Genomic DNA, 72,089 nt, shown 5'->3' with positions numbered 1-72,089 from the left:
GTTTCTACATCATTTTGAACGTGGGCAGGTAAAGACATTAGTTTAGGAAACTAGGATTAGATTGGCAACTTAGAATATAGGGACACTTACGGGTAAAAGCAAAAGCATGGAAATTGTGGACACAATGATCAGAAGAAGAATTAATATAATTTGCCTTCAAGAAACTAAGTGGGTGGGGGAGAAAGCTAGAGAAATTGATAAATCGGGTTTTAAACTTTGGTACACTGGAAAAGAAAAACACAAGAATGAAGTAGGAATTATTATAGACAAAAACTTAAAAGATAGCGTTGTTGATATAAATAGAATAGGGGATAGAATTATAGAAATCAAGATGGTATTAGGACAAGAGATAATAAACATCATTAGTGCTCATGCTCCTCAAGTCGGCTAAGCAGAAAATCTTAAAAAAACAATTTTGGGAAGATATGGATAGTATATTATACAAGGCATACTAGAGACTGAGAAAATATTTATAGGAGGAGATTTGAATGGACATGTTGGAAGGGATAATATGAGAGGATACATAGAGGATATGGATATAAAGACAAAAATGAGACTGGGGAAATGATCTCAGACTTCGCTATACCATGATTTTAGTATAATGAATACTTGCTTTAAGAAGAGAGAACACTTAATAACCTTTAAAAGTGGACAAAATAGAAATCAAATAGATTTTTTTTTTAACTAGGAGGGTAAATTGTTTATCATGCAAGGATTGTAAAGTTATTCTAGGTGAAAGCCTAACCACACAACATAGAGTCTTAGAGTTAGATATATGTATTAAAAATGGAAGAAAAAGGATAAAATAAACCAGTGTAAGAGAACTAATGAGTCCCTAAAATATATAATTTTAGACCCTCATTTACCTTTGTTTATCCTCATTTATTTTGTATGCAACCCTTTGTTATCATATTTTAGAACTACGCAAGGTTTGCTCATGTTTTAGGGAAAACACGTTAAAAACCACGGAGTTAGGCATTATGAGAAGATAAGGGGATATTTGGGACACTCAAAGCTCAAATCAAGTGTTTAGCCAAGTCCCTAGAGCTTCAGTGCATTTAAGGAAGAAAGATCTTGTTCGACCATGTGGAGCGACTAGCTACCAACAGGGGCGACCAAGGCAATAGACGCAGCCTCCAAGGTTCAAGCCTGAAATAGAACAATTGCAAGGTTCGACCAGGTCTTCAACATAGTGACTTTCTCAGGTGACTAGGTTCAGAGGCCGAAGCTAAATGAAGATAGAATTACCGAGAGCCTCGACCAAATGCTCGACTAGAGAGACTATCACGAGCGACAGAGTCGAGTTCCTGAGATTTCCTGAAGTCGAGATCCTGCAAGCCTCGACCATAGACTCGACCAACAAGACCCGACAGTGCGACCATGTCGAGAAGAACTGAATTCAAATCCCTGCTTTCATGAGAGCTCCGACCAGAGCGCAACCAAGGAAGAACATGGATGCGACTTAGTCGAAACTGATGATCTGCATCGCGAGATACTTGCAAAAGTTGCCATTTTTGAATTTCAAACCTTGTAAACCCTAATGGGTATAAATAATAGCTACGAATATGTTCTAGGGGTTCCTCTTTGGCCTCTCTTAGGTTATTAACGGACTTAAGATGTCATTGAGAGCCATTGTAGATTAGTTAGAGTAGATCTCAATACTTGTTCTGGTTTGTGCAAGAAGTGTTCAATGGCCTGTGACAACCGGCAAGGCTCTTGTGCTTTCCACATAGATTAGATGATCATTCAGTTGTACCTCCACTCGTTAGTGACAGACGATTTGAATACAAAGGATTGATCTTTTACATGCTTTCTCTTTACCGCTTTCGTTTATCTGCTTTCATTTAATCGCTTTCCTTTACTGATTTCCTTTATAGCTTGATTGTGATGAATACCTGGTAGATAGGATAGCACTTCTATAGCTTTGGTGAGGTACACATATTAGGCTACAGTCTCCCACAAAGGTTCTCATGATCGTTGTGATGGAGAATACTCCGGTTTCCGACCGTGTTTTGGACGGTTGGTGCACCCTTGCTACTCTATGCCATCGAATGGCTCCTTGGATTGTTTAGCTGGGTTCCGGTTAGTTTAATGCGGTAAACTCCCTTAACTTAGATTACGCACACGACATCCTAAGTTTGATTCATGATTGAGCACTGCTTTGTAGGAGTACAGTTAAGTTAGATTTACATGCTTTCATTTACATGCTTTCACGTAGCTGATAGAATACACCCTAAAAAATACCATCTTTTTACTTTTCTGTTACAAAGGCTCCAATAAATTAATTTAGAAGTGGTTTGATAACTGCACTTTAAGTCTCTAAGGATCGACACCCGACTTCCCCACTTTCTATTGGACTTAGGATTGTTAGGTAATATAAATATTATTTTTGGTAGTTAAAAACCCAAGCCTTGGCGAGCCTACCAAGAACTAGGTGGTGGAACCTAAAAGGAGAAAATATAATAAAAATTAAAGATAAAATTATCAAAGATGGGGATTGGACTATAGAGGGTAAGATAGATACAAATACTCTTTGGAGTAGATTAGCAAGCTCTATTAAAAAGTAGCAAAATAGATTTTAGGTGAATCAAGGGGAAGATTCTCGAATAGCAAAGAAGGTTGGTGGTGGGATAAAGATGTACAAAAAATCGTAAAGACAAAAAGAATTTGGTATAAGACGTGGTAAAAATGTAGAAATGGGGATAACTTTGAAAAGTATAAGGAGGCAAGAAAATATGCAAAAAAAGGTTGTTAATGAAGCTTGTCAGATTTTAGGGCCTACATCTTTTGGTCTTAATGTCTTACCCTACCATAGGGTTTGCTATCATTATATGCAAGAAGTTTACATAGTTGGTGTCATATTTTCACAGATTTTCAGCACCTAAATGCTGCCAGAATTTCTAGAACATGCTGCCAGAATTTTTGGAACATGTTGCCAGGATTTCAGGCACATGTTCAGTGCCAGCATGCTGCCTGATTTGCAGCATTATTTACAGCTACAATATAAATATAAAATAAACATCATTTATTACAAATTATTAACCATGTTTTCCCACACTCCCCCTCAAGCTGGCGAATGGGTATTTTCCATTCCCAGTTTGGATACAATACTCTGGAACACTGAACTACCTAACCCCTGCCTGGATATTTTGCAATTTGTTGGGATCGAACAATCTCCTCCGATTGTGTTGTAGCAGTTGTCTCTGCAACCTCCTACATTCTTCACGAACAATAATCTCTTGGTGATTAAGGCCGATCACTTGAAACTACCAGCAATGAAGGCTGGTACAAAAATGCTCTAAGAAATTCAGCAATGAAGGCTGATCACGAACAATGATCTCATGGCAATTAAGGCCAATCACTCGAAACCACCAACAATGAAGGCTAGCAACCACCAGCAATGAAGGCTGGACTGAAAAGTAACGGAAACTACCAGCAATGAAGGCTGTAAAAGGTAGAAATAAGAATAGAAACTGCTCCAATAAATTTCAGCAATGAAGGCTGAATTGAAAAGTAACGGAAACCACCAGCAATGAAGGCTGGCAACGGTAGAAATAAGAACAGAACCTACTCCAAGACATTTCAACAATGAAGGCTAAACTGAAAAATAATGGAAACCACCAGCAATGAAGGCTGACAACGGTAGAAATAAGAACAGAAACTGTTACAAGAAATTTCAGCAATGAAAGCTGAACTGAAAAATAACAAAAACCACCAGATAATAACATCCAAGATTGGTAACTGCACCAATTTTCTGCCAACCGCATCCTCTAGCAGCCCCTGAAAGTACACCCTGTATCCCATCTCGGAAGTTGGATGATGCAACAAAGGCAACTTGATTGCTACATATCTGGCAACTTCTATTTCATTGCTATAAGCATAGCCCCAAATGTTGCAAATCAATATCAGCACTGACCCAACCAAAACACCCTCAGTAATGGCAATCACTAACACAACACATACTGCCATTCGAACAGCTCGAATATGCCCAGCTCCTAGTTCATTTGAAACTCGAGTGCTCACAGCACCACCGAGTCCAAATGGGATCATCCAAACAATTGCAGCTGTATTGAGGCTGATTGAGAGCACCGAGGCTTCTAACTTTGGATTAGGAAGAAGACCAGATAAAAGAACCATCATTTCAAATGACCACATTTCCAAGCAGACCATAAGGGCAGAAGGAAAAGCCAGTCCAAGAAAAGGGAGAATATTGTGTAGGGCTTCCTTTGATATTTCAGGATCTTGGCTGAGGGTCATGAGAATGGATCCTGTGTTTGCCCAGATAACAGCAAAGGGTATGCTTCCAAGCAAAAGAACAAACATGGCTTTTTGCAAGTGAACTCCAAGCATGTAGTACTGCTTTGCCCCATAGGACAGGCTACATAATGTATCCAGTGCGCTTGCCATTCCCATCAACAAGCTGAAACCGGTCACGATTGCGAAAGAAGTGGCCATTGAAAAACCAAAGAGAGCTAATTCACCTAAATGACCAACAATCAAACCAATGAAAACCTTTGGGGTCAAGACATCAACTCTTGAAATCCCAATACGACTCACAAAGGCACCAAACAGTGCCAAAGACACGAGTGCAGCAGATCCAATGGCAAATCCCTTTCCTATAGCTGCAGTGGTGTTTCCTGCAACATCAAGGGCATCAGTTCTCTCACAGATACGGTGGCTCATGCCAGCCATCTCAGCAATGCCTCCAGCATTCACTGGTGGGGCATCAATGGCCAATCCAGTAGCAATGGTGTTTAGCAATTCAAGAGCTGCCACAGCAATACCATACGTGGCTGCAAAGCTGAAACTAACAAAAATACTGATTGCAATGGCAAAAATAGGACTTGTGACAGACTTGTATCCCAAGGCAAGTCCAAATATAGCATTGGTGGCAGCTCTAGTCCTGCAGGAATCTGCAACCTCTTGTACGGGGCTGTATGCATTGCTGGTGTAATAATCAGTCACAAACCCAATAATAAGTCCAGCCCAAAGACCAACAGCCACACACAGGAACAGCTGCCAGTTCTTAACAACCTTGCGAGCACCAAAATTGAAGATTGTGAATGATGGTGGAAGGGAAATCCAGCTAACAATTCCAATTCACCAAAATTGAAGATTGTGAATGATGGTGGAAGGGCAATCCAGCTAACAATTCCAATTCCCACAGTCATAAGAATGGTGGAAATAATAAGTTGTTTCTTCAATGATGGTTCCATTTCCTTGACAGCCTTGATTTCAAAGAAATCAGTTCCAAAGGGTGATATGGAAGCAACAACAAGAGCTGCACAAGATGATTCGGCATATGGGCCGAAAAAATCAGACCCCATTCCAGCAATATCCCCAACACTGTCACCAACATTGTCAGCAATCACAGCAGGATTTCTTGGGTCGTCTTCTGGATTGTTTCTTTCTACTTTGCCCACAAGATTAGCTCCAACATCAGCAGCCTTAGTATAGATACCACCGGCAACTTTCCCAAAGAGAGCGATGGGAGAACCACCAAGACCATAACCAGTAATAGCCTTAAAAAGGCCTTCCCAGTCATCACCATAGTATAGAAATGTATAGCACCACGAGACCATTTGCAGCAAGGAGAAAAACCATTACTACACCAGACCAAAATGCAACAATAAAAGCCTTTCCAACACCCTTTCTTGCTTCTAAGGTTGTCCTTACATTTGTGTACGTAGCAATTTTCATGCCAAGGAAACCAGAAACTACTGAAGTGACAGCACCAAGTAGGAAGGACAGAGTACTGAAAACAGCTGTGGCAAGGGACACTAGCACAAAACAGTGCTCTCAGGAGTTCAAATATCCAGAACTTACAGCACTTTAGACCTACCAAAATCCAAAACTTCAAGAGGCAGCTATGACCGCAGAACTGAGCTTACAATATCCTAGGAGGAATAACTTAACCACAAAGAACAGGGTAGACCACAGAAAAGTACTGCAGGCATTTAATAAAGAACCTGGCAGCAGCTACAGGCATTATGCTGGCAGCAACTGCAGGCATTATGCTGGCAGCAACTGGAAATGAATGCAGGCAAGCACAGGAATAAGCATTTGAACTCCAATCGAAACCAACCAGCAATCTGTGCAAGATTGTAAGCAATCAATCACGAATACATAGCGTTAAAACAGGATCATCAGCTAACCGCAAATAGAGTACATCTGATAGCAGCCCGTGGAACAGAGGAACAGCAACAGACCAACAGCAACATACTAGAAACAGAGGATAATTGACTTTACATCAACAAATCACCTTGAAAACACGCAGCTTCCTACCAAGGATGCTGCACAACCTAACAAAGAGGAATTGTGTCCCTAAACGACTCTCAAAACAACCAAATCAGATTTGAGGACTGTCAGTTTTGGCTCTTTGTGCTAAAGCTCTCAACAGAACCCAGGAAGAGAAAGATCAAAACCGCAAAAGACGTCCTGCTCTGTTTCTCCTCAGAGCAGAGCGGAGGATGAACAGAGGATAGGGGGAGATCTACCACAGAAGCTATATATCTTTTAAGAAGATTAATGGAAAAAATTAAGGAAAAAAAGAGGAACTTGCATATGATATTTATTGACCAAGAGAAAGCATATGATAGGATACCTAGGGAAGTTCCATGGTGGGTTTTAGAAAAAAATTGTGTATGTAGGTAAACTTGATGTCATTAAAGATATGTACGATGGAGCAATGTAATGACCAATGTAACGACTATAGATGAAGAAAATAGAGAATTTCCAATTACCATACGTGTACATCAAGGATCTGCTTTAAGTCCTTATCTTTTTGCTTTAGTGATGGACCAACTGACTAAGAGTATTCAAAAGGAGGTTCCATGGTGTATGTTGTTAGCAGATGATATTGTATTAATTGATAAAACTAGGGACAGAGTTGAGGCTGAGTTAGAATTATTATAAAGAGAAGCTTTGGAATCTAGAGGTTTTAAGATAAGTAGAAATAAGACAGAATATATGAAATGTAATTTTAATAATGATAGGAGGAATATTGGAGACAAAGTTAAACTGATGATGAAGAAATAAATAGCACTTGTAGACTTTGATCCCTTAGATCTATTATGCAAGCTGAAGGAGAAATTGAAGATGATGTAATGCATAGAATTAAAACAGGTTGAATAAAATGGAGAAGTGCTTCAAGTGTGCTCTGTGATCGCAGAATACCCTTAAAATTAAAAGGGAAGTTTTATAGGACAGCTATAAGGCCAGCTATGCTATATGGATCAAAATGTTGGGCGATGAAAAAACAAAATATCCAAAAAGTAAAAGTTGCCAAGATGCGAATGCTTAGATGGATGAGTGGTATAAAATTAAGGAATGAACATATTCACAGTAAGTTAGGTGTAGCTCCTATAGAAGATAAGATAAGAAAGAGACGAATCAGATGGTATGGATACTTGCAACGTACGCCACATAGTGCGCCAGTGAGGAAGAGTGAGTTAGTTACTGTGGGGAGCAGTAGAAGGGGTAGGAATAGACCTAAAATAACTTGTGAGGAGATAGTCTGTAAGGATTAAATATCTCTAAATCTGTCAAAAGAAATGGTCTATGATCGCATAAATTGGCGAAAAATGATTCATATAGCCGACCCCACCTTAAGGCTTGGTTTTGTCATTATTGTTGTTTTATAATTTTTCTCATGTGTAGCCGACCCCACCTAGTGGGACTCAAGACTTGGTTTGTTATTTTTATTGTTTATAATTTTCCTTATGCGTCAACTAAACATAATATTATGGTCTGCAATCTAATGATGATGACTACAAGATATGTACATGAACTATTTACTATACAAATATTGACAAAAAAGTGTTTTTGGTCTTAGCCATTTCTAAATGTTATCAAAGGCATTATCATCCACGAAGCAGCACTTCAAGATTTGTCAAATAAACAGAAAACCTCTCTATATATTTGATCAAAGAAGAGTTCGTCATTTACTAGAATCAAGGGTTGGGCTAAAATATATTTTGTTTTATGCTTACAGTAGTTTTCACAGCTTGATATAATTCACAATATTAAGTCACGTGCATTCGCGTATCGCCTTACTAGTTTATTATAAACATACCAAAATTAAGTACCTGCATAAATAATCAATTTTACAATGAATAATAAATAACTAGATAAGTTTATATTTCTTTAGCTATTTGATTAAATAATCAATTTTACGACTAATCACAATGATTATCTCCAGCATCCCTTTTATGTCCAGTTCGCAGCCTACCCACTAAAAATAAAAATAAAAATCCCCCAACAAAACCCTAACAAAATAATCAAGATTTCTGAACAACAAAGGAACAATTTTTCAGCAACAAAGAAACATTCAGTTTGATATGCAAATACAGAATTAAGAGGCAGTAAGAACAACTTGTCCTGCATGAACATCTTAAAATTCGAAAACGGAAACTTAACGAAAACAAAAGGGGAAGATGATGGAAATATGATACAGACCATGATGAGATCCTAGAGGGCTTCAGATCGTCGGCAGCATCATCGGAAGCATCAGCATATTGCAGAATTGGCGAACCTTGGAGAGGGTTGCGCCGATGAGGGAATGATGTCGCGGTGGCATCAGTCATCAACTCCCCTACCTCAGATTTGGTCGTCGTCGACGTTGCCGGAAGCACCGTCGTTCTGCTTGCAGAACTGCTGAAAACTGAAGAATCTTGCCCTCAGAGCTCTTCGAGACGATCGTCTTAGTAGTTTCGTGCGACATTTTTTATTTTTAAAACTGGGCGTGGACGGTTAAGAAAGTAATTGGACTGGGAGTCGGTTAGCTTCTCCCCCGCACTGACTAAGTTGTTCTAAAGATATGTAGCTGGTATTATAAAACAAATGTGGAAGGCAACAATAAGACTGAATCAAGCCTGGCTAGCAAAAGACACAAAGTGAACAATCCAAAGAAATTTTGATGCATTTAATCACTAAATGAGAACCAATTCCATAAATAATATATTTTGCACTATTATCCATAATCATTCAGGCAGGATAACACATTCAATGAGAATCAAAAACTCTGCGTAACTGCATTCAACCAAAATTGCTGATCAAGCCGGCAACATGGATAGTGAGCAGGTACAGAACTAATAACAATATACATCAAACAATGAAAAAAATTCACCAACGTATCCTAAAGTAATCCCTATTTTGCAGCTCAATGCTTAGGCATAGGACAAAGGCACCAAAGTGTTGGATTATGCCATATCGATTGTGGAAGGATTGATAGTCAGTTACTAAGCGTGAGGGAAAGTCTTACACCTTGAGTTAGTTTTTGAGGTTAAGAAAGTCCTAAACCACATTACACTGGCATCAAAGCCTGGTTCACCAACATTCTTCCTTGTATGCCGTGCCGGGAGAGATCCCGATGGTTGCCTTGCCGGGAGAGATCCCGATGTGTGAGGGGGAGATTGTTGGGTTATCCCATATCGATTATGGAAGGGACTGGCGGTCACTTATTAAGTGTGAGGGAAAGCCTCACTCCTTGAGTTAGCTTTTGGGGTTAAGAAAATCCTAAACCACCTAACACAAGGGAGCATCTAGTAGGTAACCATAAGCACCAATCCCTACTCCCTAGCATTAAAACATAGCCCAGGGGCAAGGCATGCCTGAAAGGTCACCAAAACATGAGTTGATTGTCAAAGAATTAATTCACAGATAAGCTGAAGTTACGTGGCCCCCAAGAATGCTTTTTAAAAAGACCATTGAGTGAAAGCAAAGCTGCTATATAGCTTATGCTGAAATTTTAACTTCAGTTTTTTCTAATTAGAATAATGGTGACAATCAAGGACTTAAATTTAAGTTGAAATGTAGAAATTTAGGTCAAAATTTCAAATTTCAAGGGGTCTCGCAACAAAATTGAGATACAAATCCGATTTTGTAGAAATTTGACCGAAATTTTGAGATTTTGGTAAATTTCGACTGTTCTCCCAAAATTTTCTGGAAATCATTGGGGAGGGGGAAGTAAATTGAAGCAGGAAATTTTAGTGCTGCTCTCTACCTTTGTTTTGTTTTTCCCACATGTTTTGTTGGTTCTTTTTGTGCAACCTGTGAGTATACAGTGGAGACTATAGAGATTTGAGTCAAATCTCAATTCAGTACTTCATTTACTAGATGAGTCATGACAAAGAAAAAAAGAGAGCTATTCCACAAATTCATCAGGAGGTTGAAGACCCAACTGGCTACCAATGAAAATGTCTACACAATAATGCAAACGAAAGGGAAAGTTTTCTATAAATTAGCTTGTGGCATGCATTAGGATACATACCTCAAGGTCCTTGACAAAAGGCTTCCTCTTCTTTCATCTTCCACCTTAAATCTTCCCCCCATGTTTAGGATTGGGCGGCCCGAAGGCTGGACCTAACCGCGGTTAGCCTACTCGATTAGATCAAAATAAACACACCATATACTCGTCTGTAGTACGAATGGCCTGTCATATACCCTAATCCGGACTTGGGGAATAAAACAACCCTTTACACTAGCTCATTCAAACTATCACACCACATGCTCCACGAGTCCGTGTGGTTGCACTTAATCACCACTAACAATGGTACCATGCTCATTTCAACAATACATCCATCCATCAGGGTTTCATTTCCATATTTCGATATATCACAATTGTAGTATTTCACAATGCAATTTTTCATATTTTTAGTAATCTCATTTCACATTCATATTGCAGTATTCATATTGCAGTATTCACATTGCAATATTCACATTCTCATATTCACATTTCAATATCCACATTACAGTATTCACATTACAATATTCATATTCTCATATTCACATATCAGTAGTCACATTTCATTATTCTCATTGCAACATTAACATTGCAATATTCACATTTTCAGTATCACATCTCAAGATTTACATTGTAGCTTTCATAATGCAATATTTTCATTTCCTGCATTCACTACTCATTTCATCATTTCAATGATATTTCATCAATTCAATACTCATTTCATCTCCTAATAACATATACATATCGCATTTCACATTATTCAACATTTCTCAATAAAACATTTCCACATTTCATATTTCATCATTTCTCAGAAGGTAATTTTCGGTACGTATCACTTTTCGTTATCTTTTACATTTCAAATCTCATATTTCAGTACACATTTTATAGGCTCATTATTCTCAATGTAAACCATTTAACTCAATTTCAAATACATTTCAGTATAAATCATATGCCACACACTTTTTATCAGATATTCATATCATAATAAATTTTAGGTAAAATATCATATTCCATTTCTTATATTTCTCAACCAATAATTTTTCAGAAAAGACAGTTATAATTTATTCCCCTTACCTGACTTACTGAGAGGTCCACTAACATCCTAAAACATATACCTCGGTGTTCGTAGCTCAAAACCCTAAAAATCACATTTTTCCCAAGTTAAACAACTCATTTCCCAAAACAACTTTCGTTTAATACTTCCTAGGTTTCAAATACTCCAAACAACCCATTAAACCCTAAAATATCTTACTTACCTTGATTTTGGGATGATGCCCCAGAACTCCAAACTGAAAATCTGCTCTACCTATGTTGCAAAGAATCTTCCCAAGAACCTGGTGGTGGTTCCTGATCGTCAATCCAGGCTTTAACGGAGTCGGAATTGAAGAGAGAGAGAGAGAGAGAGAGAGAGAGAGAGAGAGGGAGAACCATAGGTTTAGAGAGAAAGAAGGTGAGAGGAGAGAGAATCATGCACTGAAAATGAGGGTTTCAATATTTATAGTACAACCTTCATTGATGAGTTTAAGTGATTCGTCTACGAACCTGTGAAGGTGCTTCATTGATGAGAAGGCTAGTTCGTCGACGAACCTGAAATTTCCCAAACTCTCGGTATCTTTGTCAACAAGACACGTGTACTTCGTCGACGAGAACTATAGGGACATTCGTCGACGAAGACTCTGGGTTCGTCAACGAACCCCTGCCGATGTTCTCTTTCCCTTTTTCATTCTCTTTCATTTCTTTTATTTTCCTCTCTCTTTCTTTTATTACTTTTATTAATTTGATTTTTTGGGCCTCTACTTTCTCCCCTCCTTATAAAATTTCTTCCTCGAAATTTGTCATTTATCACATTCTCATTCTTAAGAAGAAACACCACTATTTTATTAATTACCCTTCCTTATGGCGGAGGAATACTGTCGTTACATTTACCATCCTAGGAGATTACAATAATCCAAACAAAACTCTCCCAAAACCATTTTTATCAAAATCAAAACTCCACCTATCTTATATTATACAAATCAAAATACATACCTTAACCCTAGTTCCCAACGAACAGATGTGGGTATCTCTGGCGCATCTGTTCCTCTAATTCTTAGGAAGCTTCCTTTACTATATGGTTGCGCCACAAAACTTTTACTAGTGGTATGCTTTTCGTACGCAGCTCCTACTCTTCTTGATCCAAAATTTGCATTGACACTTCCTCATAAAACAAGGCATCACTAAGCTCCAGTGTCTAATATTTGATCACATAGGAAGGATTTGAGACGTATTTCCTCAACATGGAAATGTGAAATACATCGTGAATTCTAGATAAAATTGGTGGTAACACCAACCTATAGGCAACTGGACCCACTCTTTCAAGAATCTGGAATGGTCCAATATACCTAGGGTTCAGTTTACCCTCTCTCCAAAATCTCATAACTCCTTTTAACGGTACCACCCTCAGAAACACGTGATCCTTAGTGTCAAACTCTACCTCTTATCGGTGAGTATCTACATAATTCTTTTGTTGACTCTGTGTTGTTTTGATTCTATCTCTGATGAGTCTGACTTTGTCCTGAGTCTGCTGTATCAATTCTAACCCCAATATCTGTCTTTCTCCAATTTTATCCCAATATAACAGGGATCGACACCTCCTACTATATAATGTTTCAAATGGTGTCATCCCAATACTGACTTGATAGCTGTCATTATATGCAACCTCGACTAGTGGCATAAACTGTATCCAATTGCCTCCAAAATCCAGCACACAAGCACGTAGCATATGCTCCAATATATGTATCATCCTCCCCGTTTGCCATTTTCTGAGGATGAAATGTTGTGCTAAATGATAACTAAGAACCCATGACTCCTTTCAAACTCGTCCAGAAATGGGATGTGAATCGTGGGTCCCGGTCTGAAGCTATGGACACTGGCACGCCATGCACATTAACTATCTCCTGTATATACAACTCTGTCAATCTGTTTAAAGAGTAATTAACTTTGATAGGCAGGAAATGGGCAGTCTTCGTTAGTTGATCTACGACTACCCAAATGTCGTCTTGTCCATGCAGTGTAGGCAGTAACCCTATGACAAAGTCCATTACTATATGCTCCCATTTCCACTCAAGAATATAAAGTGGTTGTAGTGATCCCGTCGATCTCTGATGCTCAGCTTTTACCTGCTGGCATATCAAACACTACGCTACAAACTCAGCAATCTCTCTTTTCATATTGCTCCACCAAAAAGAGTCCTGAAGATCCTTATATATTTTAGTGCTACCAGAATGTACTGTATACAGGGATCGGTGTGCTTCCTCCAGAATCACTTTCTTAATCTTAGGGTCGGCAGGTACACATAGCTTAGTACAGAACCTTAAGGCTCCATCATCTGAAATATTGAAATTTGTCTCTTGACTATCTTATTCCTTCTCTATAAGCTCTACCAACTCTACATCACTCCTCTAAGCCGCTTTAATTCTTTCTTGTAGAGTCAGCTATAGCACTAGATTGGCAATGAATGCCTGGTGATCGCCCTCTACGAGTTCTATCCCAAGTTTCTCCAAATCCATCTGGACCAGATGTTGTATTGCCACTGCAGATACTGATCCACCCACTAATTTTCGGCTCAAGGCATCAGTTACCACATTAGCCTTTCCCGAGTAGTAACTGATGGTGCATTCGTAATCTTTTATCAGCTCCAACCATCTCTTCTGCCTCATGTTCAATACTTTCTATGTTAAGAAGTATTTTAGATTCTTGTGATTGGTAAAAATCTCACACCTGCCCCCCATAGAGATAATGTCTCCAAATTTACAGCGCGTAGACCACCACCGCTAACTCCAGATCATGGGTAAGGTAATTCTTCTCATATTATTTCAACTGACAAGACGCATTTACAATCGCTCTCCCCTGCTGCATCAGAATATAGCCAAGTCCTTTATGCGATGCATCACTGTAGATCACGAAACACTTTTCATTTGAAAGAATCGTCAACACTAGTGCAGTGATAAGTCGCTGCTTCAACTCCTGGAAGCTCTGCTCACATTCATCTGACCACTCAAGCTTCACCCCTTTCCTGATCAACCTGGTCAATGGACCTAACAATTTAGAAAAACCATCAACAAATCTGTGGTAGTACCCAATTAATCCTAGGAAACTTCTGATTTCCTACACATTCTTCGGTTGCACCCAATCTACTACTACCTCAATCTTGCTCGGATCTATTGAAATACCACCCTTGGATACCACGTCTCCAAGGAAGGTAACCTGCTCCAACCAAAACTCGTACTTCTTGAATTTCGCATACAATTCCATTTCTATAACAACCCGAACCCTAAAATTAAAAGAAAATAAATATAAAAGAAAGAAATAAAGGGAAATAAAAAGAAAAATTGGGGGAAATTGGATTTTGGCCGGTTCAGGAGAAAAGTGGCGACGGTTTTCTGGAGAGGAGAGAAAACCGGCGATGGTTTTCGGAATTTACTGCAGGGCGGTAATTGGGTAAACGATAAATCTGGGACGGTTAAAGATAAAACTGGTGAAGATTTTCTGGAGGTCTAGGGAAACTGGCGACGATTTTCTACGTAGAGAGGATTATAAGAAAGTCCTGCAATCATTTTGCAAAGGAAATAGATTTTCCTTTTCTTTCTTCTCCGAAACCCTACGTCTCCCCTCTCCATTTCCTTCGATTTTTGATCCATTAAGGATTGTTTTGACGATCTGAAACCACCACAAGGTTCATGGGATCATTCTCCGCAAAGCTATTGGAGCAGATAATTGATTTGAGACTTTGGGGCACCATCCCAAAATTAGGGTAAGTGAGATGTTTTTAAATTTTATTATTAAATTGAAGTATATGGAACCTAGGAACTATTAAATGAGTATTGTTCTGAGATTTGAGTAAGTTTGGATTTTTGGAATACAAGGCCTCGTTTTCTGTTCGGCTTAGGCAAAAATTTGAGGAGCAGGTAAAGGGAAAACGTTATAGCAGCTTTTTTTTAAATCGGTTAAATTCGAGTATATAAAATTTATATATATATATATATATATATATATATTTAGATATGTTTATTTGAATGGGTAGACTTTTGGATCAAAAATGATTTTAGTTAAATATATGGTATTTGGGAAAAATCGTGTGGCATGGTTGCAAGTACTGCTTGATAGTGTTTTACTGTTCGCTTTTGGCTACTATTTGGATTGTAATTCTACTTGGTTGTGATTATTGTTCAATTGTGAGTATCGTATGATTGTGAATACTGTGGTAAATGTGAGGATGTGCCTGGATGATTGGCTATGCATAGGATGTGTAATGTAGTTCATGTAAATTACGATATAGCGTTGGCAGTCGTATGAGGAGGTCATTATATCGTACCCGATATAAATCGTCATATAACGTTGGCAGTGGTATGAGGAGGTCGTTATATGGCCAATTATATAAAGGGTGGTAAAACATTGGTAGTGGAATGAGGATTTTGTTTTACCGATTTACTATGAACGAGGTTGTGTGTGTGGATTTGTAACCTGTGTGGTTGTGGTGCCTGTGTGGGCCATGATATATTATTATGAAGGTGTTAGTCCTGTGTGGACCATGTATTCTGTGAAGGTGTTAGTCCTGTGTGGACTGTGTGTTTTGTATGGATGAGAGTCCTGTGTGGACGTTATATTTTGTGTGGATATGAACCCTGTGTGGGTGTGAATGAAGACTATGTGTATATTCTTGTGTGGATGTGGGTCCTGTGTAGACTGTATCACTTGTGTGGTTATGGACCCTTTGTGGGTGTTCATAAAATATGTGTGCATCCTGTGTGGATTGGTTGTGGTATGTGTATATACGTGGATCTTTGTGAAATGATGGCACTGGATGTGTGTAACTATAATTACATAAGTACTTATAGTAAAGTAGAATTCTACACCTGAGGGCTTGTTGAGGAAGGTGAATGTCATGGTAATTTTCTATTGGTACTAGTGCAGAGGGAAGCTACTTATATGGGTGAATAAACTTCCCTATTCTTGGAAACTTTACCTAGATACCTAACCCGAGGGCTTACTGAGTAAGGTGAGTGCCCTTGTATTATCGCTAGAGTAAAGGGAAGTTACTTGTATGGGCGGGTAATCTTCCTTATTCTTAGGAATTATCAGTAAAAGTAACTATGATTGTGTGTATAATATCAGATGACGGTGTGATAATAAGTGATGTGACTTCTCAGCTTCTATGTTATTGATTATCAAATAATTACTTTTGGTATGTATTAAACTCTCTACCACACACTGTTTCTAGCTTTTTTTTCCTTATTGAGAGGTGTCTCACCCCGTCGAATTATTATTCTTTTTAGATCCTTCAGGTGACTAAGCTTAGAAAGCTCTAGGGCAGGGTTTAGTTACGAGTGGATTAAAGAACATGTTTATATATAGTTTTTATGTTAAAATTTTCCTGGTTATGTAATATGGAGGATTTGGTATACTCTTTTATAGGTTTGTATATATATATGTATATAGAACTCTGGTATTTTATTTTAGGTTCTTTAATTAGTTCTGCTGCGTGAATGGTATCAGAGACACCTGATTGGTCTCGTAACACTCTGGGCCCCACTTGGTGTGTTCCAGGCGTTACAGTTGGTATCAGAGCCTAACGAAATCTTTGAATATACTAGTATATCATTAGTGAATACCATCACAAATTGGTCCAAATACTGGTGAAAGACCTTGTTCATCAAATCCATAAACACTGCAGAAGCATTGGTCATTCCAAACGGCATAACCAAGAATTCGTAGTGGTCATACCGAATCCTGAATGTCGTCTCTGAAACATCCTCTGCTCTGTCCTTTACCCGATGATACCCAGACCGTAGATCTATCTTCGAGAAAACTTGTGTTCTGTATAACTAATCAAATAAATCATTGATGCAGGGAAACAAGTATTTATTCTTGATAGTCACTTTATTATTTTCTCGATAGTCGATTCCCATTCTCATCCACCTACCTTTCTTTTTCACAAACAATATCGGTGCTCCCCAGGGTGACATGTTGGGTCGAATAAATCCCTTGTCTAACAATTTCTTGTCTTTTCAGGATGGACCTTGTAGGTAGTAGCGCCTATGCTAGTGATAATGAGGGTGCTGGGCCCTCAGGTGCTACGGGTGGTGATTCAAACGTAGTACTGTGCAGTGTGGCACAGCAAGTCATAGATGAAATTGCAAGGAACTCCAGAGAGAAAGGTGGTCCATCTGTAGGCAACGACAGTTAGATTTAGAAGTTCATTAAGATGAATCCTCCAACTTTCTTAGGAGGAACTGATTCTGCAGTTGCTGAAAATTGGGTGCAGGAGATTGAAAAAGTATTTGCAGTGCTATAATGTACTGAGGAGCAGAGGGTGTTGTTCGCTACATATAAATTGACTAGAGAGGCTAAAAGATGGTGGACGTTAGTGAAACTCTTGGAACAACAGAGGACAGTGCCTATAAAGATGACATGAGATCTATTTAAGGAGATATTTTTCGATAGATATTTTCCAGCCTTGTTCAGGGAAGCCAAGATTTAGGAGTTCCTGAATTTGAAACAGGGATAGTAGATAGTGCAACAGTACGCGGTGAGCTTCATTGAGTTATCTCGTTTTGCCCCCTAAATTATTCCAGATGAGACGAAGAAGGTAAGACAGTTTGAAAGGGGTCTAAGGAGAGAATTACATAAGCAAGTGTCGATACTAAAATTGCAAGATTTTGCTGAGCTGGTAGACAGGGAAATTATGGCAGAAGTTGGAGAGCAGTTGGAGGCTGAGAAGCAGAGACAGAGAATAGATTCATGTCGTCTAGTTCCTAACAGGGGCCCAGTAAGGGATCATGGAAGAGAGGTGGCTACTACAAATACCAAAGATAGGAGTCGGGGAGTCATGGGTTTCAGGGTATGCAGCCTTTTCCAGCTTGCCCAACTTGTGGGAAGAGACACCCGAGGGAATGTCGTGCCAAGCGTGGTGTTTGCTACCGATGTGGGGAGTCGAGACATATGATGAGAGATTTCCAAGCTCATATTGGAGCTGCTCCCGTTCCTAGACTTGTTCGGGGAGGCTATCAGGCGCCACATAGAGGCCAGCAGAGGAATATGGCTCCAGCCAGAGTTTTTGCTTTGATGTTAGGTGATGTTGAGACAGCCAACGACATGGTGATAGGTATGATTAGCATGCTTTCTTTTAAAGTTACTGTATTATTTGATTCAGGAGCCACACACTCGTTTGAGTCTATGGAATGCACTAAATTATGTGGGACAGAAACACAGTTGTTAAACACTGAACTGTTAGTAACTACACCAACCGGGTTAGGAGTGAGGTGTAGTAGGGTGCTTCAAGGCTGTCTAGTTGATATTTAAGGGAGAATTTTATCTGCTGATTTAATAGTGTTGGATATGCACGAGTTTGATGTCATATTCAGCATGGATTGGCTAATAGCTAACTTTGCCAGTATAGATTGTCGTTCAAGAGAAGCAATATTTAGACCTCTAGGAAGACCAAAATTCATATTTATAGGGTCGTGAGTGCAATCCCCGCCCCAATTAGTTTCATCCATTCAGGCAAAGAGACTACTTTTGAGTGGTTGTCAAGGATTTGTGGCCTTTGTGAAGGAAATGTCAGGAAATGAATTGAAGCTCACTGGTACGCCAGTAGTAAAGGAGTTTACAGATGTGTTTCCAGATGAGCTGTAGGCTTGCCACCTGATCGTGAGGTAGATTTTCCTATTGATCTGCTTCCAAGTACAGCGCCGATCTCTAAAGCACCTTCTGAATGGCACCAGCAGAGTTGCAGAGTTAAAGAATCAGTTGCAAGATTTGCTTGAAAAGGGCTTTATATGACCTAGTGTATCTTTGTGAGGAGCTCCAGTGTTATTTGTGTCACGCTCCGAACCCGCAGATGGGTCCCTGGTGTGAATATAGTAACCTAACCTGTTTCCGTTAAATTCAAGCATACATGATACAATACAATAAAAGGGTCCAACCCCGTGAGGTACGCGGATGCCCTATACACATACACATATACATCCATACTCATCAATTACACAGCGGAAATGCTTCATCTATCTATATAACATACCATACCAGAGTCTATACAAAACTAGGATACACAAACCCATACAATACTAAGGTATACAATCCCATAAATACCGTACATACTCCGAGTGTCTACAAACACCATCACAATAACCAGGTTACAAGATCTCGTACCTAATTAGGTACTAACAACAGCTAATGACACCCCCGCTTCCCATTGCTAGGATGCTAAATACGACTACCTGATGGACCTGAAAACATTGTACGTACATTCGGGGTGAGACACCTTTTAGTAAGATAGAAAGCAGGTTATATGAGTGTGTGGCATACCAATGTTATTTTACGCAAAACATAATACTATACAATACGATACAGTTCGAAAACATTTCCATACAGTTCTATACAGTTCCAGTATTTTCAAAAATGCATTCTAGTACATACGATACCCAAAACATACGGTCAGTGTCGTCACACTAATACACAACTATACTATGAAACCCAAAGCTTCACAGCGATTACATTGCTAATACGATGTAGCTCACACTAGTACGCAACTACTCCATGAATCCAAAGCCTCACAGTGATTACATTGCCCATACGCAAATACTCCGTGAAACCCAAAACTTGACAGTGAATATATTGCCAATACAGTGTAGCTCACACCCCTTGGTGACAAGCTGGGATACGTAGTGATATTTCACACCCTCGGATATAGAGCCGGACACTCTCGCCTAAGGTTTTCACACCAGTACTTAGCGCAGCATATGGTAATTAGCCACCATATAGCTGTTTAAACGTACGGTAATTAGCTGCCATATAGATGTTTTACAAAATACCTGGAACAATTACATACAACCATACATACCACACTTATTTGGTTTATGGAAAATCATATCGTTTTCCAATTCAAGTATACAGTTTGTACAAATATGGATAACGATCATCTCAATAATATAGTTTAAACAAAACAAACTATTTTCCAAACAAAGCAGAGATGATACCCGAAATTCCCAAATTTTCCTAAAAACTGTAACCCAAAAATCTCGTATTTTACCTGATACATTTTTCCAAATAAGTTACCAAAACATACATACGATCATAGCGTACAAGCTTACCGATCCTGATTTAGAAAATAAACTGATATAAACTGAATCCCCTTACCTTAACCCGAATTCCTACTACGAACTCTATAGTCCCCAAAACTATGAATCGAGACTCCAAAACCTACAAATCACAGTACAATACATGCTTACAATTCGTATTATTACATATATTCTGAATCAGAAAGGAAAATCGAGCCTTACCTCGATTTTGTCTTGAAACACAAAGTTGCTCGAAATGAGATTCTTATTCACTTGAAACATAGAGAATCCTTCCTTGATCCTTGCAGTAACGTCAGATTTAAGAATACAACGACGGACGACAAAGAAATCAAGAGAGAGAGAGAGAGAGAGAGCTTCAAGTTCTAGAGAGAGAGAGAGAGAGCTTCAAGTTCTAGAGAGAGAGGGAGAGAAAAATCAAGCTAACTTAGCTTGGAAGCAACCTTTTTGGATATTTATAGCCCTTTGACTCAAGTGAATTCGTTGACGAATTGATGTCCTCGTCGACGAGCCGAGGTTCTATATTTTTCCCAAAATCCCTCGAGATTTCCTCATCAATGAGACAATGAATTTCGTCGCCGAGAATAGAAGGGACTTCTTCGATGAACTCTGACTTCATTGACCAAGCTTGCGCAAATTACCACTTTGCCCTTCTTTCAAATATTAAATCCACATACCATGGTTCGGGTTCTTACAATTTGTGAAGAAGAAAGACGGGACCATGAGGATGTGTATAGATTATAGGAAAATTAATAAGGTGACAATCAAGAATAAGTATCATCTACCCCGTATAGATGATTTATTTGACTAGCTCCACGGTACATGGGTGTATTCTAAGATTGACCTTAGATCAGCATTTCGGACCAGGTATGGGCATTATGAGTTTCTTATTATGCCTTTTGGTCTGACGAATGCTCCTACAATATTTATGGATTTGATGAATAGAATCTTCTACCAATATTTAGACTGATTTGTTGTTGTTTTTATTAATGATGTACTAGTCTATTCGAAGAGTTATGAGGAGCATGAGACACATTTGAGGCAGGTCTTACAGATGCTCAGTGGAAATAAGTTATACGCTAAGTTCATCAAATGTGAAATTTAGCTCGAGAAGATTGTATTTTTGGGGCATGTTATCTCAGGAGATGGAATTTTTGTGGATCCTAGTAAAATTGATGCGATAGTGAATTAGGCTAGACCGAGGAACGTCTAGGAGATCTGAAGTTTCTTGGGGCTGGCTGGTTATTACCATCATTTTGTTGAGAGGTTCTCAAAATTATCAGGGCCTCTAACACGACTGACTAGGAAGAATACCATATTTGAATGGGATGACAGTTGTGAGCAGAGCTTCCAGGAATTGAAGCAAAGACTTGTCACGACACCAGTGTTGATCATCCTATCAGGGGGTAAGGGATATGTTATCTATAGTGATGCATCCTTGAAGGAACTTGACTTTGTATTGATGCAGCATGGTAGGGTGGTAGCGTATGCTTCTAACCAATTGAAAGAATATGAAAAGAACTACCCTATCTATGATCTTGACTTAACTTCAGTAGTACATGCATTGAAGATTTGGAGGCATTACCTATATGGCGAGCAATGTGAAATCTTCTCCAACCATAAGAGTTTAAAGTACTTTTTCACTCAGAAGGAACTGAACATGAGACAGAAAAGGTGGTTGGAGCTTATTAAAAATTTTGATTGTACTATCAGTTATCACTTAGGGAAAACAAACGTGATAGCTGATGCATTGAGTAGGAAGTCTGTGGGACCGGCGTTGGCAGCTATGGAGATTCAGTATCCGATCATAATGGATCTAGAGAGACTCGATATAGAATTGGTTGAGGTGATCCTCAGGCATGTGTTGCCAATTTAGTAGTGCAGCCTACTCTGCAGGAAAGGATTAAAATTGCTCAGATGAAGGATCCAGAATTAGCAGGGGTAATGGTTAGAGTATAGAGTGGTCAGGGAGAGGAGTTTAGTATCGCGGATGACAGAGTTTTACGGTTTCGTTCTAGATTATGTGTTCTTGCTAATGCTGATATCAGGAAGACCATTCTAGAAGAGGCTCACAGATCTTTATGCATAATTCATCCCAGCAACACAAAAATGTATAGGGATCTGCGAGAGTCTTATTGGTGGAGTGGTATGAAGAAGGAGATTGCCAAGTATGTAGCACAGTGTTTGACGTGCCAGCAGGTAAAAGCTGAGCACTAGAGGCCAACAGGTCAGTTGCAGCCACTTTTTATCCCATAGTGGAAATGAGATCATATATCTATGAATTTTGTTTCAGGGCTGGCGTCAGCATTGCATGACCAGAATGCGATCTGGGTGATTGTAGATCGTTTGACTAAGACCGCTCATTTCCTTCTTATTAAGATCAGCTACTCCTTTAACTGCCTGGCAGAGATTTATACTCAAGAGATAGTCCGTTCTCATGGAGTGCCAGTGTTTATAGTGTCAGATCGAGACCTGCGTTTCGCATCATGATTTTGGAGGAGCTTGTAGAAGGCTCTAGGGTCTCAGTTATCTTTCAGCACCGCGTTCCATCTTCAATCAGATGGGCAGACGGAGAGGATGATATAGATATTAGAAGATATGCTTTGAGCATGCGTACTGGACTTTGGAGGTAGTTGGACACAGTTCATGCCATTGGTGGAGTTTGCATACAATAACAGTTATCAGACTAGCATTGACATGACACCGTTTGAGGTGCTTTGTGGTAGAAAATGTTGTTCTCCTTTATATTGGGATGAGATGGGTGAACAGCGAGTTATGGGACCAGAATTAGTACAACAAGTGTATGATAAGGTACAACTCATCAGAGATAGAATCAGTGCAACTCAAAGCCGACAGAAAAGTTATGCCGATAACTGCCGCAAGAAATTGAAATTTGATATTGGTGATCACGTGTTTTTGAAAATAGCTCCGTTAAAAAGAGTTATAAGATTTGGAAAGAAATGTAAACTTAGCCCTAGGTTTATTGGCTCGTTTGAGATTCTAGAGAAAGTGGGGCCGATTGCCTACAACATAGCTTTACCACCTGTGTTGCCAAGATATACGACGTATTTCATGTCTCCATGTTGAGGAAATACGTCATAGACCCTTCTCACGTAATCAGTTATGGTGAATTAGAACTCAGTAGTTCACTAGTTTATGAGGAGGTACCAATACAGATTCTAGATAGGAAAGAACAAAAATTGCGTAATAAGAAGATTCCTGTAGTAAAAGTTCTATGGAGAAATCATGCAATAGAATAAGCTTCTTGGGAACCCAAGGAACAGATAAGACAGAAATACCCGCAATTGTTCCAATAGGTTCAGTTATAATCAGATAAAATATAAGTAATTATGTAATGTTTCTTTTGTAGGTTAGTCAGTGTATGTATTAGTTTAGTTAGTAAGTAATCTTTTGGTTTTGGGAGAATTTTTATTTTGCATATGTAATCTTCCAGAACTTTAAATGTAACCACGGTATTCCTCCGCCATAAGTGAGGGTAAGTAATAAAATAAGTAGACTGTTTTCTTTAAGGGATGGTGAATCGCATGGATAGTAAATTTTGAGAACGAAATTTTTATAAGGATGGGAGAATGTGGAGACCCGAATAATTATTGTAATTTAATAATAGGAGGAGGAGAGAAAAGAAATTGAGTTTGGATTTAAACAGGGTCTCGTCGACGAAGAGACTTATTGGGATCGTCGATGGGGATACGTGTCTCGTCGATGAGAAGATACTAAGAGACTATTTTTGCAGCTCTGAATTTTGTCTACGAGGAGTAAGCATTCATCGACGAACTCCCTTCATGGCCTCATCGACAAAGTGATGTGGCACGTCAACAAATGCAGGTGTATAAATAACCTAAACTCGAATTTTCTATAGAATTCTCACGCGAAAATCTCTCTCTCTCTCTCTCTCTCTCTCTCTCTCTCTCTCTCTCTCTCTCTCTCTCTCTCTCTCTCTCTCTCTCTCTCTCTCTCCTGTTCATCCCTTCCCCCTTCTCTCTAAGTTTCTGGGTTGGATTCTTGCCAGTTCAACGATCCGAGGCCACTACGACACTCTTGGGAAAGTTCTCTTCAAGTCTGCTGGAGTGGATCGTTGGTGGGTTTAACTTGAACTTCATCCCAAATTCAGGGTAAGACTTTTTATTTAATATTTGTCTTTCCTATAATTATAGAAAATATAGTACTCAAAGAAATACTGAGGTTTTGTTCAGGGGAATGTTTTTTTCAGGGTGTTGAACGAGGAACCTTGCGAGTGTAGGACTAATGCTTTTAGGGGCTTCTCAGTAGTTAGGTAAAGGAGTAAACTAAAGCAGTAATTTTCTATGAAAATTATTATTATTTATTAGCAGATTTATGTTTAGAAAGTATGTATTATATTTGAGTATTATTGATAAATGTATATTTAGGAAAATACTGCTATTATACAGGAATGTATATTTTTAGTATGAAATATCAGGAAATATGATTTCAGAACAAAATGTATGATTTTATTTAACATTGTGTGGCATGAATATCATTTTACGCATATTGTACTATGTTAAGTTAGTTTTACAAATAAAGTATTTTTTAGTGATTTTAAGAAATAACGGGATAATGCAGTACATTATGATTTCATAATACACGATAAATAATACATTTACTTGGATACGGCGCAAGACTGTGATTGATAGTCGGCACAAGGCCACATTTATCTATGTTATTTGGCATAAGGTTGCAACTATGCATGTATTCGACATAAGGTCGTAATAATTTATGTTATTACCGAAAAAATAAAATGTTATCAATCTATTTATGTTAAAACAGTATCTGTGACGACCTGCTTAATTTCCACATTTTTTTAACACAATAAATACAATATTACAAAGCTCGGCAGATCATAGCCCACTTAGACCCGTAGGTACCAGGGATATATCAGAACATCTAGTAGAAGCCTAAGTAGCAGAAAACATACAATCATATACATCTCATTATACCATACATCACAATACCAGGGTTACTACAATAATTGTATATATATATACACAACACTCAACCCAAAAAGATGTCTTAAGGCCATTTCCACAAAATACATCCGACCCTATCAAAATACTTATCCTTCTGGAAAGGCAGATCTACCGTACTAGATCAGCGGGGTTTTACTCACTCTCTTATCAGGGGTTCCTGAAATATTTATGAAATTTGGGGTGAGACACCTCTCAGTAAGGGAAATAAGCTAATACTAGTGTGTGGCAACATGAGTATTCTATGTTATACATATACCATACAAAACATATTCAGTAAACTGTTATGTCAGATCTGGGAAAACATATATATCATCAAAACATGGCAGAACATACTGCATTTTCATAAACATATATCATCTCATATAATAATAATACAAAAACATTCCTGGTAGGTTAGCTGGTTGTTATCATGTATTACCCTCACATGACTGGGTTGTGTGGCCCGAAGGCGAGACCTGACAATGGTTGGCCAACCACTGCCAAGTCAAGAGTACAGTCTGTAAGTCTGATGGGTCTGCCTGACCTAGTTCGTACACCAGGGGCACTCACACACTTCTTAAAAACCACATCGACCATCCAATCTCACACCACTTCGTATAGTGGTGTTAACACAAATATCATGATCATGATGATCATGAACACATAGCAATGGTATCGTGCAAGTGCTAGCCTAGACCAAGCCAACTAGGTTCTGATACCATATAACATATATTGAAACCGTGATACATGGATATTTCATATCATAAATTTTCAAATCAATCATATCATTTTGCATATATACATATATCATGAAAATCATCGGCCCGTACACCTGTATTTCACATTTTACCATAGCTCGGCCCGTACGCCGGCAATTTATATCCATAGCTCAGCCCTTACACTAGCAAATCACATCCATAGCTTGTCCCATATGCCAACAAATCATATACATAGCTCAGCTCGTACGCTGGCAAATCATTTCCATAGCTTGACCCGTACGTCGGCAAATCATATACATAGCTTGTAAAAACCCAAAAAAAAAAAAAAATTATTATTAATTAATTAATCGAATTTAAAAGAAAAAGAAAAAAATTAATTAATTTTTTAAAAAATAAAATATATTATTATTAATATTATTTAAATATGTATTTATTATTATTATTATTATTATTATTATTATTATATATAGATATTAAATATCCTGAAGCTTCAAAGAAGCTTCAGGTGAATTCTTTAGTAAATGATTCACGCGCCCCTTTATATTCTATCTTCTTCTTCTTCTTCTTCTTCTTCTCCTTTTCTTTTTTTTTTCTTTTATCTTCTTTGCAACTCTCTGTAATTTCTCTCTCCTCACGTTCTCTCTTCCTCTCTCCTTGATTTCGTGACGAATTTTTGCCCAATCGAAAATCCGAAGATACTAGTGGATTCCATTCGTTGCTGCCGTCATTTCTACCGAAGCGGATCGGTGATAGGAGCGGCGTAAGCGTATTCCCTGGGGTAAGCCATTTTTTCCTTTTTCTTTAATTTCTTGCAAAATATAAGCTCAGTTGACGAACGGACGCCACCACGAGAATCTAGGGATGATTCTCTACAAGTCTAGTGGGACGGAATTCTTGTGGGGGTGTCGGGCCAAAACCCCAAATTTGGGGTGCGGCGATTATTAAGGGGCTTATTTTTAATTAATTAGTATTAATTTAGAAATGCTAAAATATTAAGCATCTGAGACTGAAGTAGGATTTCTGAAATTTAGGGCTCGGGTAAGCGCTGCGGGTGTAATTTTGGGACCCGCGACAGCCTTTAGGACCAGGTATGAGCACTATGAATTTCTTGTTATGCCTTTTGGTCTGACAAATGCCCCAGCTGTGTTCATGGACTTGATGAATAGAGTTTTTCACCAGTATCTAGATCAGTTTATGGTGGTTTTTATTGATGATTAGCTCTAAGGTACACAGGTATATTCCAAGATCGACCTCAGATCAGGGTATCATCAAGTGAGAGTAAAAGCAGAGGACGTTGCAAAGACGGCCTTTAGGACTAGGTATGGGCACTATGAATTTCTTGTTATGCCTTTTGGTTTGACAAACGTCCCAGCTGTGTTCATGGACTTGATGAATAGAGTTTTTCACCAGTATCTAGATCAGTTTGTGGTGGTTTTCACCGTCGATGGATTTACCGTGGTTTTTTGAAATAGTCGACTGAATTAGAAAATCACAAAAGTCTGCGAAAGAATTTCTGCCTCCAAGCTGTAAGACAAAATCATATACTTCCCTACACCAAACCTACTTTTCAACACCTAACCTGACCTATCCATCTAGCATCCTTATCCTAATTGTTTCTTATACTTTGGTATAAATCATTTCTAACCTAATACTCTAACATTTCTATATCCAGGTGATGTGAAATTAATCACACTTCCGGCTGGACATTGCTCTGATACCATCTCTAACACCCCAAACCCCTAAACCCAGGTCCGGTGCGTTATACCCTGATAAAATCGTAATAGTCCATAATTCATAACATACGCACCGGAAAATATAAACATATTTTCCTTATAACATAATACCAGAGTTTACTAATTCTAACTATAATCCATCATAAATCATCCATCACATGTATTTCCATATATACATATATCGCCAAAATATTTCAGTTGTCACAATCATTCCTTTCTCAACAGACTTAAAACATAAAGACATAAAATATAAATATTTACATTCCCCATAGTATTATCATTATATACCCTTTTTCTTTTATGATTCTCAAAAAGGCTAAAACCCTCGAGCTCCCTAAGTCTAACCTCGAGGATGTCCTGAAAAAGAAATAATCATATTCGGGTGAGACACATCTCAGTAAGTGAAGAAATATACATATTAAAACAGCATGTGGCTAACATGAGATAAATAAATATCATTTTGATAACATTTGCAAATCATTAACTTAATACTGAAATCATTCTCTGAACGTACCTATCACGCACAAATGTTTAACCCACGAGATTACCCAAGGATAAGAGTGATTACCCGCCCATAAAAGTAGCACCCCTCTGCTCTGATATTTAGATAACCCTAAGGTCACTACTAAAGCATACCAGGACACTCATCTTACTCAGTAAGCCCTCAAGTGTTAGATTGTTTTCGTACTCACACCGTTTAACAATAGCTTACTGGCAAAGGCCCTAAGGATAGGAAAATCTACTCGCCCATACAAGTAGGTTCCCTCTACCCTAGTACGTTATGCAGCTATTGTCACATCTAAAGCTACTTGTGACGCCCCGATTTTCATACAATTTTTTTTTCAATAATAAATGAATTAATTAAATATATCCACGTCATCCATAACATTCACAAATCGGCCACGTCAACAACCCTACTACCATTTATACGACCTAACCCACATTGGGTACCGGACAAAAGTCATTTTATTTATAAAACCTAACAGCGGAAGACAATGTATTTATATCATTCAGAATACAATACAAAGAGTATCTACATACACACATATACATCATTATCACAAACTCAAAAACTACTCAACCCTAGGGGAATTACACCTCCCTTAGTCTAGAAACTCACCCTGTGTGTCAGGGTCTCAGCTCCCAATGGTCACGGAGCTTTATCGCCTGGCCTATCTCTGTCCCCTGAAAAATTATAATAATTTGGGTGAGACACATCTCAGTAAGAAGGAATAAATTATTTACAGTGTGTGACCATATGAGTACAATTATAATACACTATACTTTTCAAATCATCATTTCACCTGAGAATATACACTAGCAAATATATTCTCATATTCATATAGATATACAATACAAACTTTTATAAGCTTTAAAATGATTTCTCAAATTCAATGATTTCCGACACATATTTACCCACGAAGTTCCTGAGAATAGGGAAGATTACCCGCCCATACAGGTAGCTTCCCTCTGCCCTAACATGTTATGCAGCCGGGTATGATCACATCTAATACCTATCAGGACACTCACCTTACTCAGTAAGCCTTCAGGAGTAGAGTTTCACTTCGCCTCAATTATTTAGGTCATTAACTCACACAGTTCATTTCTCATATCTAACATTCTTTATTTCTCAATTTCCATTCTTTCTTTCATTTTTCATTTTAGCCAAATTTTATCATTCTTTCACTTTCCATTTTCATTTTACTTTCTGGCTCATGAGTATCCTTGGTATCAAATACCAACATCACGTTTATAACTCATGGCCACCCTGAGGATCTTTCTATCCACGTCATGCTTTCCCCCATGGTCAAGGTTGTGCGGCCCGAAGGTTGGATCTAACTGCAGTTGGCCGATCCAGTTAGATCAAAGTATCATATCACATATCGCATCTGTAGTACGACTAGTTGGTCTATAACCCTGATTCGGACGTAGGGGCCCAACAACCCTACAAAATGGTTTAGTCGACTGTCACGCCACACGCTCCAAGAGTCCATGTCGTTGCACTAACACCACTAGCAACGATACCGTGCTCAATATCATAACCATCCATCAGAGTTCACTACCACATACCCACAATCATTATGCGGTATTGGCATTTCATCAACCATATTCGAGTATATCATAATTCAGTTCAATATAAATATTTTCATCATTTTCTGTGCACATTTCATCATCTCGTAATAATATATATCATATTTCATGTATTTTCACATTTTCCCAAAATACTCATACCAGTAATTTGTACAAACTCATTTCTCATGCAAATAATTTCTACTCACATATAAATATCACATTTCATTATTTTTCACTAATCACATCAATCATTCTCATTTCAATATTTTCTTAGAAAATACATATCGTTATATTTCACATTTTTCAACACATGTCATGTGCCACACAGTTTTCATCTAATATTCATGACATATTATTTTCACACTCCAAAATATCACAATTTAAAATCACTCAAATGTCACACAATTTATCTGATATTTATATCATAATAATTTTCAGACAAAATACCATAAGCACATTTTCATACGTTAATTTAAACAGTAATTTTAAAAATACTGCTATAATTTATTCCCCTTACCTGACTTACTGAGAGACTCGTTAACACCCAAATTCTGCGCCCTTAGCGCTCGAAATTCAACTCTTGCAATTTACATTTTTCCCAGATTAATTACTCTATTTCTCCAAAATAATACACATCCAACCTTTCCTAGACTCCATATACCTCAAGTTAATATTTAAATTAACATTTAACAGCTCCACTTAATTTTCAGAATTTTGCCTAAGGGTCCTAAAATTACGCCCGTGACGCTCACCCGGTTCCTAAATTTCAGAAATCATACTTCAACCCTAAATGCTCAACATTTTAGCATTTCTAAATTAATCCTAATTAATTAAAAATAAGCCCCTTAATAACCCCTGTACCCCAAATTTGGGGTTTTGCCCACGACGACCCCGCAAGAATTCCGTCCTGCTAGACTTATAGAGAATCATCCCTAGATTCTCGTGGTGGTGTCCGTTTGTCAATCAAGCTTATAATTTGCAAGAAATTAAAGAAAAATGGGAAATTGGCTTACCTAAAAGATATGTCTACGCGCTCCTACCACCGATCCGCTCCGGTAGAAATGACGACAGCGGATAATGGAGTCTAACGGTATCTTTCGATTTTCAATCGGGCAAAAATTTGCCACAAAATCGAAGAGAGAGGGAGAGAGAATGAGAGGAGAAAGAGAGTGTCTGCGATTACAGAATAAAAGAAAAAAAAAAAAAAGGAAGACGAATAAGCAAAAGGGGGGGGGGCGCATTTAGGATTCCTGCTGAAGCTTCTTTGAAGCTTCAGGTAGGTTAATAATAATAATATTTAATTAATATTAATAATAATATATTTTATTCGTAAAAATAAAAATAAAAATAAATTTTAATTATTATTATTTTTTTAATCCGATTAATTAATTAATTAATTATTCCTTTTTTTTTTGGGAAATCACTCCACTAATCTTCTATGTCCCTTTTTGAGATTATTATACTGCTAGTGCACTCGCCTTCCTCAGCAAGCCCTCAGGCAAAGAGTACGCCCCGCCCAATCACATCATATTCTACGTACATAGATACTTCTAATATCATAATACTTTATTCTTTCTGTCGCTATTCAATCAGACACATCTGTTCAAGTTCATAACTTAAACATTACATTGCATTTTACTTTACGTAATCTTCAACATTTCATCGTTCACATTTGTCATTTCATTGCATTGTCATTTCATTGTCATTGCATAACATTTTCATTTCATTTCCTTCGTACTACAGTTGGTCTTTAGCAATCATCAATTAGTCTACAACTCCTTTTATCTGTCATCAGTTAGTCTACATAGAAATGTGCTAGATCTGCTAACATGACTGTCTTTCAACTATCTTACATTTATACGGTTGCATTAACATACACAAGCAACATAGTTTATATCATTTTTGTTCTTAACGCTTTACTTACTTAACCTGCATCTCATATATTTAACATATTTTTGTACAGAATTTCATATCACACAATTTAGCAATAAAATTCATACATATTCCTGTAAAATAGGTCAACTCACATTTAACATTTATATGCTGAAAATACATTTCATTTCTTACATAATTCTTCACAAATCACTTTTCACTTTCATCCGTTTACTTTCACATATACATAGCTATATAAGCAGTCATAGGCTCAGAAACATAGTTTTACATGGTTGACATTTTATAATTCACACCAAAATATACGTATAAAATAACATAATTTATTACCTTAAATTTCATAAAATCTACTTTAAAATATAATTTCCCCTTACCTGAATCCTTGAATTACACCGACAGAAATCTCACAAAGATGCTTGTGGCGCTCACTCAGACTCTGATTCAAAAATCCTAGTTCCATTAAATTAACCTTAAATAAAATACTATTTAAATATTTCCTAGAGCCATAATTTCCAAATAAATAGTTATACTTGTAAATATAATCAATTTGCCAAATTTCCTAAATCTCATTCACTTTGGAGTGGGGTCTAGAAAATTCCAATTGAAAATTTACCCATGTCAAAATGATGATAATCGCGACTAGGACCACGTGGTGGTGCTTGGTCATCGATTTAGCGGCAAATTTAAAGAAAAATTGAGAAATTAGGGAAAGATTGTCTTACCCCAGGAATGGTGTCTATGTCACTCCCACGACAAATCTGCTTCGGTAGAAATGTCAGTGGCGGAGTTAGGAATCCAACGACACCTTCCATTTTCTGATCCGCCATAAATCCGTCGAGAAATTGAGAGAGAGACAAAGACGGAGCGAATGTGAGCAGGAGAGGGGCGACTTCCTTTGTTCTCCAATTCTAAAATATAATCCGGATGTTTCTAAGCATCTAGATTCATACATAATATATAATATAATATATTATATTACAATATTATAATATTATACCTTTTTTATAAACATATATACATATATATATATATATATATATTCTTTCATCCTTACATACACATATATATAAAAACATATAAATATCATATACTTAATTTAGTTAATTCAATTAAATAACATTTTGTTAATTTATTAATTCAATTAACTAATAATTAATTAATTAATAATATTTTATTTTATTTTATTTTATTTTATTATTTTTTTTTTCATACTATTCCTTTTGTCTGCTCATTTATTATTTTTCCTAATTATTTCATTCATTTTAATTTTCCGAGTCTTTATAGAAAATGAGAGAGGAATGAAATTCTCGCCAAAAATCTAATTTTTGACCATATATAGGAAGTTGTCCACGTGGCTTCGTCGATGAGACACGTGGACTCATCGAACAAAGAAGGAAGTTCGTCAATGAAACCGATGAGCTCATCAATGAATGTTTTAGGGTCTAAATTTTTTTTCCCTCTTGGTATCTCATCGTCGACAAGACGCATGTACTTCATTGATGAGATCTAGAAGGACGTTCGTCGACGAAGACCCTAGGTTCGTCGATGAATTCCTGCCGATGCCCCTTTATATAATTTCTTTCTCTTCTTTTCCTTTATTACTTTCATAAATTAATTTTTTTCCGGGTCTCTATAGAAGTGGTTCGTTCAGCCAAAGGAATATTTTTATCTTAAAGGAAGTATGCACTCAAGATATTAGACGATGTAGGCTTCCTTCGAGCTAAACTTGGAAACTTTCCCATGGATTAAAATCTTACACTCAACGAAAGTGATGGAAAACTTATCTCAAATCCTTCGTCATATAGGCGACTTGTTGGAAGATTAATTTATCTAACAATCACAAGACCCGACTTGGCTTATTCAATGCATGTACTAAGTCAGCTTATGGACAAGCCACGAATACCACACTTGAGTTCAGCAAATAGGGTCTTACAATACCTTAAGAAAACCTCAGGTCAAGGAATTTTTTTATCTGCTTTTAGTGAAATTCAACTTTACGCATACTGTGATGCAAATTGGGCACAATGCAGGGACACCATACGATCGGGGGTATTGCATCCTACTCAGAATATTACCCATTTCCTAGAAGACCAAAAAACAAATAACAGTTTCACGCTCCTCAGCCGAAGTAGAATATAGGTCTATCGCCTCCACATATTGTGAGGTTACTTGGCTAAAGTCTCTACTCTTCGATCTTGAAGTAATGCATTCTCAACCAATCAATTTGTATTGTGACAACAAGGCCACTATACACAGCTTCAAATCCAGTTTCCCATGAACGAACCAAGCATATCGACATAACTGTCATGTGGTTCAAGAAAAACTCTGAAGTGGCATCATCCAAATAGTCTGCATGCATACAAGCCAACAACCTACTGATCTTTTTACCAAAACTCTTGGATTCACACAATTTAATTATTTACTCAGCAAGTTGGGTGTCATAAATATCCATGCCAACTTGAAGGGGAGTGGAGGAATGCCGTACTCCACGGCAAAATTCAAGGAACCAAACACGACTAAAATCACGTAAATTTTCCTAAAAAGAAAAGTCAGCAGATCATTTTATTTTGGAAAGGAGCATACATATTTATTTATTTTTTAATTACATGTTCCCCATTTCTTTGTATAAATAGGGAGTTGTTCAAAGATTGAATATACAACAATAGCAACTTATTCTTTACTATAATTTATTCTTTATTTCCCTCTCGCTTCCTTTTACTCTAGTTTTATCATACTGGTATACATGAATCCATAACCAACCTATGCAGGTGAGATGTTAACAACCTATGGGGTTTTCGTAGGCCTGTGGAAGGCGCTAACATGGAGGCCACCATCAACGTGAAGATTAATCATTGTCCTGTAATTGACAGCTTTCTCTTCATTGGCGAGTTCGAACATGAAACAGCTTAACAAAACAGCTGAGAAGATTTTCATGTGCCTATACGCAAATTGTTTTCCCAAACATAAACGCGGGCCCGCCTGTTCACCAGCAAGAACTTTGCTTAGTTTATTCAACGACCAGAGTATAGCCATTTCTCAAACTGTAGTTAGTTTGAAGGTAGGATGGCATTAATGTAGGGGAAGAATAATATAAATGTAATGAACAGTTCTAGAAATTCTTGAGGAACAGCATGCGCATATCGGCATATGCACATGCATGTATATTGTGCTAACCTGGAAAGCTGTGAATTTAAAAGGGCTCTCTTGCTGGAAAACACCATCTCCATTGAGCCATCTTTCTGGTCGAAAATCTTCTGCATCATCTCCTCATATGAATCTCATCCTGCCCATTGCATATGGTTGGTAAGACATCATATCACCTTTCCTCACAGTGAACCCATCTGGCAAGGTATCGTCTGAAAAGCAGATCTTTGCATCCTGCAACCACATTGTAGATATTTGAGACTTGGGATTCTTCCCACGAAGGAAATGATTCAAAATTTTAGAATCAACTAGGAATGTAGAACTTTTATGGAGTATTAACATCAAAATATGGCAATTTTTTAGTGTAGTTTGTAAGAATTATGAGATATGAATTGAAAGAAGTGTCACCGAGGAAAATGGCGCACATTTTATTCATTAAAACTATTATGACCTTGAAGCATTTCATCCTTAAATTAATCCACCAAATATCAAACTAATCAAAAAATTCAGGTTATTTCTTCTTGATAAAAAACTTATTCGCTGCTTTTGGGGGCTTTGTATCTGTGTGGATTCGGGCAAAATCTAGTAAAAAATTGTATTTAGTTTCTTCAAATCCTAACAAAATTCAGATTCAAATCCTGAAATTCATGCCCCCAAACACTACCTATGTATAATGCTAGACTTTAGAAATAGATTTTTGTTCAAGTTCATGCCATTTGGTGGTTTTAAAGAGAGGTCATATTAACAAAAAATTGCATGAATGACCAAGTTCACGTATAAATGACCTATAAAGATTTGTACCAGTTCCTCCTAAAAATAAAGTACTGTAGTAGCAGAAAATTTCACTTACCACAGGAATTGCAGGATAGAGTCTGAGTGTCTCAGTCAAGGCCGCATGGAGATATTGCATCTTTTCTAGAGCTTCTTCACTTATACTCGTTGCGAACTCTGTGTATGCCGGAGTTCCTTTCATATTTGTCAGCGCTTTTATTTCTTGTGCAACCTTTTCCTGCACAACAGGAAGCTTGCAGAGCATGTAAATAAACCAGTAAAGAGTGGCTGCTGTTGTATCCTTGCCAGCAATTATGAAATTGAGAATAATATCTCGTAGGTATTTTGGATCAGTCTCTGTTAATTGCAGGAATCTTGATAAAATGTCTTCTTTCTTCATCTGTAACACCATAAAACGATTAAGAATATGCAGTACATTTGGTTGATCATAGAAGCTTATATACCATATATTGCGAAAATAAATGTTTGGAGTTCAGCCCAAATTCGCACCATTCTAGAGCTAAGGTCTGAAATCCATTGCTTATTGGAGAAAAAATAAAGATAAAAGGACTTGAAATTCATCTTCTGAATTGCAGTTAAAAGTAATTTACTCACAGAAGAATCATCTTGTGATTTCTGTATCTTCTCAGTCTTCAAATGGGTTAGCTTGTATACAAAATTGTCAATAATTTCGATATTTTCCCTTAACATGGCTTCTGACCCAATGTTCAAAAATCTTTTAATCTTCCAGGAGACATCAACATATCGCCGAAGGGTCAGTGCACTCGAGTGATCGAAAGCCTCACTAAATCTCACACCTTCTTCACTTGATCCGCACATGCTGTCTAGTTAAACTCCAAATGCAACTTTAAATACTGAATCTAAAGTCGATTTCATGAATAGGTCCTGCATTGATCATGTTATTCATGTGGTTAATTACGTTTTCTGCCAAATCAAATGGATTTTGTCTCAAGTTGGAGCAGTGCAAACTCACTTGAATATCCATTGTCTGGTTGGCATTTGCAGCTTCAGATATTATATAAGCAAGTTTTGCGGCATTTTTTCTGAAAACTACACTGCTAAAGTCCCTCAATACTTTTGTGGAGAACTCATTGCTTGATATTTTCCTCTGTTGTCGCCACTTATCACCATCAACTGTGAAAATATCATCGCCTAGTAGATCCTTCAAAATCGCATAGTTATGCCATCCCTGCATAAAGTTTGAAACAGCTAGTACTCCCAACTTGGGTTCTATTTAAATTTCCGTTCTTCCCAAAAAATTTCAAAATAGAATAGAATAAATATAATCATATTTATCATTTGATTTCTTCACACTCTTCATTCAAATTTTTATTTCACTCCTTTTCTATTCAATTTCATTCTGCAAACCATACAGGATGTAAATGTAGAGTACCGTTGAAATGCTGAGGTTTGAACATGGGATCGAAATTGGTGAAGCTCTGAAATGAATCAAGCCGCTGCTCAAGTTTCGAATTTTTCAAGGCTAGAAAGGTCAATTGATTTGCTTTAAACCCCATATTGAATAGCGATTTTCCAAATGATCCAATTTGAGAAAACCCCGAAAGGTGAAATTTTTTTCCTATAGAATTCACAATATTCCGGGTTGAGAATTGAGCTCGGATTATCAATACAATAAATAAATCATACAAAAAAAAAAAAAAAGAGAATTTGGAATAAGGGAGAATACCTTGCCATAGTTTTCAAAGTTAGTTTTAAGCATGTACTCAACATTTGCGGGGTCTGCCGTATAAATCTCACTCCTGAAAGGACTGAGCAGCCGGTAAGTCCTGTGTTTCCGAGCAAGATCAGTCATGTAGTGGTGCAGCCTATTGAAATTAAGCAACTAATTGAAGATGGTGCCACCAACGGGATGGTATTTCTCCTGCTTCTTCTCCATCTTTGGCTTTTCCTGCAATTTCTTGGCGAGCCATTTCACAGTGAGAAGCGAGAGGATTAGAGCTATTACAGTGAAAACTATGGGCTTGCCGAGGAGGTCCACGGAGGCTCTGTTTGGATTCTCGAAAGGATAACAGAAAACTAGCCAATGACTTCTCGGAAGCACCGCCAGGACTCTTTTAGAGTTTCGATTAATATTGGTTGGCCAGTGCGACGCCGATCCCCAACTGCAATTAATTTTTTTTTTATTCATATTTTTAGTTATAATTAACATAAAATATTATATAAATTGTAAATATAATTAAAATAAAAATATTTATAAAATTTCAAAAAAATTAAAAATAATAAAAATTATTTACAAAATGTTTTCAAATTATTTCAATTGTAATGTCCAATTAGATTATTTTTGTAAAGTAAATTTTGAAATGTAATAATTAAGTAAACCAACATAATAATTTTATTTTTATTATAGTTTTTAAATTTTTACTGCTTTTTATTTTTACTATTTAAATCATGTTTACCATTATTATTTGATTTAAGAACAAAAATGTGCATTTGTTTAATCAAAATTTTAATTTTTTTAATTTTAGAAATGACCAAATATTTTGCAAGTTTTCGATTTTTAGTTTTTATTTCTGATTTTTAGTTCTCATGTCTATTTTTCTTTATTTTAATTTTTGATAAGAATATCAAATGACCCTTTGATAATCAAAATGGGTTTATAAATCGAGTTCAACCTTGATTATAATATTTATTATCAGTTATCAAAGTTGTATTAAAGATATTGTCATGTAATTGGCAAAGTAGTGTGGGGCTCGTTGAAAATGCCTTAAAATAATTAAACGAGAGAGTTTATTATGATTTCACATCGAGTATAATCTAAACAAATTTTGAGTATATGATGATTTAGAGTTCAACTTGATGAATGTAAAGTATTTTATATGATGATTTAGGGTTCAATTTTTTTTTTTTATCAGTAAATGATAAATATATTGATCAAATGGATATGTACAATTTACACTGGGCATACCCAGGAGAGTGGAAAACTAAGTCCCTATCTAAGATACAAAACATTACATTCAAAAGGCAAGCCAACATGACTTCCTTTAACAAAACCTTTTTACCAAAAACATAGATCATAAGAAATTATCAAATCTACAAGCCTAGTAGAGCTTATAAATCTAAGTACAAATCATATTTGTCATATACAATTCTATATGTTTGTGTCTGGATTATCTTCACCAAGCAATCTGGTTCTATTCCTTTGCCTTCAAACTTCTTTTTATTTATGAAATGCCATAGGAGGTAGACAGTAGCCGCCACACAAATCTTTTTACCATTAGAATTTATACCTGTACCTTTTGCTTCCTTGTGTAGCCATTTCAGAGCTGCTTTCAATGTAGTCATATTCCTCGTTATCCTCAGCCAAGATCTGATTGTATCCCACACTTGTTTGGTTATCCTGCATTTAAAGAATAGGTGGTCTAAAGTTTCAATTTCATCACTGCAGAAAACACAGTTTTTATCTACTCCATCCCCTTCCAGTTTATCAAGAGTGACAACTCCCCCTTTATACCCAACCACAAGGTAAATGCATGTTTAGGTAAACTCCTACACTTCCATATCTCCTTATGCCATGCAACTCTACTACCTTTATTTCTCCAGAAATTGTAGATATCTGAGGGGGAGATCTGCCCCTCCAATACCCATTGATTAATAATCCTCACTGCTGCATCTTGACCCCCACAAACTTGTAAGAACTCGTTTTTAATGTCAATGATCTTTTTAAACAGAGGAGAGTCATCATGTTTGGGAACCACATCCCAAATGCTAGCATCCTTCAAATAGAATTGATTTACCCATTTAGACCAAAGGGAATTCTTTTTCTCATGAACATTCCACAGGGCCCTTGATAATAAAGCCTTATTCCAAATTTTTAAACCAAACGCCCCAAGGCCTCCTCCTGTTTTTGGTAGACCTATCTCCTTCCAGGCCACAAGTGGCTTTTTCCTACCTCCCCACAAAAAATTTTTACATAGTTTCACTACATGCTCCAACACTGAGGCAGGAAGAGTGAATATAGCAAGCCAAAAACATTCAACTCCTTAAATAACAAAATTTATCAGCTCCAACTTACTAGCATATGAAATAGTATGTCCAGGCCATCCACTAAGTAGGTTAGAAATTCTGTTTATCAAAGGAGAGTAGTGCATCATAGTCAGTCTAGAAGCCACCAAAGGGATCCCCAAATATTTGAAGGGAAGATCTCCATCTTGAAACCCTGTGAGACTTCTAATAACCTCCAAGTCTTGAGCTTTAATACCAGCAAACAGTAGGTAATTGGATTTCTGATTATTAGCATATAGTCCAAAACTGACTGAAAATTTTTCTAAGCAACTCATCAATAGTCTAACAGAACTGGGATCACCTCTTGAAAAAAAAATCAAGTCATCTGCAAAAGCAAGATGAGTGATTTTCAGTTGATCACATCTTGGATGATATCTAAACTCAGGGTTTTCCTCAAGTGTTGACAACAATCTTGATAAGTATTCCATACAGATAACAAATAACAAAGGAGATAAAGGGTCTCCTTGTCTAAAACCTTTCTTGCCTTAAAAAAAACCATGAAATCCCCCATTTATAAAAAGAGAATATGAAGTGAAAGTAACACACTCCATAATCCAGCCTACCATTGTTGTTGAGAATTTTAGAAGCTCCAGCATTTCCTTAAAAAATTTCCAAGATAAAGAATCATGAGCCTTTTTTATATCAATTTTCATCATGCATCTTGAAGATATTCTTTTTCTTGCATACTTCCTCACAATTTCCTGAACTAGATAGATGTTTTCAACCATGCTTCATTATTGATCAAAAGCAGATTGAGCAGGATTGACAATGTCCACAAGACATGGTTTAATTCTGGCAGCTATCACTTTTGTTATAACTTTATACATAAACATTACAGCAAGCAATGGGTCTGTACTCTTGCACTGTAGCAACATGACAAGATTTTGGGATCAGAGCAATAGCAATATGGTTTATCTGCTTCAATAGTTTGCCTGTAAGAAAAAACTCTTTGACAGCCAGAGTGAATTCCTTCCCAATGATGCCCCATGATTTTTTTTAAAAAATAGGTTGTGTAACCAACAGGGCCTGGAGATTTCATATCGTCAATATCAAACAATGCTGCCTTTATTTCTTCATCTAAAATGGGAGAAATCATTAGGGCCCTCTGATCATCATTCAGAGACGTTCCTTTTGCTACAATTCTCGGGTCAACATGATCAGTTTCGCTATCACAACCCAGCATCTCCTTATAATATCTTAGGAATTCTTCAACAACCTATTGTTGGGATATTGTCTGTTCACCATTACTTTTGGTAACAGCTATTATGTGGTTCGTGCTTCTATTTCTCCTCATCAAAGCATGAAAAACAACGATGAGCTTATCAAAATTCTTTAGGTATTTGCCAAGTTGTGTAGAGACCCGAAGAGTTATAGTAATTAAATAATAAAAGAAGGAAAGAAAAACAATCAGCAAGGTCTCGTCAACGAGTGCAGAGTGATCATCAACGAGCAGGCCTCTTGGACTCGTCGACAGGGACGCGTGTTTCGTCGACAAGAAATTACCAAGAGGACTGTTTTCAGAGCCTGAAACTCGTCGACGATGAGTAAGTGTTCATCGACAAACTCTCTTCATGGACTCATCAATGAGGTGATGTGTCTCGTCGACGAATCTGTGTTGTATAAGTATGCAAACCTTGGGATTTCAGCGTGAAAATTCTTTAGGAAACACTCTCTCTCTCTCTCTCTCTCTAAAACGTCTCCCCCTCCTTCTCTCTAAGTTTCTGGCTTCGTCCTTCGTCGGCTCGACAATCGGAAGCCACCACGCTACTATTGGGAAGATTCTATTCAAATCTACTGGAGTAGTTCGTTGCTTAAGCCAACTTGGGTACCATAAAATTTGGATAAGTTAGTTATTTTAGGCTTTATAAGTTATCTGGTGTTGATGGACTAGGAAAAATACTTATTATACTGAAGTTTGGTTGGGAAAAATGCAATTTTAGGGTGTTGTGCTGGGGAACACACATGTATAAATTTGGAGTATTTTGTGGGCTTCACAGTATTTTCCATCAAATTACTATGAATTAAACAGCATTTAGCTTCGGGAAAATATGTATGATTTGGAACTATGTTTGAGAATACTGCTGTTGAATAGGGAAATTATTTTAATACGTTTTATATGTAAATATGATTTCAGAATTAATTATGAGTTTATAAGGTTATGTACATTTGTGTGGCATGAGTACATTATTTTCATGAAAATTATGCTATGTTGAAATATTATGAGTTTTCCTAGATAAGTATGTTATGGCAATTTTCAGGAAAATCCTAAAACAGTACGAGAGCTATATTTTAAGAATATGTTAAATAATGCAAGAATCATGTTTATTACGTTATGAATTATGCCGGTGTAAATGTCATGATTTACGTTATGAAATATGTCGGCGTAAATGTCGTGAATCTTATGTTATGAAATATGCCGACGTAAATACCATGATTATGTTATGAATTATGCCGGCGTTGATGCCGTGATCAAGTATGATATGTAAGAAATAATGAAATATGTTTACGTCAGATATTACTCTGAAATATGATACAGTTATGTTTTAATATGGAATGTATTATATATTATCAGAACCCTGATAGCTTAGTTCAGTTTTATGAAGAACGGTACCGTAGTTATATGTTTATGATTATGAATATGTTAGTGCTACCACACATCTTATATAGAGTGTGGGAGATGGCAACTGATGTGACTTTATGGGAGTGTCGTAGTTCCCCTGGTAGACCGGCACAGGTGGAATAGGCTCATCGTACTTACAAACTTATGTTTGATTTAGCATGGTCGGCCAACCATTGCTAGGTCCCACCAATCCTATCATATGGGGGGTAAGACATGACGATAGCTAACTAACTATCTATCCTGAGTAATAAGTTACGTATAATATGATTATATGAAATGATTTTTCAGTTCAGAAATTTAGTTTAATACGCTATGTAATGATAAACCATGTTTTATGCTATATGATACAACTGTTATACTAGTTATGAATTATGTACTGTTTATATGTATATCACGAAAAATACACATGTTGTCACACACAGATATTAGTTTATCTCTCTTACTAAGAGGTGTCTCACCCCAACATTACAAACATTTCAAGAAATCCAGGTAGGAGGGCGGATAGAGCCCCGCAACAGTAGAAGTGGTTTGAGCTACCCTGTCTATAGGGTAAGTGGATGAACTAGGGTCAGATGGATTTTTGGGTGGAGACCCTAGGAATACTTTTTAGTCAAATGCAAGTTCAGCTATGTACAGAGTTTCCTTACTTATCAAATGCAGATTATCATGTACAGTATATGTTTATAACATAATAATACTCATGTTGTCACACACTGATATTAGTCTCTTTCCCTTACTGAGAGGTGTCTCACCCTAGCATTACAAACATTTCAGGAAACCCTAACAAACAAGTGGAGCAAGCTCCGAGATAGAGGAGTCCGTTGGTATCGTCCCGGTTGTAGGGTAAGTAGTCCAGTCAGGATCACAACGGATTTTTATTGATTTATTTGACTCTAGGATTTGTGGTCCTTTTTGGGAGGTATATGTGTATATATGGAAACAGTAAGACACAGGTATTGTGTATAAGTTTAAGTATAACATGGTTTCTGCAGCTTAGTTGACAAGTATGTATAAACAGGTGAATTCCTGGTACCTATGGGGTCTGGGTTGACTTTGTTTACTTTTTATGGTATCAGAGTATGATTATTATTATTATTATGTGAAAAAAAAAATATAGCAGAAATTTGGGGTCGTGACAACTTCGATTCCTAGAAAATATTTGAGAATTCCAAGATATTTGAATTTGAAATGATTGCTTAGGTATGCATTGGATTGTTTGTATCCTGCATCAATGCGAGTGGATGAAAGTTTGGCATACCATTGCCTTGAAGCTTGTTTAAGACCATACAGAGACTTCATGAGCTTACAAACTCTAGTCTTTCCCTTTTGTCTGAATCCCGAGGGAAGTTGCATATAGACTTCTTCATCAAGGTCGTCATAGAGAAAAGCATTATTCACATCGAGTTGATGGATGTGCCAATTGCGAGCGGAAGCAAAAGCCAAAATGGTACAGACAATGGTCATTTTAGCAACCGAAGCAAATATCTCAGTGTAGTTAATGCTTTCTTGTTGACTGTAGCCTTTGGCATCTAGGCAAGCCTTGTATCGTTCAATGGATCCATCAGGGTTGTATTTGATCTTGTATACCCATTTGCAGCCAATGAGTTTCTTACTAGAAGGAAGAGGAGTGAGGTGTCAAGTGATGTTAAACTCGATAGCATCAATTTCTGCACGCAAGGCAGTACACTAGTGGGGATCTATCATGGCCTGAAAAAATGATTGTGGTTCTTTGGCAAAAGAGAGGGCTGTGATGAAAGCACAGTGAGAAGGAGATAAGCAAGAATAAGATAGAAAAAATCAGTGAGAGAATAAGGGTTACCTAAAGAAAGGACCATTGCGGAGCCAGATGATTAAGTAGGCCGAGATGGCAGAACCTGTTCCACATGAAAATCTTGCAAGTATGTCGGTGGCTAAGTAGGACGACTGGATCGTCGGGATGGTGGAAAAGAGGGTAAAGGATTAGAAGAGTCTGGAGGAGAGGGAGGTGGTGAAGATCGTGACGAAGGTTGAATGTCAGTGATGTTGTCAATAGAATGAATAGTACAAGGTAGGATGTGTTCCATGGGTTCGAGAGTAAATGATGCAAAGGGGAAGGAATCTTCATGAAAGACAACATCTCTAGACACAAATATTTTGTGTGTTGCAAGGTTATAAAGTCAGTAGCCCTTTTGACCATATGGATAACCAAGAAAAGCACATTGAGTTGCTCTGGGATTGAACTTAGATGGGTTTTGCCAGTGAGAGGAAGCAAAGCATGAGCATCCAAAGACTCGTAGATGGCTAAATGTAGGTTTGACATTATGCAATCTTTTATAAAGAGGCAAACTACCTAAAACAGGAGAAGGGGTTTAGTTAATGAGATAAGTTGCAGTAAGAATGACATCCCCCCAAAAGTGTTTAGGCATATGGGCTTGAAAAATTAATGCACGGGAAACATTAACAAGGTGACGATGTTTACGTTCAACTACTCCACTTTGTTGGGGAGTGTTGACGCAACTAGTTTGATGTATAATGCCTTTGGGAGCATAGAATGAGGGCATGTCAAACTTAAGCCCATTATCACTTCGGATGATTTTTAATGGTGGTGGAGAATTGATTTTTGATAAGGTGAATGAGCGATTGCAAGAGAGAGCAGGTGTCAGATTTGTGGCACATTAAGGAAACCCAGGTACAACAAGTATAGTCATCAACAATGGTGACAAAATAATGTGCACCAATAGTGGAAAGGACACGATGGCTCCCACAAATGTCAATATGCAACAAGTCAAAAGGTTTAAGAGAAGAAATGAAACTAAATGGAAAAGGTACACGAGTCTGTTTGGCCAATGAACAAATTAAACATGATTCTAAATTAGAACTACAAATTTATGCGAATTTATCGGAAAGAAAAGACAAATTTTTATTTGATAAATGACCCAAACGACGATGCCAAAGTTGGGAAGTGGATATGGAATAGCCACCTGACGATAAGCATTCCTAGCGTTGGTGAAGTGGTATAAGTTGTCCCGCTCAGTTCCCATCCCAATCATCTTCATCAAGCGTAGGTCCTAAATGAAATAAAAATCAAAAGAAAAAATAATGAGACAATGATGGATTTTGCATAATTTACGGACAGAAATTAAGTTGAAATGAAAAGTCAGGACGCAAAGGACATTGTTAAAATAAGATTGGAAGAAAAGTGAACTGATCCAATATAAGTGACGATGGCATGAGATCCATCCGATAATTGAACAGGTGGACCACGTACTAGGAAAGATTGGGTGAGTGCAATGAGTGAGCAAACCATATGATCAGTTACGCCATTTTCAAGAATCCATAAGAGATCATTATAGGACTTACCTAACAATGAAGATAAGACACTACCTACTTGGTGTGCCATGGGTTAAGAGGGAACTGAGTTGTTGAGAATGGCCAAAAGCTACTGACATTGTTCAGGAGTAAAATGAAGGTTGCTAGTAGATGGATTTGAAGAAGCCTGATGAACACTATGCTTGGGACCTTGATTGGGTTTAGAGTTACAGGGCCCTAGAGGGAAGCCATGGATGCGGTAGCATCAATCTACAGTATGACCTTCTTTGCCATAATGAGTATAGTTGAGAGATTTCATTGGTGAACCGGGGTGTCCTTCCTTTCGTGGCTAATAGTTGGTAGTGGCCAAAGCAATGCCTTCAATGGATAGTGGAGAAAAAATGCTGCGATGGCGTTCTTCTTGAAGCACAAAGGCATACGTGCAGTTGAGAGTAGGAAGTGGATCAATCAGAAGTATTGACTACGGATTACAGTGTAGGAATCATTGAGCCCTATCAAAAACTTTGAGACATGATCTAGTTCTTGTTGCGTGAGAATCTCCTTGCATGCGCAATAGGTGCAGGTAGACGTTCCTTGAACTGCGCATAACTCATCCCACAAACTCTTCAATTTGGCAAAGTATGTACTAACTGATAAAAATCCTTGAACAAGATTAGTAATATCTTGTTTAAGCTTGTATAGGCGGGGCCATTGACTCGAGAGTATCGATTTTTCATATTGTCCCATATGTCATAGGTAGTTTCACAATAGATCACACTATTACAAATCTCTTTCACAATGGAATTGAGAAACCAAGAAATTACCATAATATTGCATCATCTCCATTGTGAATATTCCAAGGATACAAAAGATGGTGGAGCTAGCATGCTATCAATGAAGCAGATTTTGTTCTTCGCTTGGAGTGTGAGAATCATAGCACGGCTCCATGTGGAATAATTGTCCTCCATGAGCAATGGAGAAACTAAAATCAGTCCAAGGTGATCTGATTGTGAGAGACATAAGTGATGATTGGGATCATCATATTTTCCCACCTTGGTTGCCTTTTTAGCCATAAAAAATGAACCTCTTCCTTTTTTCTTTTTTCTTTTTTTGAAATACAAACCGAGTTGAACCTGGGGTGTGGTCTGGACCTGTGATGTGGGTCTAATATGGCAAGTGGGTTTGGACTTCAAATCAAAATTTGTAAAGAGAAAGAATCCGGCCCGGGAAAAAAAAAAACCCACTTTGGATTGGGCCTTTGAAAATAGAATTGTATGAAGCCTAGGAAAATAGGCCCAAATATAATCTTCTTCAACCTTTGAACAGAAATAGAATGTGCAGGTTGTGCATCTCAACTATTCGATATAATGTCCAATGAAAACAGAAATTAAATTGGATAGGTTGATTGGATAGGTTGATTGAACCTAGTGGAAAAGAAATATCATTAGGATAATCCAACAATCAAGAGCAACAGAATTTTGAAAAATAAAACTCACACTCAATGTTTGACAGTAACATTGATGTGAGAGAAGATGATTAAAAAAAATAAAAATAAAACACTCTACTTTGTGATATTCAAATACAGATGGATAGAACCTAAGGAGAATTATCCTCAAACAAGAATTGCAGCTCTCAAGGATCAATTTGCTCTGATACCATGATAAAACTAGAGCAAAAGGAAATGAGAGGAAAATAAAGATTAAAGATAGCAAAGAATAAGTTGCTATTGATGCATATTCAATCTTTGTACAATCCCCTATTTATACAAAAAGGAAAGAAGAAACGATTTAAAAATATTTTCTTCATTATTTTGTTCATATGTACAATCCAATATATAATACGATTACCTATACTAAATAAGGAAACAATCTCTTACTAAATAATATCAAATACCCCATAATTACCCACTTTCCTAATTTGTATATTATTTACAAAGATATTCAGGATTGAGATTTTAACACTCCCCCTCAAGTTGGATCATAAGTATTAATCATCTCCAACTTGCTAATAAGATCATCAAAGCTTTGTCGTCCCAACCCTTTAGTGAGAATATCTGCAGTTTGTTCCTTGGTTGATACATAAGTCATACATATAATTCCTTCTTCAATTTTTTCTTTGATGAAGTGTCTGTTTACCTCCACATGTTTAGTCTTGTCATGTTGAACTAGATTAAGATAGATGCTAATAGCTGCCTTATTCTCACTATAGAGTTTGATAGGAAGGTTCACCGGTACCCGTAATTCCTCCAATAGTTTTCATAACCACAATCCTTCACAAATCCCTTGAGCGATTGCCCTGAATTCAACTTCAGCACTACTACGAGCCACCACATTCTATTTTTTGCTTCTCCAAGTTACGAGATTTCCCCAGACGAATGTACAATATCCTGTGGTGGACCTTCTATCTTCCATTGATCCTGCCCAATCTGCATCTGTAAAGATCTCTACTTCCTTGCTTTCACATTTCTTAAAGAAGAGTCCTCTTCCCGGGAATCCCTTGAGATATCTAAGGATCTTGTATACAGCATCTAAGTGAACTTCCTTTGGTGAATGCATGTGTTGACTTACTACACTGACTGCAAATGCAACATCTGGTCTAGTATGTGATAGGTAGATCAGCTTGCCAACCAATCTCTGATACCTCTCCTTTTCTACTGGTTTTCCACAATCTTCAACCCTCTTTACTGTTTCTATCGGGGTTTCGCTGGGTTTGCATCCTAGCATGCCAGTTTCAACTAGGAGGTCGGTAACATACTTTCGTTGAGAAACACTAATTCCCTTTTTCATTCTTGCCACTTCCATGCCCAAAAAATACCGCATCTATCCCAAGTCTTTAATTTCAAATTCAGTAGCCAGAACCTTCTTCAATCTCTCCATTTCTACAATATCATCACCAGTAAGGATTATATCATCAACATACACTATTAGAATTGTTCTCTTACCTCCTTCAGACTGTTGAAAGAATAGTGTATGGTTTGATTGCCCTTGTCGATACCCTTGATTCTTTAGTACCTTTGCAAATCTATTGAACCACGCTCTAAGAGATTGTTTGAGGCAATATAACGATTTCTTTAGTTTACATACTCTGTTTTCTTCACTTGTTCTACTGAATCCTAGTGGTATAGTCATGTAAACTTTCTCTTCTAATTCTCCATTTAAGAAAGCATTTTTAATATCAAGTTGTTGTAGTGGCCAATCTAAATTGGCTGCCAGGGACAAGAGAACCTGAACTGTATTTAAGTTTGCTACTGGTGCAAATGTCTCAGTATAGTCAATGTCGTAGGTCTGTGTAAAGCCTTTTGCAACAAGTCTAGCTTTATATCTTTCAACTGTTCCATCAGATTTATATTTCACTGTGAAGACCCATTTACAACCCACTGGCTTCTTCCCTTTCGGTAGATCTGTCAACTTCCAAGTTCCATTCTTTTCTAGGGCTCGCATTTCTTCCATGACTGCCTCTCTCCATTCTGGTATTTCTAGAGCTTCCTGAATGTTTTTTGGCATTTTCATCCTGTCAAGATTAGAGACAAACACACGATATCCTGCAGACAAGCTTTTATAAGACATGTATTTCGATCAAGGGTATTGAGTACATGACCTGGTTTGTTTTCCGATTGCAATAGGTAAATTGATATCATCAGGTGCAGAATTATCAGAGGAAGACTTAATTACTAGATCAGGATAAGGCAAGGGCTCATGGTTATTCGGAGCCGTCACCGGTTCCAACGCTCTTGGTGCCTCAAGTATGAGATTCTCCCTCTCCTTTGTTTTCGGCTTTCTTGAGTAAACAAGTATGTCTGCGTTGTTTTGCTCTCCTGCATCTCCCCCTGAGGGTAAGTGTTCAATTGTGTTTGGCAAGTCGAGAAGTAATGCAATGGAAGATTTAATAGATGGGTCAAGGAATGGAGTGACTGGAGTAACCGCAGATTCAGTAATAAAAAGATCAAAGAACCGATCTTCACTCCATTTCTCCCCCTGAAGAGAGGGCTTTGGGAAATAAGGAGTGGTTTCAAAGAAAGTGACATCAAGACTAACGAATAGTCGTTTTGAGATCGGGTCATAACATTTGTAGCCTTTTTGGGTAGGTGAATAACCAAGGAAGACACATTTAATGGCACGAGGATCCAATTTATCGCGATGGTGTGCATGGACATGAACAAAAGCAGTACAACCAAAAATTTTCAGTGGGAGACTGGAAGGGAGTCGAGAGGTAGGAAAGTGTTCCTGAAATTTCTGAAGAGGGGTGACAAATGAGAGTGCTCAACTTGGCATTCGATTAATGAGATGTGTGGCTGTTAAGATGGCATCGCCCCAAAAATAATGTTTCATGTGGGTAGTAAACATTAGTGCCCAGGCTACTTCAAGTATATGTCTATTTTTTCGTTCAGCAACCCCATTTTGTTGAGGGGTATCCACACATGAACTTTGATGAACCATCTCATTATCTTGAAGATAAGATCGCAGGATGATATTAAAATATTCCGTACCATTATCAGTATGTAGGATCTGAATATGAGTTTGGAACTGTGTATGAATCATGGTATGAAAATTGATGAAAATGGAGCAGACTTCAGTTTTGTCTTTCAGTAAGTAGACCCAACAAAGACGAGTATGGTCATCGATAAAGGTCACAAACCATTTTGTATTTGTGCGATTTAGGGAACGTGAGGGACCCCATACATCACTATGAAACATAGCAAATGGGCGAGATGGTTTGTATATGGATGATGGAAAAGAAGTACGACAATGTTTAGCAAACTCACATACTTCACATTGAAACTTAGAAGCCATTTTATTTGAACAAAGAGAAGGAAACAAACGTTTTAAATATTGAAAATTAGGATGACCCATCCGTGAATGTCATAACAAAAGTTCACTATTTCTAGAAGTAGATGCATAATCACAAATTGCAGTATTACATAGTTCACTCAAACTTGCCTCCTCAAAGTAGTAGAGTCCCTCATACGCTTTAGCAGTGTCAATCGTCTTCCCCGATGATAGGTCTTGAAAAACACAATGCGAGGAAACAAATTTAGCAGAACAATTCAAGTCTTTTGTTAACTGACCGATAGATAACAAATTGCAAGATAACTTGGGGACATGTAAGACCGATTGTAAAGTTAAGGAATCAGATATACGAATACTTCCTTTTCCAGCAACCGGTGAGAGAGAGTCATCTGCAATTTTTACCCTCAAATTCCCAGCATATGGTGAGTAGGATGAAAAATATTGATAAGACCCAGTCATATGATCGGATGCACCCGAATCAATTATCCATGGAGTTTTGTAACAAGATGTGGTATTTAAAGCTGACAGATGATTACCTCGGTGCTAGGGAACCAGAGGAAGACTGACCCGATGTTTGCATTGATGAAATCATCTTATATAACTGATCCAACTGTTCAGGACTGAATGCACTGCTAGACGAGGTATTGTTATGCTCTCCTTGTGATCTTTCAATTGATTTGTCAGTGCTGGCCTGGTACCCACGATTTTTTTGGTATTGTCTTGGTTTCCAATCTGCCGGTTTTCCATGAATCTCCCAGCAGGTATTTTTTGAATGGCCTGTTTTTTGGCAATGTTCGCACCATATTTTTCCTCTTTGCGGTCGTTGACTAGGTCTCCCTGGGCCTTTTAATACAAGAGCTGAGGCATCCGGTCAGCCCATCTAATTTTTGGGCAGATACAAGTACAGGAAGGTCCAGCCCAGTGGATTCATTTTGAGGCCGCAACATCACCTGCCTCCTGTTCTCTTCCCTCCTGACCTCTGCGAAGACTTCTCGGGTTGAAGGGAGAGGTCGCCAGCCAAGGATCTGTCCCCTTACGTCGTCGAGCTCTCGATTCAAGCTGGCAAGAAACTCGAAGACCCTCTCGTTTTTTAGCCTCCTTCGGTATCGCGTGCAGTCGTCGGAGCACTCCCACTCCTCGTCGATGCTCAGATCGAGCTCCTGCCAGAGATGAGTCATCTCCATGAAATACTCGGTAACACCTCCCTCAACTTGCCTCTTCTGCCACAATCGGGTCTTGATGTCGAAGATTTGTGAGTAGGTTTCGACATCGGAGTACGTCTCACGTACGGCTTCCCAGACTTCTTTCGCCGTCGGCAAGAACAAGTAAATTTTTCCGATTGATGGTTGCATCGAGTTGACGAGCCAAGTCGTGACCATGGAGTTTTTGGACCTCCATTTTTGCAAGGCTACAGCGTTGGAAGGGTCTGGTTTCCTCCGCTCACCGGTAAGATAACCAAGCTTCCCTTTTCCCTCAATCACCAGTTTCATGGACTAAGCCCATTCACGGAAATTTTTTCCGTTTAGTTTTTCCAATGAGAGTGGAAAGACTGTGTTATCCAGTCCATTCGTACTCCCACCGGACGTAGCCTCTGAGTCACCGGTGATGTTTGCAGAGGAGGTAGAACCTCTGCTGTTAGCCATCGTTTAGCTAGGTTTAAGAAACCCTAGCTCTGATACCATGAAAGAAGAAACAATTGAAAAATATTTTCTTCATTATTTTGTTCATATGTACAATCCAATATATAATACGATTACCTATTCTATACAAGGAAACAATTTCCTACTGAATAATATCAAATCCCCCATAATTACCCACTTTCCTAATTTGTATATTATTTACAAAGATATTTGGGATTGAGATTTTAACAAAAGAATTGGGGAACATGTAATTAAAAGAAAATCAATCTGTACGCTCCTTTCCAAAATAAAATGACTTGCTGACTTTTCTCTTTAAGAAAATTTACGTGATTTCAGCCATGCTTTGGCTCCTTGATTTTTGCCGTGGAGTGCGGCATTCCCTAACACAGTCCAACGGAGTCATTGGAATGATACTAATTCATCAGCACTTGAGGTGACTGACTTGTACAGATTCTAAGCTTGGCAAATGAGCACGATCACTGCATTGTCAAACTCGGAGCATAGAACATGAGAGAAACCAATATGCTGATTTGTTGGCCAAAATGGGACTAGGTAGGTTTGTGTTGATCATGTTTTGGGAGTCTCCTCTGGCTGCTATGCATCTAAAGATGTTTCCTATGCGTGTGTTCATTAACTAATTACTTTTGTTTATTTTCCTTTTTGTTTGTGCTTTTAATTTATCTAGTTTTAGGACCAAAAAACAGAGGGCAAAAGAAAAGCACTGTAAGTATGTGTTTTACTGGTCAGCATTGCATGTGACAATATGATGTAAAATATTTTCATAATTCTTAATAGTTTTATGTATGAAGAAAATTAATAACATATTTTTTATTATTTAATTTATAAATATTAAAGTGTGAATATTCAAAGTTATTTATAAAAAATATATATCTTTAAAACTACAATATACAAAAATAGACATGAGGTCGTATCATGACACTATAAACATTGGTACAAGAAAAATCTTTAAAATATAGGATATGGTATAATATCTATGCTTTAATTAACACTATAGGAAATATTAAATTTTAATATTTATGCATCATTAAAGATAAAAAAATTAATATTTAAGTATTATTGTGTAAATTATACATGATCATGTAAATTGGCGAAAAAAAGCTTATGCCGTCATTTCATAATAATTATAGAAATTGTTAAGGAACATACCTATTTTAAATTAGGATATATATTTTATTTAGTATTTATAATGCCATTATATTTATGTTATCTATGATACCATTATATTTATTTTATTTTTATCTAAATAGATCTTTTTATGTTCAAGTCTTAACTAACTTATTTAAAATAAAATTTTTAAATGTAAATTTATCTATTTTTTCTTGCATATGGTCTTTTGGAAATACTTTGTATTACTTTTAAAACATAATAATATTATTTTATTTACAAAATAATTTGTACAATTTTATATCATACCTTATTCAAATCTAATATAAATTCAAATTTGAGATCTCCCTAGTTGAAATTCACAAAAGTTCAAGGCAAAAGTTGTAATCCATGTTCCTACACAAAGGATTGGCATATTTTATTTTTTACCTTTTTATTTTTTATTTTGCATAAGCCGATCAGCCTATCACTTAGCTCTATGCAAGGAATTAGGGATGGGCATGGAAAGTTTCATTATATATATATATATTAGTTTGTGTTCACATTTTTTAACTTTCAAATCCAACACAATAAAATTGTATTTGACAGTTTTATGTAGCATAAACTGCTGCATCTATAGTGGAATGGATTAATCAATAGTTAAAAAGTTTGTGCCACGAAAAACTACAAATAAGATTCACTCATAAAGCATATATAGGGTCCTCCTTTTATCCTCAAGAAAATTAAAATCATGTTTCAGTAGTAAATCAAGCACATGAAAACAATAATGTGCAAAGCATAGAGAGAGTATGGACCTGGCTCAATCATTCATGATCAAATGGGCAGCAATAATGGTATTTGTTATTTTAAAAAATTGAAAAGCAGAATTATGCTATTTCACCACAACAAAATCATGACAAGATTTCACGAGTAGAACTATCAAAAGAATTGTAAATTGAATCAAACCAATAATCTAAATGTATCCTTTTTATTCAGTTAAGTTTAGGTTTGATTTCAAAACTTTTTTAGTTTTTGGTTTGGGTTCTGAATTTCAATGCCCCAAAAAAACCCCATGTTGGTAACGTTTATTTATATGCACCATATATAATTATATAATTAAAAAACCATGTTATAACGCTAAGACTCTGTTTGGAAGCATAGATTTTGGACACTTTAAATTTGGGATTGGTAAAGATTTGAACCAAATTTCAACACTTTTGTTTGTATTATATTTTATCCAAATCCAATACAAATATAAATTCAAGATTATTTGCCATGTGTATGCTTTCACTGAAAGAGAAAGTAAATAATTACCAAATTATTTTATTATTTTTTATGCTCAGCATGTTCCAGTTGCACAACTTAGATGATTATTTTTTAACACTAAGGCATAAGTTTGGGCCTATGGGCTTTTCGAGAATCTATTACAACAGTTTATAACACAAGTCTCACAACAATTAAAGAACTCTCAAACTTAAAAAGCCAAAAAAAAAAATTATAGTTTAAAAAAAATTGGCAAATTATCTATATAAAATTTATACAACAAATATAATCTTATTTTAAAAAAATTCCTTAATCACGCTAGTCGCCACCAGTACTTACATAGGCCTAAAAAACCCAACTCCTTAAGTAATGTGATCTTGTATCAGTAAATACAAATATGAAAAACTACAAGTAAAGATTAAAGAATGATAAATAGAAATGCATACTGTCTCCTGAGAACACATAGAGTTTAGAACATGTAGCTTCTCAGGTTCTACTCAAGGAATTTGAGATGGGAATAGGTTAATTGTGTAGTTCAAACTCAATGTTGTGATACAGGACTCCTTACATGTATCATTTATAAATAGGCCATTCACTAGTTTTAACAAACGCGAAGGCAATTGTAATAATTGAACAAAAGGCATATAATGAGAAAACCTTACAAAGATGATCTGGACTTTTTATTTGATGAACTTGATGTGTATCGCCATAAAAGTCCTCCCATGAGATTGTTCAGTGCATGCGAAGCCATTGGCACGATGACGCTTGACGATATAATTGTCACATAACTATATGCAAACCCAACAATGTTGCCCTGAAAAACAGTTCATGAAAATCATCATTCTGCGCATCAAAATTCTTCATGAACAGTTTATAGCGAAGTTCCTTGAATCCTTAAGCTGAGGCATTTGAAAAAAAACCCTAGAAACTTCAAAAAAAATTTACACATTCCTAGTACATGTCTCAGATACATCATCACCATGCATCCCGGCTGGGGCAAAAAGGACAGATACAAAGTGAATTAAACTATGTTCAGTTATTGAAAAGATTTCTCCCTTAAAATCAAGTATGAGTACCAGATAGCGAAGGAAACTTTCGACCCACCGCCCAAGTGCAGAGAGCCAAAATGGAAGCAACCCCCCAAGACGCTCATCCAATTGGTCCCAAAAAGTGGTAGCAATGCACCACGGAAAAGGAGTTCCTAATATGCATGTAGTATGTAATATCCATCGGTTTATAAATTAAAATAAAAACAAAGAGGTGAAGGAAATGATATTTCTCAGCTTACCTCACTAAACCCTGGCAGAACTGCTACAAGTATATAATCCAATGGCTCAAGTGAAGAAAGAACCTTTGTGGAATTCATTATATCAGAAAAGGATTGGTACGAATTGGCAGCAAAACGCTAACTCTTAATCTTCTTACAGTTTCATTAATTAGAATACTAGGTAAAATAATCATTTGATTAGGTGAGCGACTGTGTGTATGCGCAAGTCTACCTGTCAATTTTGCTGCTTCGTAAACTCAGCAAAATCAGGCCATGTCTTCATCAGTAGGTATCGACAGGATGACACCATGAAAACTAACCCTGCAATCAACTGAAGGTGCCACATCTCAACCTCAACTGCACAGAAGCACACACAACTCAGTCAAATTCTTTATGATAATGAAATGACAGTTCCAGCCAACAGAATTAGGAAAAATGGATTTTTTGATGAGGGTGGGGGGAGGGGGAGTTTACAAAGTGAGGAGGAATGTTCAATTGCCACATGGAAGGATCTGTTTAGAGACTTTTACAGTTGCGCTTCAAAATAAGATTAGATACGAGCTTTTCTTTTTTTTTTTTTTTAATTTTAATTTTTTTTTTTGAAGAGAAAGGTAAGAAGAATATTAAGAGATCATGAAGAAAATAGAGGAAAATAATAAAGTACACCAAAAGGCTAATACAAAAAGCCTAAGCCAAAAAAAAAAAACATAAAATCAAAAAGAAATTATAAATTTGTCAAAAGATTTAAAGCCCCCATCTAGCATACACACAAAAAGTGCATGCAGAATGTATTACATAAAATAAATGTTTGTGCACAAAAAACTAGAACATCTACTTTTGACATCAAATAAGATTTTATAAACACTACTATCAACAACGAAAGGCACATTTCAAGGAGTAATAGATTTCATTGTTTCCTATATATGATAAATGGGAGGGTGTCCAGGCTGATTTGCTTGAACCCATACCAGACGCCTGCTTACCTCCTCATTCCAGCAAGAAGATCTCCCATGAAGCCTATGATTTTGGTGTAATCCCCAAGAAGGGGGGTGAATTGGATATTTTAAAAATCTAGGTCAAGTTTTATCTTATTTTTAAAACCACAACTTGAAGTTAGAGGGTTTCTCAATCAACCTCAAATACCACAAATATTTAAGCAACCAAATCAACCTCAAATGCAAAAAATATTAAAGCATACAATCAATCTCAAATACAAAAAAATATTTACACAAGAAAATAAGGAAATAAAAATGAGAGAAGGGATAGAGAAAGCAAACACCAAAATTTTTACGAGGTTTTGGCTATTTCCGCCTACGTCCTCGCCTCAAGGCAACTGCATTGAGGATTTTCACTAACCCACTCCTTCAACCAAGGCGGAGCCTACAACACTCCTTCACTCGGGCGAGATACCCGTTACACAACAACACCACTCCTTATAGGCAGAGCGACCTCTCTAAGCGATATGCTCTCTCGCTTAGCACGATTCAAAACGTGAACTGCCTGAAATACAAATGAGGATAAATGTTTTGTGTACAAAGACAATGCTTCTTCAAAAGCTAGTTTGGACAATGAAAAAACCTAATGCACTATCAGCAAGATAAGATTGAGCTCAGCAGAGTTTAAGTGTTTCTTCTCAAAAGATATTTGAAATAAATGACAGCAGATGAGAGTAGTTGATTTTTTATTGTAAAAATAAATGTGCAATAAAAGCTTCAAAGATTCCAAGAGCAATAAATGTGTTCTCCAAAAATGATTTTCAAATGTAAGAGTAGGAGAAGCTGGGATTTCTCTCTCAAAATGATTTTGCAAATGAAAAGTTTAGATGAGAGGAAATGCTCTTAAATTTTGAGAAGAAGAGTGAACAAAAATGCCCCAAATATGCAAAGTATAAAATATATATGCAAAACTTATTTTAAGTGTTTTGGGCTTGGTATTTATAGCCAAAAGGGAGAAGTAACCGTTATATGACTGTTTGGCATTATAATAATATTATAATTTGAATTTTATCGCCCGTTTTTCTACTCAAAATAGGGTTTGCTGCGAGTTCCGGTCGACTGGCCCATCACCCAGTCGACCAATGCGAAGGCGATTTCCCTTTTCGCAATTTTTGGTCTGCCTGTCGAACCGGACTTATGATCTGGCAACTGACTCCTTAAGAAAATTGATTTCTAGCCCTGTTTTGACTTCAACAACACTTCAAACCTTTTGTTGTTGATTATCATTTTAATAAAAAGGTTTTCCATGAAATTTTGAGATCCTAGGGTCAATCTAAGGTCATTATTGAGCTTCACAATCAGATCAAGTACAGCATGTATGTACAATTAATTCAAACGAATTACAACTAAAAATTACGAGTCTTCACTATTTGCTCTTCATTTTACCATGGAATGGGTCATATGATGTGTGCTTTGTATGCCTCATGGCCTTCCATATTTCATTGACTATTTGTGCCTTCTGAATATGTTCATAGGACTAAGCACACAGATGAGATACTTATGATTTGCCATTATCAAAACGGGATAGTACTCAAAATGTCAACAAACCCCCAAAGAAATGTAACACATTCCTGTTAATATCCTAACAACACTGCAACCAAAGAAGGGATGCTCCTATTCTCAATCAAGTTGTGACAGCTAAGGCAGGAGAACTGGCTTTATCCATGAGAAGAGCTTATCCGTATTCTAGTCTATACCAACAGCCTAGCATATAAATAATCCTATGTACTGCTGCATGAACAAGAGAACTGTGAACCTCCTAACTTCAGTCTTTTTCCCTCTCCTGTGAATATCATTCAGAGAGGAAAGAAAGATGTCATTGGATTAAATCCAGCTACCTTATCACTGCATCAGAGTGTTAGACGAAAACAAAAAAACTACCTTAACAACAGCAAGATTTGCAGGAAAGCCTCCTTGGCCAGGTCCATGATTCTGGCAACATTCAATACCTTTGCACAATCAGCAAGACCAATTTCAAAAAGATGAATCCACAGTGATCCGTTTTTCTGTCTGCCCCCCTTCCCCCCTCTTTACTTTCTGCTTTCACTTTCGATCTCCCGTGTGCTCGTCCCAGTTATATTATAAAAACTATAGATCTTTCAACACCTACCATATACACCCTCGACATAGCGTCATATCTGCCCCCTAAACATTGGTCCCCAAAAACTCTTAAAATCTAGGATTGGTACTCAATATCTCCTGCTGATTAACACATAGCAATTTAATTTTAATATTTAGCATCATAGTAAAAAAAATTATCTTTAACTTATGGTTAAATTCATACATGAGCCATGTAAATTGGCCGAAAAAAAAAGCTATGCCCGTCATTTCATAATAATTATAAATTGTTAAGGAACATACCTATTTTACATAGAAGGATATTATTTTATTTTATACTCCATTAAATTTTGTTATCTAATGATCCCATATATTTATGTTTATTTTTATCTACAAATGATCTTTTTATGTTCAAGTCTTCCACTACTTTATGTAAATAAATTTTTAAATGTAATTTATCTACTTTTTTCTTGCCATATGGTCTTTGAAATACTTTGTCTTACTTTTACACCTGACTAATACTTATTTTATTTTACCAAAATAATTTGTACAATTTTATATCATACCTTATTCAAATCTAATATAAATTCAAATTTGAGATCTCCCTAGTTGAAATTCACAAAAGTTCAAGGCAAAGTTGTAATCCATGTTCCTACACAAAGGATTGGCATATTTTATTTTTTACTTTTTATTTTTTATTTTGCATAAGCCGATCAGCCTATCACTTAGCTCTATGCAAGGAATTAGGGATGGGCATGGAAAGTTTCATTATATATATATATATTAGTTTGTGTTCACATTTTTTAACTTTCAAATCCAACACAATAAATTGTATTGACAGTTTTATGTAGCATAAACTGCTGCATCTATAGTGGAATGGATTAATCAATAGTTAAAAAGTTTGTGCCACGAAAAACTACAAATAAGATTCACTCATAAAGCATATATAGGGTCCTCCTTTTATCCTCAAGAAAATTAAAATCATGTTTCAGTAGTAAATCAAGCACATGAAAACAATAATGTGCAAAGCATAGAGAGAGTATGGACCTGGCTCAATCATTCATGATCAAATGGGCAGCAATAATGGTATTTGTTATTTTAAAAAATTGAAAAGCAGAATTATGCTATTTCACCACAACAAAATCATGACAAGATTTCACGAGTAGAACTATCAAAAGAATTGTAAATTGAATCAAACCAATAATCTAAATGTATCCTTTTTATTCAGTTAAGTTTAGGTTTGATTTCAAAACTTTTTTAGTTTTTGGTTTGGTTCTGATTTTCAATGCCCCAAAAAAACCCCATGTTTGTAACGTTTATTTATATGCACCATATATAATTATATAATTAAAAAACCATGTTATAACGCTAAGACTCTGTTTGGAAGCATAGATTTTGGACACTTTAAATTTGGATTGGTAAAGATTTGAACAAATTTCAACACTTTTTTTGTATTATATTTTATCCAAATCCAATACAAATATAAATTCAAGATTATTTGCCATGTGTATGCTTTCACTGAAAGAGAAAGTAAATAATTACCAAATTATTTTATTATTTTTTATGCTCAAGCATGTTCCAGTTGCACAACTTAGATGATTATTTTTAACACTAAGGCATAAGTTTGGGCCTATGGGCTTTTCGAGAATCTATTACAACAGTTTAACACAAGTCTCACAACAATTAAAGAACTCTCAAACTTAAAAAGCCAAAAAAAAAAAATTATAGTTTTAAAAAAAATTGGCAAATTATCTATATAAAATTTATACAACAAATATAATCTTATTTTAAAAAATTCCTTAATCACGCTAGTCGCCACCAGTACTTACATAGGCTAAAAAACCCAACTCCTTAAGTAATGTGATCTTGTATCAGTAAATACAAATATGAAAACTACAAGTAAAGATTAAAGAATGATAAATAGAAATGCATACTGTCTCCTGAGAACACATAGAGTTAGAACATGTAGCTTCTCAGGTTCTACTCAAGGAATTTGAGATGGGAATAGGTTAATTGTGTAGTTCAAACTCAATGTTGTGATACAGGACTCCTTACATGTATCATTTATAAATAGGCCATTCACTAGTTTTAACAAACGCGAAGCAATTGTAATAATTGAACAAAAGGCATATAATGAGAAAACCTTACAAAGATGATCTGGACTTTTTATTTTGATGAACTTGATGTGTATCGCCATAAAAGTCCTCCCATGAGATTGTTCAGTGCATGCGAAGCCATTGGCACGATGACGCTTGACGATATAATTGTCACATAACTATATGCAAACCCAACAAATGTTGCCCTGAAAACAGTTCATGAAAATCATCATTCTGCGCATCAAAAAGTTTCTTCATGAACAGTTTATAGCGAAGTTCCTTGAATCCTTAAGCTTGAGCATTTGAAAAAACCCTAGAACTTCAAAAAAAATTTACACATTCCTAGTACATGTCTCAGATACATCATCACCATGCATCCCGGCTGGGGCAAAAAGGACAGATACAAGTGAATTAAACATGTTCAGTTATTGAAAAGATTTCTCCCTTAAAATCAAGTATGAGTACCAGATAGCGAAGGAAAACTTTCGACCACCGCCCAAGTGCAGAGAGCCAAAAATGGAAGCAACCCCCAAGACGCTCATCCAATTGGTCCCAAAAAGTGGTAGCAATGCACCACGGAAAAGGAGTTCCTAATATGCATGTAGTATGTAATATCCATCGGTTTATAAAATTAAAATAAAACAAAAGATGTGAAGGAAATGATATTTCTCAGCTTACCTCACTAAACCCTGGCAGAACTGCTACAAGTATATAATCCAATGGCTCAAGTGAAGAAAGAACCTTTGTGGAATTCATTATATCAGAAAAGGATTGGTACGAATTGGCAGCAAAACGCTAACTCTTAATCTTCTTACAGTTTCATTAATTAGAATAACTAGGTAAATAATCATTTGATTAGGTGAGCGACTGTGTGTATGCGCAAGTCTACCTGTCAATTTGCTGCTTCGCTAAACTCAGCAAAATCAGGCCATGTCTTCATCAGTAGGTATCGACAGGATGACACCATGAAAACTAACCCTGCAATCAACTGAAGGTGCCACATCTCAAACTCAACTGCACAGAAGCACACACAAATCAGTCAAATTCTTTATGATAATGAAATGACAGTTCCAGCCAACAGAATTAGGAAAAATGGATTTTTTGATGAGGGTGGGGAGGGGGAGTTTACAAAGTGAGGAGGAATGTTCAATTCCACATGGAAGGATCTTGTTTAGAGACTTTTAAGTTGCGCTTCAAAATAAGATAGATACGAGCTTTTTTTTTTTTTTTTTTTAATTTTAATTTTTTTTTTTTGAAGAGAAAGGTAAGAAGAATATTAAGAGCATGAAGAAAATAGAGGAAAATAATAAAGTACACCAAAAGGCTAATACAAAAGCCTAAGCCAAAAAAAAACATAAAATCAAAAAGAAATTATAAATTTGTCAAAAGATTTAAAGCCCCCATCTAGCAACACACAAAAAGTGCATGCAGAATGTATTACATAAAATAAATGTTTGTGCACAAAAAACTAGAACATCTACTTTTGACATCAAATAAGATTTTATAAACACTACTATCAACAACGAAAGGCACATTTCAAAGAGTATAGATTTCATTGTTTCCTATATATGATAAATGGAGGGTGTCCAGGCTGATTTGCTTGAACCCATACCAGACGCCTGCTTACCTCCTCATTCCAGCAAGAAGATCTCCCATGAAGCCTATGATTTTTGGTGTAATCCCAAGAAGGGGGGTGAATTGGATATTTTAAAAATCTAGGTCAAGTTTTATCTTATTTTTAAAACCACAACTTGAAGTTAGAGGGTTTCTCAATCAACCTCAAATACCACAAATATTTAAGCAACCAATCAACCTCAAATGCAAAAAATATTTAAGCATACAATCAATCTCAAATACAAAAAAATATTTACACAAGAAAATAAGGAAATAAAAATGAGAGAAGGGATAGAGAAAGCAAACACCAAAATTTTTACGAGGTTTGGCTATTTCCGCCTACGTCCTCGCCTCAAGGCAACTGCTTGAGGATTTTCACTAACCACTCCTTCAACCAAGGCGGAGCCTACAACACTCCTTCACTCGGGCGGAGATACCCGTTACACCACTCCTTATAGGCAGAGCGACCTCTCTAAGCGATATGCTCTCGCTTAGCACGATTCAAAACGTGAACTGCTGAAATACAAATGAGATAAATAGTTTGTGTACAAAGACATGCTTCTTCAAAAGCTAGTTTGTACAATGAAAACCTAATGCACTATCACAAGATAAGATTTGAAGCTCAGCAGAGTTTAAGTGTTTCTCTCAAAAGATATTTTGAAATAAATGACAGCAGATGAGAGTAGTTGATTTTTTATTGTAAAAATAAATGTGCAATAAAAGCTTCAAAGATTCAAGAGCAATAAATGTGTTCTCCAAAAATGATTTTCAAATGTAAGAGTAGGAGAAGCTGGGATTTCTCTCTCAAAATGATTTTGCAAATGAAAAGTTTAGATGAGAGGAAATGCTCTTAAATTTTGAGAAGAAGAGTGAACAAAAATGCCCAAATATGCAAAGTATAAAATATATATGCAAAACTTATTTTAAGTGTTTTGGGCTTGGTATTTATAGCCAAAAGGGAGAAGTAACCGTTATATGACTGTTTGGCATTATAATAATATTATAATTTGAATTTTATCGCCGTTTTTCTACTCAAAATAGGGTTTGCCTGAGAGTTCCGGTCGACTGGCCCATCACCCAGTCGACCAATGCGAAGGCGATTTCCCTTTTCGCAATTTTTGGTCTGCCTGTCGACCGGACTTATGATCTGGCAACTGACTCCTTAAGAAAATTGATTTCTAGCCCTGTTTTGACTTCAACAACACTTCAAACCTTTTGTTGTTGATTATCATTTTTAATAAAAAGGTTTTCCATGAAATTTTGAGATCCTAGGGTCAATCTAAGGTCATTATTGAGCTTCACATCAGATCAAGTACAGCATGTATGTACAATTAATTCAAAACGCATTACAACTAAAAAATTACGAGTCTTCACTATTTGCTCTTCATTTTACCATGGAATGGGTCATATGATGTGTGCTTTGTATGCCTCATGGCTTCCATATTTCATTGACTATTTGTGCCTTCTGAATATGTTCATAGACTAAGCACACAGATGAGATACTTATGATTTGCCATTATCAAAACGGGATAGGACTCAAAATGTCAACAAACCCCCAAAGAAATGTAACACATTCCTGTTAATATCCTTAACAACACTGCAACCAAAGAAGGGATGCTCCTATTCTCAATCAAGTTGTGACAGCTAAGGCAAGGAGAACTGGCTTTATCCAATGAGAAGAGCTTATCCGTTATTCTTAGTCTATAGCAAACAGCCTAGCATATTAAAGAATGCCTATGTATATGCTGCATGAACAAGAGAACTGTGAACCTCCTAACTTCCAGTCTTTTTTCCCTCTCCTGTGATCTCATTCAGAGAGGAAAGAAAAGATGTCATTGGAAATTAAAAGTCCAGCTAACCTTATCACCTGCAGCAGAGTTAGGAAGAAAAAAAAAAAGCTTACCTTAACAACAGCAAGATTGCAGGAAAGCCTCCTTGGCCAGGTCCATGAATTGCTGGCAACAATATCAATACATTTGCACAATCAGCAAGACCAATTTCAAAAAGATGAGATCCACAGTGATCATACAAAGATTACGAGGATGCCAATTATCATAAAACAAAAGGGAATCTTTGCCATTGCCAAAATGATTTTTAAAGCAGGTACAAGCAACTTGTCTAGATTTCAAAATCCGTTTCCAAGTCCAGTACATTTGATTGGAGGTTTAATGGCCATGTGCTCCTGCCCCTCAGGTTATAGGTGTGGACTCAGTTAACCCAAAGAAAGAACTGAGAAACATGGATATTCCACAGCATGCTCAAGGCCGAAACGTGGTTCTAATCTGAAATTAGCTTTAAACCCAAATCACACACTGCAAAAAGGCTTAAAAAACATCCTTCCCAAATGACTTTGCATCCTCTTGTATTCCAGTCATTACCCTTCCAAAGAAAATCTTCAAAGAAATGCTTGAGACCTTTAATCAATGCCTGTGGAAGAAATGAGTTAAATATCTTAACACAATATCCTTGTATACTAGGCTGCAACCAGCAAGCATATAAAAGGCAAGTGAGAGACCAGCCATGGATATTTGAGTAAATTCTTTCAACAAGGAGACCACAGTCAAATTTACAAGCACTCTTGGATCTGGACTCTTCTTCTTTAACGGGCTGGAAGGAAGGCCTGTCTTCGAACTCACCATGATTAGGACCAAAGAATGATATAAGGTTGCAAAGCATAGCATCAAGCTTGCTCATCCTAGAATCCAGCTTTTCCAAGGCCAATTCAAGCATCAAAATTTTTAGTCATTATTTTATTATTCGTTATTTATTCCTTTGCTCTTTGGCCTGTCCAGGCAAGTCTGGTTCAGGCTGATCCGATTTGAATGAACCAAACTGTCTGTTTGACTAAGATAGTTAGGTCTAACTCGGTTGATATGGACATTTTAAAAGCCTCTTCGTGAAAGAGAGGGTTTCTATAGGCTTCTTCAAATGGAAAGAGGAGGGACAGAGGCACAGCTATGTTTTGTTTACAGATCTAAGATGCTGGCAGCCAGAAGGAATGTTTGTCAGCAATGATGTGGCTTCTTTGATAAAATCTTCAAAAACCTGATTGAAATATGGTTTGATGAGCTGGGAGTGTAGCTGATTCATTGAGCAACAATGACATGACTATAATCAGAGCAGAGATTCTGACAAGTCCTGCAATAACAACATTGGCCCATGAAATCATTGTTGAAATTCCAACGGAAGATGATTCTGTAGGTGTTGTTGAAGAATCTAGTTTATGGCATAAGGACCTTAAAGCTGATCTGAGATGGTTACAGCCTCAGACTTCTTTTTTGGGTTAACACTTGGTTGGGGTTGGGACGATTAGGGTTGATTGATGATGAAATATGAGCTTCAAGGCCTGTGATGGAAATGTTTGGAATTTTTTTAGGAATTTGGGGCAATCTCATCGTATATTATTTTTAGCATTTTTCCTATTGTTGCAGCATTTTATAGTAGGATTTTATGCTAATAATGTAGTCAATTACTGAGGGTCTTTATCTAGGCTTTCTATGACTTCAAGATTTTAAAATATGTGTTGTTTTAATTTTAGGCATTTGATACAATGAAACTATGTTTCATCAATTAGGATGTGATATTAATTCCTAGAGATTGTTTACTTATTTAGTATTGGAAGAAAGCCTATATAAAAGGCTTCATGTATAACCATGAGGGAGAGATTGGGATGCTGAGCATTCAGCCCAATTGAGTTCTGTCTTCATTTTTATGTTTATTATCCTTTTTTTTGTCTCTCTATTTTCCAGTATCCCTCTTTTGTGCCAATCAGTCTTGCAACAAATCTCCATAAAACTAATAACACAGGTGTCCTCTTATATGCCTACAATGCTAGGAAGATACAGAAACTAATTTAAGAAATGTAAATAAACTAAAACACTAGTTTCCTAAATAATAATACCCTAGAATCTTGCTTCCCAACTAATAATACCTTAGCATCTCAAATATATGATCTTAATAAAAATATCATAAATAAATAAATAAATAAAAATAGATTTTATTTGCATATTGCATTACAACATTTTGGAGTACTCCAACTTAATGTTTTTAGTTGAAGGAAGAAGTTATTTTGGTGGGGCTTTGAAACTGTACAAAAAAGTCATTGATACAATTAGATATAGGGACATAGGGATTCAATGAAAAATACAGACAGATAAAGTGATATTACCCTAGGAAAAATTTATCTCCCTTCAAATACCCCAAATCAGACATTTTGTATAGATTGTGTAGTACTTATCTAAGATCATTTGTCACACTTAAGGCATACACTACAGTACAGCATAATTAGCCATGCTAAATTTGATGAAAAAGATCTCCTGAACTAAGTCAGTTAAGTAGAGCTCTGTAAGGTTACATATTTCATTAGTGGCTTGCTGCTTGCATTAAGGTGAACATTGAGACAAGTAATAACCTGCTTAAATAATTGTAAGCATCCTATTAGCAATATTTTAATGGAACATCCAATAAATATGGATGCCGGTTTTAAACAATTCCTCATGCTAATAACAACAGTTAATTGATCTGATCAAAATTTTCCTTGTTTACATTCTTGAATCGTTTATCAAGTTTTGACAACAGTAGCATTGGCTATTTGTATAGAGTCGGAGGAACAGCCACTTTTCTCATATAAAGAGATTTTGAGAAATAAAATGGAAATTTGTACATGATATTTCTGTAGAACAGTCTAGGATTGGCCATCCTTCTTTTGATGCAAAATGACATACCTGCGAGTTACAATTAGGACATAAATATTTAAAATGCACATGATTAACAAGAAGCAGATTACATCAGGTAAGTTTATTAAATTATTGAGAAAATTACATTATTCAAGAGTAACAGCTTGCAGGTAGAATTAAGAAGACTGGCACTGGTAATAAATGTTGAAGCTTTATATGTTATAGAGCGGAATACATTAAGATCATGAACAAATGGTTTGAAAAATTAAAATGACTGACAAAATTTAAATGCAACAAGGAAGCACTACATTTATAAAGAAAAAACCCTGGTAATTCAGCTCCAATATTTGTTTTTAGAAGAAGCAGCTCTAATACTATAAATTACAATATCATAAAATTAATTTCAAAGTATGAATTTGGTCATGCAGCGTGTTTGGCATCATCATCAAACTGTAGTTTTAACTGGATTTTGAATTTGAGCAGCAAGATGGACTGTTTGACCCATATTCATAGTGTATGTGTTGAATCAAACTAAGGTAGTAAGGAGAAAATTTTCTTTCCCCAAAGGTGGACATAGTGAATATAGTTTCTTAAAGCCTCACAGCTACTATTTTTCAGGTACAAATCCATGCATCACATTGCCCAACTAGAACAAATAAGAAATATCAAACTACGGTATTAGTAACCTTTTAAATGAGTTCACCCTACAAAAATACAGTAGAACGATAGAAACACTCAGGTCACAGGCACAAAAGTAAGACCAACCTGTCGAATTGTTACTCCCAAAGCAGCAATAAACCCAGATGTATTGGTGCATGCTTTGAGCACAGTACTCCTCGAAGAAGATACAGTATTAGAACTCTCTGCAGCCGAACTTTCAGAAAATGACACTCTGTCATTATCTCTAACATTATCATCTTCAGAGGAGAACCCCTCTGCCTGTCCATTGTATTTGTCCGATGGTCTCCTTGTGATTGGGAATGTCTCATTTTTATGTTGCCCGTCTCTTCTCAATTTCTTCACTGAATTCCGACTTGCAAAAGCCCTTGTATTGGTTCCGAATTTCTTCATAGCAGAGAAAATAAGATTAAATCTAGAAGAAACTAAAAATCCTAATTTTTCACATTTATCTAATGAAATTCAGAATCTTACATTGCATAATATGGTGGCTAAAATGTTCGGCACATCACAGAAGCTAATGAATTTCCTGCCTAGACAAATATTTTCATACGATCAAAAGCAAGGAAAAAACCTAAAACAAGCAAGGAGTAAATTTGGCTGAAAATTGAATGCACAGCTAAGAGAGAACCAAGATTCTATGCTTGATAAATTGAGAAAGTGAAACAAGCAATCCATTTGATACCCAAAAAAAAAAAGGGGGGGGGGGGGGTGGGGGAGGGGGGGAAGAAATTCGAGGAGACAGGAGACCTACTGAAGATTGACGGTTCTGTGTTCGTGCTCCACCAGCAGTTCATAGTGAGCAAACTCATGATTGATAGAGTAGAACAGCTCCAAATCCCAAATAGATTTGCCTTGATATCTGTAAAAACAAATTTTCAAATGTCGATTCAAGAATAACAAAGAAGAGAGAGAGAGAGAGAGAGAGAGCGCTGTAGAACACAAGCCAAAAAAATTGAAAAACCCAGAAGAATAAGAAATTTAGAACATAAACATTGAGAAGCTGAACCTTCTTCTTCCGATTGTTCTTTGGAACTGTTCAGCTCTCTAGCTTTCTGCACGAAGTGATGGAGAACAGCAAGATATCGGCTCCTCCGCCGAAGGGGGGAAATTATTGAATTGATTATTGAAAATTGGCTATTTATCTTTATTTTTCAATCAAATAATGTAAATTAGAATAAAATTATATGTAGATATAACGATTTATAAAAATAAAAAAGAAAGTCCCTAAAATATTTTTTTTTTATTTTACATTTTAAGAATATATACATGCTGTAAATATACATTCATTCTATATTATATGTTCAATATTTATAAAATGTATATTTTATTATTTATTTTATGATGACAATGAATTATTATATCATAATCATTTTATTTATAAAGACATATATGTCATTTAATTATGTTAAGCAAATGGAAACGAAGAATCAAATATCAAATTTAGTGGCTTGATGAGGATGAGTTGCGGATGGCGGAGGAGCCAACGAGTTTTTTTCCGTTTTAACTTTTTTTAAAAAAAAATATATTAAATAATACCTCATTCTGGGAAGTATTTCCCAGAATGACTTTGACGTAATCTCGCTAGTCCAAGTAGCCCTTCATGCAAAAGTAAATCTCGCTACTTCAAGTAGCGATATTTAACAAAATCTCCCTACTTGGAGTAGCGAGATTTACTTTTGCATGAAGGGCTCGTGGTAACGCGTGGCAAATCTCGCTACTCCAAGTAGCGAGATTTAATTGAGAGAATTAATGCTCTGCCAGCCGCCTTTCGACGTGTGGTAAATCTCTGCCAACCACAATTTGACACGTAGTAAATCTTGCTACTTGGAGTAGCGAGATTTTGTTGGGATAATTAATGCTCTACCAACCGCCTTTTGAATTACCTCCACCCGGCTTTCGATGAGTGGCAAATCTCGCTACTCCAAGTAGCGAGATTTGCTTCAGAATAACCTCGCCCGTTCTTCCTCCTTTCTTGCGCGAATAGAGTACCTGTTGCAAAGCCGAGCAGGTGACCGTTGAAGGAAGACTCCGGAGCAGGTGACCGTTGCGGGCTTCATCAAATTGAAAGTTATATAAGGAGATGGGGTAAGCTATGTTTTTCATGTTCAGTGCTTAGATTTTTACATTATTTTTATTTCATCGAAAGCTTTGATAATTCGAGAGAAAGTTTGTGATTTATGTTAAAAGATTCGTGGACAAACATTACTCTTAAGGTTTGTATTTCATTGTTTTGATATTTAAATTTAATTTTTTGCTGATAATATTTTATTTGTATTTCATTGTTTGGGTATTTGAATTTAATTTTTTGCTGATAATATTTTATTTTTTCCATTCAAACTGTTGTTCAATATTTATTTATTTTTTTTGGATTGTTGTTTCATTGTAAAATGCATTATCTTTCCTGCCCTAAAAACTGTTGAAGTTTCCTCCACTCACTAAATTTGTTGAATTTCCTTCTACTCTTTTGAATATAATTGTTCAATTATAATGAAATCATATGGTTTACTTTCAAAATGGGAAATTTTGTTATTCAATTCTTAATTTTTCTTGTACTGTTTTTAATATAATTGGGCACATCCACTAAAGTTGTGAACATAACATGTAAATTGTATGGTTTTAATTGATGCTTTGAGTTAATGTGAGTGCACATTATAATTATAAATTGTATTGTCATATGTATAAGATCTTAGGATCTTATACCTTATTTTCCGGGTTATTAATAATTATGTTGAAAATTTTAAAATAAAAAATTCTAACTCTTATATTAATGCTAAAGAACTAAAAAAAAAAAAAAAATGTGATATTTTTATAATCTACAAAAGAAGAATCTGAAAATTGAGAATTATTTTCTAAACATTGAACACATCCTTAGGCTTTTCTCTTCCTTTTATTTTTTTCTTTTCTCCAGTTAATTTAGGGCTATTTGAAAATTTTAAATTTGACAATATGTTTGGTTAATATTTATGAAAATTAATATAACTTAAATTTTTTAATTAAAAAATATTTATGTATTATTTTTAAATCAATTGATATTTTAAATATATAATTAAAAAATAAAATTACAAATAATATATAATAAAAATATTATAAAAATAAAAATACAATTTATTATAATTATTTTAATTAATTGTTGTACTATCCAAATTTATTTTATAATAAAATCTTTTTTTTACATGACAATTGAAAATTTGTGAAAAATATTATATTATTGCTTTATAATTTTATATATATATATATATATATATATATATATATATCTTAATTTGAATTCTATTTCAATTTTTTTCATAAACAGTTAAAAATTTAAAATAAAAACTGAAAAATGACCACATAAAGAAACATATTTATATAATATGTTTTCTTTTTCACTTTTCTAATCTTTAACTAAATATTTTTATTTTATTTTTAGATTTATGAATTGGTTCTTCAAGAAACTTATAAAAAAAAAAATTAGGGCCAGCACAGCACAATGATTCATATATATATATATATATATATATATATATATATATATTGTTGGATGCTACGCCTTCTCAATTTCAAAAGCTAACTCATAGGATAAATCTTTCCAAATACTTAATAATTGATTATTAGTACCTTTCACAATAATTCCAATAATCTCTCTCTCATACATGAGACTCCAATTTTAACCCATCTCGAGAAGAATGTTAAAACATGTTTTTGACACTAGTATTTGGGATGGGAATTTTTCCATACTTATATATATATATATATATATATATATATATATATATATATATATATATATGTATGTGTGTGTGTGTGTGTGTAGGCTATGAAAAAAATGTTGCTTTGGGAATGTGTGTGTGTAGGCTATGAAAATAAAATAAAATTTATTACCTCTCTGTCTGCCTACTCAAGAATCCAGCTATAATGTGACTTGCTATCTGGACATCAATGAGTTCTCCCTCTCCTAGACTCAAATGATCATGTGGGCAAGGTTTGATAAGTTCTCTTTGAGTGAAGAGTTTTCTTAGTTCTCCAAACTCATAGCCTAAATTTCTTTTGTATTTTGTTCACCAATACTCACAAGCCTACTACTTTGTTTCCAACAATCTACTCAATTCTAACTAACTCAAAATCATATACACAGAGGCAATGTTCACAGAATCACGGCTCTAGCTATGAAAGGTTATCTCACCCATCCTCTGTCATTAGTCCATCCTATGTAATAGAACAATGGCTTTAACCAATATATAAGTAGAGGCAACTGCTACACTGCACAAAAACTGCCAAAAAAGAAAGGTGCTTGAACAGCTGAC

General features: G+C 36.3%; 3 pseudogenes; all 3 read right to left on the bottom strand.

The window, feature by feature from the left end:
• Positions 1-14,536, bottom strand: part of LOC131144055 (uncharacterized) — a 23,666-nt pseudogene extending 9,130 nt beyond the window's left edge.
• A 19,782-nt stretch (positions 14,537-34,318) lies between these two features.
• Positions 34,319-45,338, bottom strand: LOC131145022 (cytochrome P450 704C1-like; annotated as a pseudogene).
• LOC131145023 (uncharacterized) lies at positions 38,539-68,886 on the bottom strand (annotated as a pseudogene).
• Positions 68,887-72,089: the final 3,203 nt, after the last annotated feature.

Source organism: Malania oleifera, chromosome 12 (assembly GCF_029873635.1).
Source record: "Malania oleifera isolate guangnan ecotype guangnan chromosome 12, ASM2987363v1, whole genome shotgun sequence".
NCBI classification, from domain to species: Eukaryota; Viridiplantae; Streptophyta; class Magnoliopsida; order Santalales; family Ximeniaceae; genus Malania; species Malania oleifera.
Note: the sequence above shows the minus strand (reverse complement) of the source record. Positions and strands in the feature narration are given on the sequence as shown.